Below are 72089 nucleotides of genomic sequence, written 5' to 3' on the forward strand. Positions count from 1 at the left end.
TTCTGCTTTTAAAAGCAAATAGTTTTAAACTACTGTTTTAATTGGTGTGGAGGGAGTTCAAACACATTCTCTTTCCAGGTTAATCATAGAAACTATTTCAAAATGTCTTTCTTCATTCTCTTTAAATGCCTGGGCCTCTAGGATCTTTCCTCCCCTCCTCATTTTCTGTAAATCACTTCAGATTAAATCCTACATTACCTTAGCACCCATTTGTCTGACCAACTTTCTTTCTGTCTTAAGCCTTTTTTTTTTTTGTAAGTCGTGGGGCTTGAACTCTAGGCCTCTCTTCATCTCAAGGCTAGCACTCTACCACTTGAGACACAGCACCCCTCCCCATATTAAGTCTTTTTGCTACCATGAAAGTATTATTAGTAAAATCACCTAATATGGATATCCTGGCTTTTTCATAGGTAAGCATGAATAGTTATGGTTTGCATTTCTTTCCTGTGTATTCAACCTTACTTTGGTAACATGTTTCCAAGGGCAGTTTATGATGCTCAACCTCCTTACACAAAGTAAAAACAAGACAAAAAAGGAAAAAGAAAACAGCTCTCTTTTGAATATCCTTTATGTTACTGGGGTTTCTTCCACAAACTACTCTTTAGACCCTGTGTAACCTTCACTCAGATTATCGATAGAAAAGAGAGAGAGAAGGGGGGGGAGAGATTATCTATTATTTTATGTGGGGTCTTTGTCTGAATTTAGGATACCATTTAACATGCAAGGGGTATTTAACCAAACCTCTAAAATTAATTACTCTTATGTGCACATTATGAGTTTATTTGAAAGAAATGTTCAAAGTATGATTCTTCTGTTCCTTTTAGGCAATTAATAAATTTGTGGTTTGGTCTAGGGATAGTAAAATAAAAATTGGGTTTGGTCTAGGGATAGTAAACTCTAGGGATGTGACCAAATTATATGTGGGAGAGAGTTGTAGAGAGAGTAAAAATGAGGGTTGTTTCAAAAAGCTATTTAAAAATAATTTATTTTTATTGCACTCTGAAATATCAGTCTGTAGTGATCAAGGCTAAGTTGTAGTATGTGAAGGGCATTGCTTGCAAAAGGAGCTCCATAGCTTGCCATGTCTAGGAAAAGACAGGCCAAGTCGCCTCTTTTTTTTTCCTTCTTTTTTTTTTTGCCAGTCTTGGGCCTTGAACTCTTGGCCTGCATGCTAAGCTCCCTTTTGGCCTGTGCTCCTTTTTGTTCAAGGCTAACACACTACCACTTGAGCTACAGCCCCATGTCTAGCTTTTTTCTGATTAATTGGAGATAAAAGTCTCATGGACTTTCTTGCCCAGTCGGGCTTTGAACTGAGATTCTTGGATCTCAGCTTACTGAGTAGCAAGGACTGTAAGTGTGAGTCCTGCCACCTGGCCCTAAGGCCTCTTTTATAGTTCCAGATCCTTGAAGTTTTATAGCTTACAATAATCAATACACCAATTCTGTATATTTTGTTTTAATTCTTCGACATACCATTTCCTTTTCAACATAACCATTCACTCTTTAAACCAATTCTGTCTAGGTCCTGCTGGACAGAAGCTAGCTAGTAATCATAGGGACTAACCAATCTGACTAGCTTAGTCAAAGAAGTTGGATGTTTAACTACATACATTAACATATTATACCATGTGTTCAAAAACAATCTGAGTTATGAATACTTCTTGAAACTCTCTAGCCAATAATGAGATGTAGTAGCTTGACATTTGATGGATTTCTTTACAATCCTTTTGAAAGGTCAGAAATTTTATGACAGTTTTAGAGTAAAAATGAAAGTCAGGAGACTGCTTCACATTAGTCCAACTTTTTTTCAATCTATTTTATACATTTCCTTCTTTTCCCTGACTAGAAACAAATCAGATTTGTTACCATAGGATAATAGAACTCTCTATAATCTTGTTGGTCACAATACATCTAGGCTTATCCTGAGTAAACTTATTAATTCATCAAAGCAGCCAAAGAAACAGCTACTTGTAGTTACTCATCCTGATACTTTGAATATTAATCGGTTTACTAAGTTCTATTTCACACTTTTTGGGTCTGTTTGTGCCATGGAACATTTGAAGCTAAAGATATTCTTTATCCTATTTATCAAGCATATCTTGTCTTTATGGACCATATCCCAAACTAAAACAAAGTGTCATAAGTAGTCAAAATGTTGCTACTCATTGGAACATTTTCATTTAGTTTTTGAACTACACCAATTTAGGTATGTTACTTATGACTTTTGTAGACTTCTGATTCTGTTTAGTTTAGAATTAATTCTACAGAAAGTAATAACGTGGAGAAAAATTAATTAAAGGAGAAATTCCTCATTTGTCTTAAAGGAAACAGGTTTATTTAAAAGTCAGAGTTCCAGAATCATCTTCACTGGCCCATTCTTCCAAATGCCTTTGCTTTAGCCATAACTTTACTTTAATGTGAGTAATGTATGGATTTCAACAGCAACCATGTCTCTTGTTAATTTAAACTATATTTTGGCCTGCTTTTGCTTTCAACTTTCCAGCTGTAGCCTTTGTAGAAAGACAAAATAATGTAGTATATAATAAAGAGCTCTTCAATTTAGACAAAAGCCAAAAGTTGAGAAACAGCCTTGGTTTTAATGCTGAAGGAAACAATTAATTTGTCTGTGCCATGGTTATTAATAAGCAGGCTCTTCTTTTCACAAAGCATTAAAGCAGAAAGAACTGAGTTTAAAATTGAAAAGGGTAGCCATATAATGAGACCCAAAGTTACACACATTGAAAAAAATTAAATTATCATGTTATTTGAATTGTGATGGGAACAGCTCTGTTATGTCAAAGTGCTTAAATGCTGCCTTCCATGCTAAGGATACTACTGCCAACATTATGAGAACCTCAGTAGCTCAAGTGCTTCGGTTCATTTCATTAAAAATGTTGATTGGTGCACGAGATGGCAACTGAATAACATCCCCCTGCCCCTTGCTGCAAAGACATAATAGATTGAACAGGTATGCTCACCAACGTTTCTTCCAGCTAAGCTAAGGCAAATAAGATTTAGTGGTACAGAATTGCTTACAACAGCACAGTGAGAAGGTGTTGGTAGGTAGGTGATGTCATATGTTAAAATGATGGAAACCAGTGAGCAATGAACCCAGTTGGATTTCGTAGTCAACCAGAAAGTCATTTGATGTGTACATCAGAATGGGTGTCTCAGCCATCCATCAGCAGGACCATACCTTTTAGAGACAAAGACTCTCCTGGAGCCTAGGGACTCTTCATTGAGTGTAAAGATAGAATTCTGAAGTCCAGAAACAATTCTGCTACTAGTTACAAATATGTCTTGGAAATCTCAAAGTGAAAGTCAGTGGCACAGTTATGGAGAAAAATCAGCAAATTCGGGGCCCAGCACTGGCATTCTCTGACCTGTAAGCTTGACAGCGTAGAAAAGAAGAGCCTGTGAGTCAATAGGGGTCTGGTAGATGCAGAAAGGCTCCTGGGTAGTCAGTTCCCTTTGAAGCAGCAAGAAAACTTAAAAAAATGATGTAAACTGAATATTAGTTCTGGTGCTTCAGGCTCAGAACCCTAAGGGGATAGTACCCCACTGAACTCAACTAATTAAGATTACATAATAATAATAATAATAATAATAAAAACAAGAGGTGGGTGCCAGACACTCATTCCTCTATTCTTCTGTACCCAAAAGTCTGATATCTAAGAGATGAGATCCAGCCCAGTCAGGAAAGTTCAGGACACTCTTGACTCCAATTAACCATCAAAAAGGTAGAAGTAGAGCTGTGGTGCCACCATGGTAGAGCCTCAGCCTTGAGCAAATGATCACAGCAACTGCCCAGGTGCTGAGTTCAAGCCCCACAACCAACACACACACACACACACACACACACACACACACACGGAAAGGGGGGACCCAGGAGAACTACTTTGGGGCAAAGAGGAATCCATCACCTTCTTCCCAAACAATCAAAATATTGAATGTTTGTTTTTTTAAAATTTCATTCTATTGTAAAATTGCTATACAGAGGATTTACAGTAATATGAGTAAGGCAATGAGTACATGTCTGATTGAGCGTTGTTATTTGTGTATGTGTGTTGTTTATTTCTTTAGTGTTTGGTGGTATTTTTTTCTTTCTTTCTGTTCTGCTTTTTCTCTCTTTCATTTTTGCCATGGCTATGCCTGAATTACAACAGTAACTCTTTTTTTTTTTTGGGTCCGGTCGTGGGGCCTGAACTCTGGGCCTCGGTGCTGTCCCTCAGCTCTTCAGCTCAAGGCTAGCGCTCTACCACTTGAGCCACAGCGCCACTTCCAGCTTTTTTCTTTTTGCTTATGTGGTGCTGAGGAATCGAACCCAGGGCCTCAGGCATGCAAGGCAAGCGATCTACCACTGAGCCATCTTCCCAGCCAAACAGTAACCCTTAATAGTCCTCGTTAACCATTTCTTCCTCCCTCGGTCAGTTTAATCACCGTTCCTCATATCCATTTTTTCAAAGCAAGGTAAGGTAGAAGGCAGTCAGATACATTGACTAGAAACAGGTAATCTCTACATTTTACTGTGATCCAACTGTGTGACTTATTGGGCCATCTATGTTCTGTAAGTTAAATGATTACTGCTCATATTGGCGATTTCTTACTGCCTTCTGCTTGTCCCTGGGGAAATTTATTATAAATGACTTCAAACATATACGAAAATAATGGTAAATATAGAACACTTCTACATACAGAAACAGATAAGGTAATGTGTGACTTTCACTGATATTGCCTAGAAGATATAACATTGCTTTATTTTTTTAAATTTCTCATATAGATAATTGTATTCTTTTTTTTTTTTTTTCAGTGGTGGGGCTTGAACTCTGGGCCTGAGTGCTGTCCCTCAGATGTTCAGCTCAAGGTTAGCACTCTACCACTTGAGACACAGCACCACTTCTGTTTTTTTGATGGTTTTGATTGGAGATAAGAGTCTCACAGACTTTCCTTCCCGGGCTGGCTCTAAACCATAGTCCTCAGATCTCAGCCTCCTGCGTAGCTAGGAATACAGGCATGAGCCACCAGCAGCCAGCTGATAATTGTAATTTTAATGCAATTGTAGGTACCCATACAAAATAACATTATTTTAAAATTCTATTTGTAGTATTTATGCAGTTTCAATGAAGCTCCAATTTGTATTTCTTTGTAAGTATTTTTTTTTCATTTTAAAACATACAGAAATTTCTTTCTTATTTCCCTGTTGTGAGTTACTGGGGTTTTTTAATACCTTCTTAGTTTTTCAAGAAATGTGTGTTACAGCAAACAATCATGCATATGTTGACTTGTGCCATATCCAAAGATTGTAAACATTGATGCCAATAGGTAGAGTGGCTAGCCCATAATGTCTAACTATATTGTAATTTAGAAGATATGACTAAAAGGCTCTTCAAAGTGTTTACAAAATGAACAACAACAAAAAATCAGTGAGGCTCTATGTGTTAGAGAGATGCTTTTATTTTCAAAACGTATTTTTCAACCTCACACATTATAAAAGACCTGGTCCATTCATTGTGGATATTTTCCAAACTGATTTATTCAGCTATCATTAGAATAAATAGATCCAAAAATGTGGTGAATATTTTCAAATACATCAATTCATTGAGCAAAATAGTATCTTTCTCAATTTCCCTTTACTTTTTATAGGCGAAAGACTACAGAAGTTTGGATATTGAATTCATTCAAGCTGTTATTCTTCAGTTCATGCAATAACAGTTTATATTCATGTTTTATCAAGAAAAATAGTTTTCCAATAGTGGCCAGTGAATACTGGCATTTATTTAATGGTAATATTTGTTATAAAAATACCCATTTTAACTCATGAGAAAAGAGTTATTCTATTTTACTGTGTAAAGAAGTATGTTTTCTAGTAGGATTTGATGAATATTTTTGGCAGAAGTGTCAATATGATTAAATTGAGTGAAAAAGTAGCCATGCAAAAAGCAGTGAATTTCTGCATAGAGACATATTAGTTTGAATCTGGAATAAGGATAATCAAAGTGTGTGTGTGTGTGTGTGTGTGTGTGTGTGTGTGTGTGTGTGTGTGTGTGTGTGAATGTAAGGTCTAATGCTATACTCAGCTTTATATTCTGATATTATCTACCATTTTCTAAAAAAAAATGTGCTATTTACTTAGAACACAATGATCTGTTATCCCAGCATGTGGCTAATAACCCAACAACATACTTGTGTATTTTTGTATGTGTATATCTCTGTATGCTACTGGCTTATTTTATGCAAAGTGTCATAATGATGTTTGAATCTGTAAAATCACCTGTTTATTCAGATGATATAAAAATTTGAAAAAGGCAGTGGTTGGAAAATAGAAAACATCATTTTTGCTTGTAGAATTATCAGAGAGAAAAGAAGAGAGAGGGGACAATTTCTGAAGATGGGACTCAAATGTTTTACTATCTGAATTACCTACAGAAAATAATATATCAATATATTAATATATGTGTTGAAATTGAGAGTGATAATTACTGACTTAACAAAATGAGATTTTTTTTCATTTTTTGTATATAAATGAGCTGCTATAGATATTAATATAATTTGAGCTCCTTTAATTTTGTGAGTAAAACAATGAATCAGAATAGTATTTCAATGTGTTCCAGACAATAATTTTCAGTGAAAAAGGACCAAAGTAAAAGTTAAGTCTATAAACTATTGCTTTACAGGCTTGTTTGCACCCAAGAATATTTCATTTACTTTCATTGTAGGTCAAAATTTATAACAATAATAATGACTTGTATATTCCAAAAAGTCCAATAGAGGCCTACATGTTTATTCTTGATAAGTGAACAATTTGAGTTTGCTTGTATTGAAAAAAAAGAAAAAGAAAATGGTTTATACTATTTTTAATTTAATTTTATTGTCAAGGTGACGTACTGAATGCATTTCTTGTCAAACCTGGTACACACTTGCTCAGTTTTCTCCCTCTTTTCCTCCCGCAAGCCCTCCAGCTGCAGGTGGTACATTATTACTTGTCTTGTGATGACAAAATAACACTGGTAATCTTAAATGAACAAGGAGATCTGCTGATTATAATAATTGCAATGGTGACTGATTGACTAAACTAATCAGGGATATCATAGTAGGCAATGTTCTAAAGGTTTAGTATTGATAAGCCCCTAGATAATTTGAAATAAAGAAATTGAAAAGAGATTCAAATTATTCAAATTATAAAATGAGATAAACAAATACCACACAAAATGAAAGAAATACAAGGAATTATGAAGGAATATTTTGAAAACATATGCTTAATAATTTGCAGAATTTTAAAGAAATGGGTATTTATATATCTATGCCCCACCAAAACTGAAGGTAGAGAATGCATATAAACACAGATACAAAAGACAATGAGATAAAAGTAGTAATAGTCTTGCAACAAAGAAAATCCCAAAGCCAGATGTATTCATATCTAAATTCTACCAGATCTTCAAAGAAAAACGAATACTTATTTCTCAAATCTATGAATTATTAAAAGAAAGACATCTGCCAAGCTTATTCTCTGAAGCAAGCATTATACTCATTCTAAAATCAGACAGAGGCACAACAAGAAAAAAGATAATTATAGATAAATATCACTAATAAACATAGATATGATCATTATCAATAAAATCCAAAGGGAATTCAATAACATTAAAAATATACACCATACTTAAGTTGATTTTATTCTAACAATGGAAGTATGGTTCTACAGAAATAAATCAATGAATATAACACATTTCAAAAACAGAACCAAGCACAAAATTCACACAATCATCTCAATTGATACATAAAAAGACTCAGATAAAATTCAACATAATTTTAAAATAAGAGGCTAGGAATAAAATCAGAATGCAATTCCGGTTGCAATAAACTCAAGTCAATACAATTCCTACAATCTAACTTAGGCAAGAAAGTGAAAAACTTTCTGCTAGGAAAATTGTACACCATGATGACAAAAAAATTAAATAGGATAGCAGAAGATGGAAATGCATCTGTTGTTCAGAGTCTTGCAGGGATAATATTATAAAAATGACCATACTGCTAAAAGTAATGTCAATTTCAATTCCATACTTATCAAAATAATAACATCATTTGGGGCAGGATTACAAAATTAGTCCAAAGCTTTATAGTGTGACATAAAATATCCCATATAAGGGCTGGGAAGATGGCTCAGTGGTAGAGCGCTTGCCTTGCATGCATGAGGCCCTGGGTTCGATTCCTCAGCACCACATAAGCAAAAAGAAAAAAGCCGGAAGTGGCGCTGTGGCTCTAATGGTAGAGTGCTAGCCTTAAGCTGAAAAGCTGAGGGACAGTGCCCAGGCCCAGAGTTCAGACCCCACGACCGGACCCCAAAAAAACAAATCCCAGATAACAAAAGCAATAACAGCCTTCAAATTATACTGAAGAGGCCTAATAATAGAAACAACAAGGTCCAACTCAAAAATATATTCAAATAACAAGAGAAACAGCATTAGAGAACCAGAAATATAAGTACACACCTACAGCCAACTAGTCTTTGATGCAGAAGTCTAGAACACACAATGGAGAAAAGACAATGTTACTGACAAACTGAGTATCTACCTGTATGACATTGACACCAGATGCCTCTCTTTTGCATGTACAAAAATAAATTCAATTTGAAAAAAACAAAGAGCTGAAACTAGGGACTGAATTTTAAAATGTAATATAAGAAAACAGACGACAACATCAACAACAACAACAAAACCTGTTGAAACTTCTAAGCACAAATGAAATAGAACTCCACTTGACCAGATGATAGGAGCAAAAAAATTTGGCAAATAGGCCCATATCAAATTAGTTTCTGTAAAGCTGAAGAAACTATCATTAGAACCAAGAGACATCTATGCAATAAGAGAAAATCTTACTCATCTTTTTAACAGATAAAGGATTAATTACCAGAATACCCAAAGAATTAAAAAATATCCAAACAATACAATTAATTAATGGTCAAGTAAATTGAATAGACAATTCTCACAAAAAAATTAAAAAATGTTGCCAGGCACTGGTGGCTCACACCTTTATTCTTAGTTACTCAGAAGGCTGAGATCTGAGGATTGCAGTTCAAACTCAGCCTGATCAGAAAAGTTTATGAGATTTATCTCCAATTAACTTAAAAAAAATAATGCTCAGGACAGTCTCTTAGTAGAACAGGTGCACACACACAAAAAACATACACACAAATTGCTAATAGATATATTTAAAAATTTCTAACAGCACTAGCTACAAAAAAACCACATTAAAATCATTTCTTGTTCTAGTTAGAATAGCAGCCATCAAATAAGTATGCAACAACAAATGTCGTTGATGCTGTTGAAAAAAATTAACACATTATTGATGGGAATGTATACTATTTAGGCACTATGAAAATCAATAGAGAGGATCCTCTAAAAAAGAAAAATAGATTTTTCTTATAATTCTGTATTACCACTTTTGGAAATATATCAGAATCAGTGAATCAAGGATTATTGCATTGTATATTATAATAGCTAAACTATGGAATTCACCAAGATTCCCAAGTAAAGATAGAGTAATAAAACATGTGGTATACCTATATAGATATATATTAATCTATTCCTATTCTCTATCACTTTATCTACATTTCTATGTATCATCTATCCACACAAAATATGGAAAATTACAGAATCTTACAGATAAATGAAATCATGATATGATGCCAATTGGAGGACATCATACTGAGTGAGACAAACCAAGCTTAATAAACATAATAACAACAATTTTCACTAATATGTGAAAATAGACCTAAAAGTATACGTATTTGTGAACATCTTAAAGTTCATATTATATATCATATATATAATTTTTGTATGGATAAATATAGGACTTAAAAGAAGTATTTCAAAAGAAAAAGAGAAAAAGAAAGATTCAAGACTAATAATTTTGAAAAAATGGCAGGTACCTATAATCCCAGCCTAAAAAAATTCAATGGGAACCTGGGCATTGGTGGCTCATGCCTGTAATCCTAGCTACTCAGCAGGCTGAGATCTGAGGATCGCGGTTCAAAGCCAGCCAGGGCAGGAAAGTCCTTGAAAATGTTATCTCCAAATAACCACCAGAAAACTGGAAGTGGTTCTGTACCTCAAGTGGTAGAAATTGATTCAGAAATTGATTATTCAATTCACAACCTCTTAGGCTTAACATCTTTAATAGTATTATTATTTCTTTATACCTATATAATTTTTAAATATTCCATTTTTAAATTTTTTATTTTTTACATTTTTCCTTTTTTTTCTCTCTCCTCCTCTCATCCTATCCTTTTCTTCTATCATTATTATTTCTTTATACTTGCATAATTTTAAGTGTTTCATTTTTAAAATTTAAATTTTTGTTTTTTCACTTTTTCTTATTTCTTTATCTGTCTCCTTTCATTCTGTCCTATCCATTTCCTCTCTGAGATTAGGACTTGGTTAAATTCACTCTTTCCTTTTACCTCTCCACATCCCTCTAATTTTTCCCCACAATTATACCTAAGTCTATAGATTTCTGGTTTGCTTATTCCCTCTTTGATGTTCATAGCCCATTAATCCATATATTTGTTTGATGTTGAATAGATTGTATCTGTTGAACTAGGTTGCATCTGCAGCCATTTTGACTGTGAAACTACAGGACTCTGGTTGATGCTCGCCTTAAAAAATAGTGTTCTAGGGCAAAATTGCTGTTACTTTCATACCAAATGGGCAGAACAATCCAGAGAAACACAAGAAAAATGTCAAGTCCAGGTATCTCAACTCACACTCATGAGAATCAGGTGACAGAACAGTTAGTGAATAATCCAGAGGAAAGTTCCCAAAAAGCTCTACAAACACTACTGGTAAACATGGTGAATGAAAAGATTGAAAACCTGCAAAGGACTCAGGGTGAGCGTGTGATAGGGAGCGAGAGGAGTCTAACCAAAAATTAATACAGGAATCTTGTGAGGATGAGGAAGCTAATGAAAGATTCATACCAGAATTGTGTGAGCAGGCTGAGAACAGTCAAAGAGAAATAAAGGAATTGTGTGAGCAGGCTGAGAACAGTCAAAGAGAAATAAAGGAATTGTGTGAGCTGGCTGAGAATAGTCAAAGTGAAATATAGGATTGTGTGAGTATGAGGAAGCTAATCAAAGAATAATACAGGCATTGCGAGAGTGTGATGAGAATAGTCAATGATCAATAGAGGCATTCATGGAGTGAAGGAATCCATGTAGACCACAAAGTGAATGCTGAATCGAGCCCGTCAAAAGGAAAGGGAGTCCAAGGAAACCATAACCAATCCACTAAGTGATTTCAAAATAAACACTGAACACCAAATTAAGGAAGTTAAGAAGTCCATACAAGATCTAAAACAAAGCTCCATCAAAGAATTTGAAGCCATCAAAGCCGACCAACTAGAAGGAAAGGAAATAAAAAACTAAGTAGAAAGTCTTGACAGTAGGTTAGACCGTGCAGAAGATCGACTCTCTGGGATTGAAGACAGCCTAGATATTATAGAGAAAGAATAAAATAGATCTATTCAACATTTAGAAGACACCATCAGAAGGCCAAATCTGAGGATAATGGGTGTAGAGGAACACCTAGAGACAGAAGTTAATGGTCTAGAAAATTTATTAAATAGGATCCCAACAGAGACCTTCCTAAACATGCAAAAAAATAGGCCTATTCAGGTACAAGATGCTTTTAGAACTGCAAATAGACCAGACCAGAACAGGACATCCCACCATCACATTATAATCCACACAGGATCAATTCAGACCAAAAAATAAAGCTCCTTAAAGCTGTCAAGGAGAAAAGATCAATCACCTATAAAGGGAAACCAATTAGAATCACCTCAGATTTCCCAGCAGAGACAGTTAAAGGAAGAGGAGCCTGGAATGATGTATGCCATGCCCTAAAGACAAACAACCATCAACCAAGAATACTGTACCCAGCTAAACTCTCCTTCATAACAGAAGGACAAATGAAAACCTTCCATAGCACAGAAAAACTGAAACAATATATTTCCACCAAACCAGTGCTACAAAAGATATTTAAAGCTGTCTTACACATAGAAAACAAACAAGAGCACAATAAAGGCCAAGAAACCACTCAAACTGAGAATCCAAGAAACATAGGAAGACCCCAGTTGTAACATGCCAGGAACTACCAAACACTTCTTAGTCCTAACTCTCAATATTAATTGACTTAACTTTCCAATTAAGTGACATAGACTGTCTAGTTGTATTAAAAAGTAAGATCCTTCTATCTGATGCCTTCAAGAGTCACACCTTGCCCATAAAAACAAACAAATTCTGAAAGTGAAAGGCTGGAATAAAATCTACCAAGCAAACAGCCCCCATAAAAAGGCAGGAGTTACAATTCTAATATTAGATAAAATAGACTTCAAATTAAAATTAGTGAGAAGAGATAAAGGTCACTACATAGTAATTAAAGGATCTCTCCTTCAAGAGGAACAATGAAATAGAATCAATAACCCAGAAATTAACCCACAGACCCATATCTAACTTATTTTCGATAAGGGAGCTAAAAAAGTAGAATGGAAAAAAGACAGCCTCTTCAGTAAATGGTGCTGGCAAAATTGGTTAATCATCTGTAGAAAAAATAAAGCTAGATCCATATATGTCACCCTGTACCAAAATCAACTCCAAATGGATCAAAGACCTCAGAGTCAAAGCAGACACCCTGAAAACATTACAGGAAGGAATAGGAGAAACTCTAGGTCTCCTTGACACAGGCCAAAATTTTCTTAATAGAGACCCAGAAACACAACAAATCAAAGAAAGGTTGGACAAATGGGATTGCATGAAGCTGCAGAGCTTCTGCATGGCAAAGGACATACTAGCAAGATCAATAGAAAGCCCATGGATTGGGAGACAATCTTCACTAGACATATAATCAATAAGGGTCTCATATCTAAGATATACCTGGAACTCAAAAAATTAAATCCCCCAACAACAAATCCTCAAAGAAACAACTGCCTGATAAATAAGTGGGCTAAAGAGCTAAAGAGAAATTTCTCTGAAGAGGAAATAAGAATGACCAATAGACATATGAAGAAATGCTCAACATCTCTAGCCATAAAAGAAATACAAATAAGACAACATTGAGATTCCACCTCACCTCAGTTAGAATGGATAAAATCAAGAACTTTAACATCAACAGATACTGGAGAGAACGTGGCCAGAAGGGAACCCTACTGCATTATTGGTGGGAGTGTAAACTTGTTCAACCACTTTGGAAAGCACTCAAAAGGCTCCACATAAAGCTCCCCTATGACCCAGCAATCCCACTTTTGGGCATTTACCCAAATGATCACAAACAAGACCACACTAAAGCTACCAGTACAACTACGTTTATTGAAGCATTATTTACCATAGCTAAGATATGGAAGCAACCCAGATGCCCTCCTCAATAGACGAATGGATCAAGAAAATGTGATATATATACACAATGGAGTTCTATGCCTCCATCAGAAAGAATGACACCGCCCCATTTGTTAGGATTTGGAAAGACCTGGAAAAAATTATTTAAGTGAAGTAAGCCAGGCTCAAAGAAACATAGGTCCCATGGTTTCCCTTATTTGCAATAACTTGTATATGTCTGGGCCAAGCAGTAAAGGTCCAAAGCTATGTACATATGACCAGATCAGATGGTGTTAAGTAAAATGAACCCCATGATAGGGACACGTGTTTTGCTATTGTTTCTAATGTATAATGTACCATTGATTTTTTTGTTTCTTTGTATGTTCCTCCCCCAGGGTATAACCCTGTTTTGACTGTATTTGATGCCGGTGCCCTGCATCTTGTATATACACTTTTCTAATTTGGGGAGGGGAGGGGAAAAAACAAAATGCTGAAACAAGGATACAGCTTGACCCATTGTAACAATGAGATGCACAAGACACTATGTTGGAAAAGGAACTTTACAATTTAGTAGGGGTGGGTGGAGTGCAGTTGTGGTGGGAGGGAAGGGATGGTAGGAGAAAAACAAAGGAGGAGGTAACAATGCTTGTCGGAAAATGTACTCATTACCTTGCTCATGTAACTATAACCACTCTGTACATTATTTTTACAATAAAACATATAAAAAAGAGTAAAGAAAATGTATTATCTTATATCAAGACTTCATCAAGTTGCTCAACAGTGCTTTACTTTGCTTTGCTATAACTATATATTCTCTTACTACAAATACTGTTATATTATTAATTCTATTTGCCCATCTGCTTCGTTCATGTTTAGTAGCACAATAAAAAATTTTCTTCTCACTACCCTTGTCTGTAATATTGTGGTTTGTTGATCTGACATGGATTTGTCTTGTGTATTCCTTAAAGCAATCACCAGCAGGCATTAGGAAGTATATCAAAAGTTTTTATAGAGCATGTTCTTCTCTGTATTAAAATGAGTAGTTTAGCATTTTCCCCCTAAATTTTCAGGAGGCCTAAAGTAGAAAATCTATGTTTTAAGAAGTTGAAAAATAAATGTGAATGCTATGAAATATGTCTGCAAGAAAGGACCATTTAACAAAAGAAATGGATACTTACATGGTCTTTGGTAGTAACCAAAACACTTTGCATTTCTTTTTGTGTATTAATATGTACAACATAATAGTTTTCAGATGTAGATAAAAATGTGAGAAATCATTTAAATATGTCACTTTACAGATAAAACAAGCCCCATGAAGACTAATTATCTTGTGTAAATGTAAAAATCTATACTGTGGCAGTTCAGGAATTAGGTAAATTTATTTAAAATCTAGCATTGCTTGCATTCATCATTTGAGAGTGATACGTACATCTAATATATAAAATTTCTCCTAATATAAATGGTCAGGGCAAAAATACTTATATCCTCCCACTGCTGCTGGGATCTGGAATTTCAAAGCATAAGCTCCTCACCTAATGGTTTTCTAGACTAGAAATAGCTCTAATTATAACTTCCCTTACTCTGAGCATTTCATTTAAAAGAATGGAACCGGATGTAGTTTTCAACGAATATAAGCAGTTATTATGAAAACATACTGTTCTGACTTAGAAATCAGTTCACATTGGGAGGAGGAGATCCATTATAAAAAAGAGTCTGCTATACTTGGAGATTAACTAGTCTAAGGAAAGAACAATTTTCCATTAAATTGGTTTCTGTAGTGATGCAGTTTAAGACCATGATTTTGGGAAAGGCATTTACTATTTCAAAGCACCAAGAGCAGTTGGTTAATAAAAGATTGTCTTGAGTAATGATAGCCAATCTTTATGGAATTGCCTGTAGATAATTTATTTATCATAATTGGTTTGACACTGTCATTTCTCCCAGTGTTTCTTCATGTTCCTGGTAAAGCCTTGTAGAACTTTCTGAGCTGTATTATATCAAATATTTTGAATACTCTTATATTCAGTTCTACCTATTTTATCTCAAATTACTCCCTAGTCACGTTATAGCATGAAGTACAAGCTCTAGGAAATGGTTTTGAACAATTCCATTTAATGCAAATGAGTAATACCTCTCTCCAAATCAACATCTCAACTTTGGCTATTAATTATAAATGAATTATAATTAATGTATAATGTATGACCAGGTAAATATAGAGAAAGGAAACATTTTTCAACAAAATATATTTATAAATACATATTGTGTGTAATTAATTATTTTGTGACTTTCCTAATGTGAAACAAATGGATAAACTCTAGTACTTGTCATAATATGAGAATTTCTTAGGTATCAAATGAAATTTCCACGAGTTTGCATGCACAACATGTTTAAGTTTATATGAAAAACATGTTCATAAAAGATAAATAATAGAGTTTAATCTTTGAAATTGGAATACTCAGATAGTATAACGTTCTCCCAAGAGAAAAAGATGGGACAGTATTATTGTCCAAGAGCCTTCTATTTCTGTTGGAAGATTTCTTGTTTCTAAATTGTAAATTTTAACTACCATCTGTTCTTTTTTTCACTTTTGTGACTGAATGTCTGTGACTGATTACTAACCATATTCATTATTCAATCTCAATTTTTTACTATTATGTTTGTGAAATAAAGTTCATACGAATGGTGTACACTGCTATAATATGCAAAATTTTCTGGTTAAGTGAAGCATACCAAAATTGATTTATTTTAGTCATTAGATATTGCAACTTTTTCTCAATTGAAGTGATAGGAAACCTTTAACATTCTTCTAAAAAAATCTCCTGGAGCATGTGCTAATAATAAATGTTGCACGTGTCTTGGTGGGCCAAATTTTATCAGTAGAAATACATTTAAATATGGGGAATGTTGAATTGTGGCCTGTATTGAGAATTAAAGGAAGTGTAGCTTTGTGGTTGGCAATTAGGACTAGACTCCATATCGTTGTAACTCTCTTCCCTACAGGAGTTAATGAAACCATTTCTCCAATTTTTTTATAGTTGTGTCTAAGTATTGGCATCAACTATATTAAATGAGAAACACTGAGGCAGGAACACTTCTGTATATACTAGTGTGTTTTCCCACTGTTTCCTACCTCATAAGAGTTCCTAATATTTGACATTCTAATCAACATTTTCTTCTGACAGTTTAATAGAGCTTTCAGTACAAAATATCACCGACTGCTTAGCTCAAATAACCAGAATGTGTTCATTCATTTGCTTTTTTTTAGGTTCTTGAGGTTATAATTCTAGTATCAGGAGCAGGTAGGTGTTGTTTCTTCTGAGGACTCCATCCTTGGATTAGAGATGGTCAATCATCTCCTCACTGTGTCCTCACTTGGCCTTTTTAATATGGATGCCCAGACTTGAGGCTTCTTTGTTATCACATAAGGATGCCATTCCCACTGGACTGGCTGCCCATCCTTACTATCTCAGGTAAACATACTGAATTCACGATACTACCTCCAGTTGCCTTCCAAATGCCCATGGGCTAGCACAACCAAATCCATCATATTGGATATTGCCAGTCTTCATTTTTGCAATGCTGAGGGGTTGGGTAGCATTCATTGCTGGTCCTTTCCTTTTCAAGGGCCAGATGGCCATGAAAATCCTGTAATTTGTCTGGTTTATTTTAATATCCTTCAGTCAATTTTGTTTTAATTAATCATTGTGTCCTCTCAATGATTAGTCACAAAGCTTTTGACTTTTCTTTGATAAAACTTTTAATTTTGATGCAGTGACATTTTCCCATCTTTTTCGTTATGACCTGTGATTTGTGGGAGAGCTTTCAATGTGAAGTTAGGGTCAAGTTTTAATTTTTCTTTATGAATATCGTTGACCAGCATTATTTAGTGACTGGCTGTCCTTTTAACCTGCTTTGTTGTGCCAACTTTTTCATAAATCATGTTGAAATCATTGAAATTACTCTGTATTTTATTTCAGAAACAGGTGGTAGATTAAATGACAATCTCCAGAAAGTGAAGCCTTTCTTCAGCTTGCTTTAAAAAATATTCAGAACACAATGGTAGAAAGAAGTGTTTCACACAGCACAATTAAATGGAAAACTTTGATTAGTTGATAGGAGATTCTTTTTCCTCCTTATTTTATATGCCTAAAGTCTTAGTTCAGCATTCTGTTTTACATCAGACAACAGCAAAACTCATACTCGACAAAGATGAAAATCATTATAGTCTAGGTTCAGAAGAGTTTATTTGGTGGTCATCACATATATGACCAAAGCACTAATGTTTTTAAATTATTTAAACAATTATTACACTTCTAGTGCATCTCAGGTAAGTTTTAATATACACATCTTAAAAAAAAATTAGTGTAGCCCAGTAAATTAAAATAGGTTATGCTACTCCTTACATCTTAAACAAAGTTCATAAGTTAAATGTTTTCTTTCACATAATCAATGCTAAATGTAGAGCTCGTTTCCATCTAATCCAAAGACTGAAATCTTGATAGTTTCAATTTATCTAGAATGAGCAAGAAATGACAAAGGGAAACTTAAGCCAAGTCAATTATTCTGTAATTGCATAGGAGGCAGCTTTCCCACAGAGAAGATCAAACTGCATGAGTAACATACTTAAATTAAGATACTTAGATTCAGTAGTTTCTCTGTCACAGTAACAAAGTTTACCCTAATCCTATTAGTTTTCTCCATCTTTACAGCTGATAAACTTGAAACATGAAAACATGTATTAAAGTATTCTAGTTTACTCATCAACTAATAACAAATGTCAGAGTTTAAAGCTGGTTGCTTTTGTGTCTGTGTTAAGAAAAATTTGTATATTATTTGAACAATCATTCTTCTGCCAAAGGAGCTGAGTTCCAGTGACTCATGTTTGTAATCCCACCTAATTAGGAGTCTAAATTTTAGAAGATCACTGCTAGAATTCAACCGTGGCAACAACTCTTTGAAACTCCTTTACAAAAATAATGACCAATGTTATATGTCATTCTTTCTGATGGAAGCTTAGACTTCCACTGTGTACCTACACCACATTTTCTTAATTCATTCATCCATTGAGGAACATCTGGGCTGATTCCAAATCTCAGCTATGGTAAATAATGCTGCAATGAACATGATTGTGTCTTTAGTATGGTCTGTTTTGTGGTGATTTGGATAAATGCCTAGATCACTGGATCATAGGGAAACTCTGTCTTTAGTCCTTGTATTTAAATTTATTTGATTTAGGGAGGGATGGGAAAGTACAGAAACAGTGGGACAAAGGGACAACTAATGTTATACAACTTTGGGGAGACAGATCAGGAGGGAAAAAACTGGGAGAAAATGAGTCAGAGGGTGACAATATTAAAAAAGAAATATGCTCATTACCTGACTTATGTAACTGTAACTCCTCCATTTATCACCTTTACAATAAAAATTTTAAATAAAATAAAAGCCAAAAATCCAGGTAGGAGTCATGGCTCAAGTGATAGAGCACTGGCCATGTCAGTAAGCCCAGCAAGCAAAGTGCTCGATTCAATGTTTCATACCAAAAAAATCAACAAATAAGTGAATGAATATATAAAATAGATACTTTTGGATTCGGGGTCTGTCTACACCTATCAGTGTTTAAATTAAATCACTAAAAGATTTCTGTACTGGTTTGGAATGTTACACTGGAAGACTTCAAATTGTTCCTCTTGGATAAAATTATTAAAATACATTGTTACTAAATATCATATATATTTCATTGACAATGAATGCCAGGGATATGCTATGATGTTCTAACAAATAACTACTAGATATAAGTATCTTAATTTAAACTAATGTACCTGTGACTTCTTTATGGACAGTTGTCTCCTATTGAAGGAACTTAATAATAGAGTTGGTAGGCTCTCATTTTGGTTTCAATATCTGAAAACATAGCCATAGAAGTGAAAGTAGCAATTATGTCCTTTGATTACTATTCTGTATACAATAACATAATTAATTCAAGCGTTCATGTTTTGAGTGTGATATATCTAAATGTTATTTCACATTAAAGTAACAAAATATGGGATTTTGACCATCTTAGGTGGTACAATAAATATCCACCTGTTTCTATCATACAGTGCTAGAAAATTGGAGAAAGATATAGTAATATTTGACAATTAAACTTCATGTATTCAAAAGAAAATTACCACATTCACAGCTGTGTCACCAATTAAACAGATTTATTAGTTTTCACTATTTGGAGTTATGTTCATGGATTTCTCCATATGATAAATAACAATGACATCCTTTAAGGTCAGAATCATTAGACTTACTCTCTATATGCTAGTTACATAACAAATATAACCAGTTTGTTAGGCAAAGTTCAGTTACACTGACAATCACCATATTTTCAGAAATATCTTCATAGAATTGTAGCTGGAAAATAAGACAAAAACCATATTATGGATATGATAGAGAATAGGTAGCCTAAATCTCTATGTAGCTATAGATTGTTTATATCTGTATCTATATATATATATTTACAGAATCATAGCTAGGACAAGATTACACCCTGAGTCAGGTCTTGTGAAATTTAACTTATGGAAGGTTTTAATAACTTTGCAGTGATTATTAGGATGTCATACAGAGGGGCTATCATAGCATAAGTTAAATAACAATTACATTGCTTTCTTTTTTATTAAAAATATCTCCTGTTCTTTTATTTTTCTCCCAGTTTCTTTCACCTATTCCTACCCACAAGTTACATAGGTCATTTTCACAAAATGTACCCTATTTTACCTACCCAGAAGGAAAAAAAAGCAAAATCAAACACCATCACCACCACCAACAGCAATGACAATGACAACAACAAAAATACAAGCTTCCATTATCTGAAGTTTGTTTTAATAAATGGTATTTCAAATGCCCAAAGAAATTACAATTTTATGTTTTCATCCCAAAGGTATGTGGGTGTTTTGTTGTTGCTGTTACTGCTTTTTTTTTTTTTTTTTTTAGCATTTTTTATGTTGGTGGTGGTGGGGAGATCATTATTGTTTACATTTATGTTCTTCAATTTGTTGGCAGGACCTGGATTACACCTCTTTGTATGTTCTGATTGATTTTTAGAACACGTTTTATCCAGGTATAGTATACTCTGCAATTATCTGGGTTGACACTTATATAGCACCATTCCTAGTTTTTCTTGTTGTGATGGGGTCGCATAGACCTTTTGTCTGTGCTTGCATCAAAGTATGATCCTTCTGACATCAGCCTAGTGAGTAGTTATTATTATAGACATGTGCCAATCTTCTTGGAATGGATTATAGAGTTTTTAACAGCTAAAGTCATATATACTTGCTTTCTGGTAGTACTCAGGTTTTGTGCTCAGGAGCTCCCACTATTTTTATTTTATTTTAATTTATTTATATTGCTAGAGGTGATAAACAGAGCAGTTACAGTTACACGAATCAGGCAAGGAATAAAATTCTTTTTCAACATCTCTCCCCTTCCTTGACTCTCTCCCAGTTTTCCCTCCTGTCCCCACCCACAAGTTGTAGAGTTTATTTTCCACAGTGTCCAGTGAATAATCCCGTTTTATTTGTTTATACTTTTTTCCACCCTTTTTGTGCTGCTCTCTTAATCTCCCAAATACAAATTAGTAAATAAGACAAAAGGAAAAGTAAACAAAAACAGCAACAACTGTAACTAAAAAAAATCTCTTGTTTCCTTTTCTTGGAGTTTATTTCATAAAATATTATTTTAAATGATCATACGCACATGGCTATTGAGCCACGGTCAACCACTCCTATGCATATCATCCTTTGTCCTCAATGTGTGAAGGTCTAGATTCATATAATTTATCATGTCCCAGTGTGTGTATGCGTGTGTAATTCATATATGATTCATATAATCATGTATTAATTATATATATTCTATAATATGCAAGTTATATGTACATATATAATTCAGGGTGTTTAATTGTGTATTTATAAGTACATTGTAGTTAATCACAAATGAGGGAAAACATGCAATCTATGTTTCTTTGGCTCTGGCTTACTTAGCTTAATATGATTTTTTCAAATCTTTCCGTTTCTTTTGATTTTTTTTAACTTGTGAAAATACCATACAGAAGAGTTACAATTACATGGGCAAGATAATGAGTGCATTTCTTATCAAGCATTGTTGCCTCCTTTGTTTTGTGTTCCCTTCCCATCCCTTCCCAATGCCCCCCCCCCCAAAGTTGTAAAGTTCGTTTTTCGACCTAACGTCTTCTACATCTCTAAACAATTTACACTTTTATTCTTTCTGGTGGAAACATAGAATTCCATCATGTATACATACTATATTTTCTTGATCCATTTGTCCACTGAGAGGCATCTGGGTTGATTCTGTATCTTGGTAAGCAATGGTGCCATGAACATGGTTGTACTTTTGTGTGGCCTTGTTTACCTTGCTTATGTTCTATTGGATAAATTCCCAGGAGTGAGATTGCTGGCCCCTACTATCAAGGCAAACTATTTGCCATTTCAGCCACACACCAAAGGCTTGGGTTTTGGTTGTTTTCTATTTTTTTAAGATGGGGCTTCATGATTTTGCCAAGATGGGCTAGGAGAATAATTCTTTCATCTCATCCTCCTGAGTAGCTGGGAATACAAGTATACACCATAAAAACTCACCTTCAGTAATGCATATTCATTAAGATATCACAGAGATTACAGATCAATTCTTTTGTTGGTCAGTGAAATGATCTTTTTTGTCTGCTAGTATCATGGTCTATTCCATTTTTTACATCTAAAACATCCTCTTCTATTTTTCTGTTTTTGAGAAGGAGCTATACAAACTTTGGAAGCTGGAGAAAAATAATTATTCAAAAGCAGATGCAGGCAATTGAATATGAGAAGGACAGAAAGGTTCAGAGTGATTTTCTAAGAGTTTAGAAGAACAACACCTATTGTGATGCATGTCGAGACACTATGGGGGAGCCTTGTGTGATCCTGAAGCATCTGTATCAACTCCGGAGAAAAATTCTCCCCATTTAGTGCTGGAAGCTGCAACTGGTGTTGAATGCATCCCTTCACATCTGGTTAACATCCAAAGAACTGAGTAAATTCAGTGACTTTCTGAGTGAGTCCTGCCGTAATCAAGGATTCTCCACAAAGAAAGATGTTTTCAAGTGGCCTAAAAGTGGTTTGTAATTTATCCTAATTGTCTTTATTTGAAATTTATTCAAAAACAAATGAAAGGTATGTGTGTAATAAAATAGAACAACAATAAATTTCTGATTTTCTATGCCTGCCACTGTCTAACCTGTTTAAACAAGGGCATTTCCCTGAGTGTTCTTTCAGAACAGTTGCTCTGACTCTGCCTGCTTTCCAAAAATATATCTGATACATTGTCACATTCCCAAGAAACAGACAAGAAATTCATTCTGGGGATTGCAGTCAGTTCTGCTTTCCCATCAGGCATCTTCATTGTCCTCACCTTTGTGTTTAGTACTTAGTTTATACTCTTGCTAGTAACCCTTAAGATCAAGCTCAAAAGAAATCTAAATGAAACACCACAAATACTGTTTTTAGGTTCTTTGGGGAAACACACACACACACACACACACACACACACACACACACACACACACACACACACACACACACACATCTTAACCTGTATATCTCACCTCCTTTCGCAAGCATATGTTTTCTGCAAGGGGCATCTGTTGGATGTTGTCTTTCTGAATTAAATATTTCCAACTACGTCCATGTCATTTTGGTCTATTTTAGATTTGAGTTACTAAATATGTGCTGGGTAATAGACTCATTCTGGAATGATAACTCCCCAGGGTATTTGGCATGGCTACCATAGTTCACAGCCACATGCAAGTTACTAGTAAATATAAAATGACATAAGTAATTATCTTTTACATATTGTTACTTACTTTCAATCTAAAACCAAAACAATGGCTCACTCCTGTAAGGTTCATTACTTAGAAAGGTGAGATAAGCCATATTAGAATCTGGTTTGAGTCCAGTCGGGGCAAATAATAACTTCATGAAGTTGTACAAATCTGTGATTCCAGCTTTTGTGGGATGCTTTGGTTAGGAGATTTATGGTTCTATGCTAAGCTGGTAAAATAATTCATGATACACTATCTCCATGGAGGAAGTTAGGTATAGTTTCTCCTGTCTGTTACCCCAGATAGAGTGAGAAGTGAAAATTAGGAAGGCTTAAGTATAGGAATGGATTTAGTGAAAACAAGTGAGGATTTCTGTGAAAACAGCCAGTTCACAAAAGGTCTGGAGGTGTAGCTCAGTGATGGAGTGCTTGCTGACCACTTTGAGGTCTTGAATTCGACCCATAATGCTAAAAAAAGCCACAAAACTAAATAAAACTCTTCTGTTCCCTCTTATTATATTCCTTTAAGAGAGGATAAGAATGAGAAAAAATTACTCTAAAGGATAAAGAATTAGTACATGAATCAAAAGTTACACATTTCAGGCATTTAAAGGAGACCCATTGTTGGGTGTCCACTGAAATTATTGAAGATTTTCTGATGGATGGGAACCAATCTGAAATAATATTCACTGAGTTTCAAATAATAATACTTATTACAGAGGAAACTTTTCTTTCTCTGTGATAAGTATTGTGTTTATAACTATTAAAAATTGGAAAAGTGGGCAGGGAAGGTGTCTCAGTGGTAGAGTGCTTGCCTTGCAGGCATGAGGTCCTGGGTTCAATTCCTTAGCACCACATAAGCAGAAAAAACTGGAAGTGGTGCTGTGGCTCCAGTGGTAGAGTACTATTCTTGAGCTGAAGTGCTGAGGGACAGTGCCCAGGCCCAGAATTCAGGCCCCATGACCAACAAAAAAAAATTGGAAAAGTAAAGATGGAAAAACATTAATGTTACGAATGACATTCACTCCATAATTAATAATGCATTTTAACACAGAAGCATTGGAGATTTGGCTTATTTTATACATCTTCCCCTATCATCTTAAATTTGTACACTCAATGTATCATAACTGGTAGGTAATACCTGATATGCAATTATCTGAATTGCATATAATTTATACAATTTCGTGTATCCTATCCTGCTAAATATATACAGGAAATTCCTCCTTGCATTTTATGTAGCTTTACATACCTTTTACAATTTTTTTTGACTTATTTGTGCTCTAGAATGTTTGTTTAACTGGATAACTTGCCCTATTAATTTTAGGTCAGCTGTAGGTAAGCATTGAAGTCAATATTGTTGGGTTATCTAAATAAACCAGCAAATCTGCCCTTTCTGAATATTTGCTCCTACATTGTGGTTGCTTATATAGTCTTTTTTGCAATCTGGATATTTGTCCAAAGGTCTTATTTTAGGTTGTCTGTGAAGAGGTAGACTCTCTTTAGATGAGACATTATATCACATGTTGTCTGATGCACATGGGTATATCTGACATCTGAGATTGGGAGTTAGTAAAGTGGCAAGCTAGTCTCATGTGTTGTGTACAAAATGACATGCACATGCCTTATGTACATCTTTTTGAATAAAAAAATAAGAATTATAGGGCTGGGAAGGTGGCTCAGTGGTAGAGCATTTGCCTTGCATGCCTAAGGCCCTGGGTTCGATTCTTTAGCACCACATAAACAAAAAGGAAAAAAAAAAAGCCAGAAGTGGCGCTGTGGCTCAAGTGGTAGAGCGCTAGCCTTGAGCTAAAGAGCTGAGGAACAGTGCCCAAGCCCAGAGTTCAGGCTCCATGACCGGACCCTCCCCCCAAAAAATAAGAATTATGGTTGATTTCCAAAAATTTCTCTAACTCAAAGAATAAAATTGAATCTTATACAGTATGGCTAACTGCTTTCATTTGTTGTCTGATTTTGTGATATATGTTAATTATTAAAATGAAAGGTCAATTTTTATGTGAATGTTTGTTGGTTTTACTATATTGAGAAACTAAGACAATCTTTCCCGTTCCATTGTAGAATGGTATTCAATATATACAAACCCTCAAACTACCTTTCTTTTCTGAACATTAAGCATATATTCCTTTACTCATTTTACTGTGAAAATTTAGCGTAGATGGAAGACTTTTGAGTGGGAATATGCTCATAGTTGTTAGTATTAATTTTAGTTTTAGCTTAGAAAATAAACTACAAATTTTAATTTGATAAAATTTTCTTAGCATGAATTCACTCAAAACTTACAGCACCCTTTACAACAAATTCGAAATAAATAAACCTTAAGGTTCTGCCTACTAATTTCTCTTAAATGTAAACTAGTACAACCATTCTGGAAAGCAGTCTGGATGTTCCTGAAGAACTAACTAACCCACTGATACCATGCCTGAGCATCTACCTTGAACTCAGTCATGAGCCAGAATATGATAGACACCTGCACACCCCTGTTCACTGATGCATTGTTCACAACAGCCATGACGTGGAAACAGCTCAGATGCCCCACAGTAGATGAGTGGATCCAAAAACTGTGGTACCTATGCACAATGGAATTTTACACAGCCATTAGAAAGAATAAAATAATACCACTTGCAGGGAAATAGATGAAACTAGAACAAATCATGTTAAGAAAGGTAAGACAAGATCAGAGAGACAAATGGCACATGTTTTCCCTGATAAACAGAAATTAGATCTAAAATGCACTGGACTATGATAAATTATTCAGGATTCTAGATTCTCACACACAGTGAGACCAAAAGTGGGTATTCAGGAGATAAACACAAGGGCTCAATGCCTAAATGTCTCTTCATATATAAATAAGATAGAATACATACTGAAATGGACTCCAAGATATGGAAGCAAGAGACCCTCTTTGCTTTTTCCCTTTCTCTTTCTCAGTTTTTAATTAATTATTTTGTTTACTTTAGGTACAGGGCATTCAAGTGTACATCTTCAGAAGGGTTGGGGGGAAGGGTACAGAACTCAAGGAAAAAGTGTGAAAAAGTGGAGTAGTGGAGCTCCCTGGAACCTGATGAAAGCAAACTAATCAACCTGTGAGTGGGGATGGGAGGGCGGGAGGGACTGGAAAAGAATGAGGAAACAGAAGACACTGCATGAAAGAAAATGTACTCATGTCCTGACTCTTAGAAACCCTCTGTGCATACCTCTACAATAGCAATAAAAATAATAAAAAGAATTAATAGACATGCAGTGTTGGGTCTTCTTCTGTCCCACGGAAGACAAACTGGGTCCGAGGAAAGGTAAGTGCCCCACTTGCCTGTTCCCCAGCCTCCCTTTGCCCCGGAGACAGTCAGAGGCTGGGAGGAGTCAAGTCAAGCTGGAACTCATTTATTACCACACAGCAAGCACTTTTTAAAGCAAAAAACCACGTGGCATGGAAGGGGAGGAAAAGGAACCAACCCATCACTGTAAAGGTCACCCTATCATGTGCCTGAGCTTTCTATACTTTCCTTGCTGTCTGGGAGCTGTTCACGCACTGATGTCACTTGGCCTGGTTGTGGAATCCAGTCAGATTTTAACATAAACAACTCAGGCTCTGCCCACTCAACTCCCTCTCAGCACCATGTTTGCTGCCCATGTGCCCTACAATGCAGCTACTTGAAAAAAAATTTATGTAATATTATATTCTAGAATCAATTCATAGTTGAAATAAAATAGTCAATCATAGGTAACAAATGCTGATAGAATAAACAACATACCTAAATTAGACATGAACAGATATTTGTATTTGAAGGCCAAACAAGTCAGTATTTACATAAAGCATGTTATGGAAGCCATGGACTAGGATTCTGGAGTTCTGAGGGTTTTTTTTTTTTTTTTTACTATTTTATATTGTGTCCGATAAATTACTATACTTGATAGAGAAGAAATTGTATGAAGAAGTTGCAGATTCCGGTAAAAGATGAATACAGACAAAAAGCCCTTTAAAATAAAGAAGGAACTGGCACTTGAAAGCTATGGAAAAAAGGTGAAGGGCACAAGGAGTAGAAGATGAGAAAAAGGTGAGAGGAAAATGCCGGCATAGAATGTCATGTATATTTGATCAAACTGTGGAAACGGAAGGAGGAAATGGGTTGGGAGGGGTAGATTAGAATAATGAAGGGGTGATACTGATGAAGATGTATTGTATAAATGAGCTGATTTTCTAGATAGCAACCCATTTGTACAACTACTTACTAATAAACTGATTTGCTGAATAGTAACTCCTTTGTACAACTACTTCAAGATAATAGAAATTAAGAAAAATGAGGATCAGTAGGATCATGGAAGAAGGAAAATTGGAAAGGCTAGAGAAAAAGGACTGAAAGAGATATCTGCAGTAAGGAACAAGTCATGGAAAGAAAGAAAGAAAGAAAGAAAGAAAGAAAGAAAGAAAGAAAGAAAGAAAGAAAGAAAGAAAGAAAGAAAGAAAGAAAGAAAGAAAGAGAGAGAGAGAGAGAGAGAAAGAAAGAAAGAAAGAAAGAAAGAAGGAAGGAAAGAAAGAGAAAGAAAGAGAAAGAAGGAAGGAAGGGAGGGAGGGAGGGAGGGAAGGGAGGGAGGGAAGGAAGGAAGGAAGAAAGGAAGGGAAGGAAGGAAAGGAAGGAAGGAAGGTTGGTTCTTTATTTGCTTATAAAAGCTTCTTCCTTCAAAACTGCAACCCAGGTCTCTCCTTTAGGTGATCCTCTTCAATGTTCTAACAATATTTATGTATTTCTATCAAAGTTTTAGAATGTTATGTGTTTTTCTACTGTACTCTTAACTTCTCTATGTAGGGATTCTGAATTCCAGAATCCTTCACAAAGCCAAAGATTTGAAGAGTCATCACATATGTATTTGTTTGGATGAACAAACTGATCTTCCTTTATGTATTGATGTGAAACCTTTACACTTTATTTGCACCAATATGTAGGTAATTGTATAAACTTTTGCAAGCTCTTGTTTTAAAAATACCAGCTGAGAATTGATTTATTTGTAAAACAGCACAATCTATAAGGTAGAACTAGACCTTGTGAAAAGAGTAGAAAGCAAAGCATTTCAGTCAATTTGATTCAGATGCATACAGTCAGGAAACATATGAGACTCTCACTGGAGGTGGTATGAGAAGTACATTCGTTTTGTGTGATTTTGTTTTGATTATGGCAAGTACAAAATATTCATATGCAAATATGTTCACTTTCTGGAAATGATCTGACAAGTACTCATTGCCTTTGGAAATGGATTACACTGTGAAATATATAGGTGAGTTAGAATAGCTCTTCAACTGAATTATTTTTAAATGAACTATGTTAATAGAAAATGAGATGTTGAATCATAACTTGGGTGATAAATTTCATTAAGTAGCTGTGATTGCAAGTTATAACTCTTGTTTCTAACAATAGAACTGAGAAAGACAATCAAGAGAAACATAAACTGCCATGTATATATGTATACATTTCCTTCATCTTAATATTAATACAAAACAATATAAAGGTGTTTGTGCCATGTAAGCAATATGACAGATGACAATGACAACAATAACCAGTACTTTGCTCATCATTCTCTAGGGAAAACATAACCAGTGATACAGTGTGTGAGAGAGATGTATTAATGATGATGTGGCTCTTAGAAAGAGAGAGAAAGATAGAGAGAGAGGGAGAGAGTACTGGTGCTGGGATTTTAACTCAAGCCCTGGTCACTGTCCTTTAGCTTTTTCACTAATGGATACTATTTTGGTGTTCAACCACTTGAGTTCTAGCTCCACATCAGGTTTTTGTTGTTTTTGTTGCTGCTGCTGTTTTCGTGTTTATTGGTGAGTGTTCAGGACTTTCCTGCCTTGTCTGGCATTGAACCATGATCCTCAAATCTCAGACCCTTGAGTAGCTAGGATTACAAATGTGAACTCCTGCCACCCAGTTGGCTCATGGAACTCTGAAAGTGACTAAACTAACTAGGTCATTCTGTCAAGCAGGAAAGAGTAAAAAAAAAAAAACCCAACACTTTCAAGACTGTAAAGACTTAGTGTTTCCCTTTGAGTTGATGGTAGGGAAATACACAGTTGAAAGGCAATAAGGAGAAATTCTCTTTTATGGGGGGAAGACAGCGTTTTATTCTGCTCCATTCATATTAGCGAGGGACTATGGTTTAGATGTTGTATTCATCCTTAAATACTTTATCTTAAACTCTTAATGTTTAGCGTATTACTATTAGAAAATGGAACATCAGAAAGATAAGGCCAAGTGAAATATATTTATGTCAATGAGCATATGCCTTTGAAAAGAAATGTGGGCCTACTTTTCTTTTTTTTAGCTTCCTGACTCAAGATATAAATGGTTTTGCAGAGCATGATTTCCCGTCTTACCACAAGCTTAGAAATGAACCAATCGTAGCTCCAACAAATCATTATCTCCACTAATTCATCCCCTGCCCCCACCCCCTATCCCCACCCCCTGGCCACCAGTAACCTGATTTCCTTCTAGCAGCACAGGCTTTTTAACCATGTCTTCAGCCATATGTGTTGTTGGGTGACATTTGAAATCCAAAGCAATAAGTAGTTGACTGGCTAAGGAAATTATACTTGCCTTTGTCAATGAATTTAAATTCTGTCATCTCATTTAAAAAATAAATACCCAAAATATTTTTGCCTAGTATTGTGACACCTTGCAGCCTATTCAAGTTGACATACACAGTATCCCATCACCCTGACATTTTTGGGAGCATCTGTGAACTTTGCTTTTCTCATTGAAGAGTGGGTGTGCAGCTTTCAGAAATACTTTTGAGTGTGCTTCTGTGTAACATTAGCTAACAAATACTTGCTCAGTAACGAATGTCATGTCATCACAATAATTACTTAGCAACAGTTCACTTGGGGCAGCTGTTCTGGAGTTTTTATTATGTAGTATTTGTGCTGTGTTCTATTTACCTAGGACAATGTCTTACATACCCTGATGAGAAACGCTTCTGTTTTGTTCAGCCTCTGTAGGGCTTATGGCTTTGACTAGCCTTATACTTATGCAGTCACACCAGAGTAGAATGAAAGGGTACTGTTAGTGGAATATGAAACTTTAGGGAGAGAGAAGTTTATCAATTGCGCATACCAGAACATGAAATAAAAATAATATTGTCTCATAATGAATTTTAACACAGTCTCTTACTTTAATAATCTCGATGGCAATAGGGAAAGTAGAGGTGCTATAGACTCCTGGTTTGTAACAGTAGAGGCCGCTTCTCTGGAATATTCCAGGAAGCATTAGTTCAATAAGATTCCATTAGTTCAATAAGATTTCTTTTTCATGAATATTTTTAATTATCTTTAAGTAGTTGTACAAAGGAGTTGTCATTCTACAAAGCAGTTTGTGAATACAATCTGTTCTGACCAATGCCACCCCTTTCGGCATTCGTACCTACCCTACCAAACTTACCCCTTTCCTCGCTTTTCTTAATTTTTAGGATACGTATTGAATTCATTTTGCAATGTAGCAAAGTGATTGATGTACATAGTTCATACTGATCTGGTTCATCTTTTCAACATTTCACCCCCTTTCTACCCACCCCTTCTCTTATTCTTGTGGTGTTTAACATGAATTCTCGATGGCATTTCCCCCCTTCACCTCCTTCCTTCATCTCCTCTTCTCCTCATGACCCCACCACCCCTCTTGCAAGTTCTCATTTCCTGCTACTTATTTTGTTGGGGTTTGCCTAGATTTTTCTAAAGAATTGCACTATTTGAACTCTCTATACTGGCTATTATATGTCAGTTAATTAATGTGTAACCACATGGATAACACCCAGTGTGTTTGCTGATACACTTAGTTAGAATGTGCTCTAATTTTAATTTGTCTCTAATGATCTCAGGGAGTAATGATTGTTGCTGCCTATTGATGGAACATGACTGTAATCCTAGCTACTCAGGAGGCTGAGATCTAAGCATCACAGTTCAAAGCCAACCTAGGCCCAAATATCATCATACTCTCATCTCAAACATACATACATACATACATACATACATACATACATACATACATACATACATACATACATGCATGCATACATGCATGTATACATACATACTAGACAGAAGTCATATTACTCCACTTCTTTTGCCTTGAGCCAGGTTCAACCCTTGGCCCTGAGTTCAAGTCCCAGGACTAGCAGGCACACACATATTATGTCCCCCCATACACAAACACAACAATCAGTAAATAATTATATATATTGTTCTGTTTTTAATGCAGTTTCTTTACCAGAGATGAAAACTTCACTATTTTTGAAAATGTAAATCAAATAAAAGCTACATTATAATTTTGTTTTAACTCTACAGATATATGTTACAGTTGGGATTTATCGTAATATAACATAAATGTTATGTTGGTGTGCTAGTGTTTGTTTCTATAAGAAACACTAAGAAGAAGGTAACATGAACCAGATAAGTTTCTTGAATTCACAAAGGAAAAGAAGTTGTGTTCTTTGATATTCATTTAAGTGGGAAAGTAAGTGAAGTATTAAACTCTCTGAGACAATCATAATCAAAGATGTTGCAAGGACCATATAAATACAATAAATGCCTCTAAATGAAGTCACTCATTAAACCATCTTTGTTCCTGAACAAAGCACAGAGACAGAACAGCACAGAGACCATTCAGTGATCTCCACAACAATTTAAATCAATGTCAATATCAATAACTTTATTTTTGGTCAGTTGTGGGGCCTGAACTCTGGGCCTGGGCGCTGTCCCTCAGCTCTTCATCTCATGGTTAGCCTACCATGTGAGCCAAAGTGCCACTTAAGGCTTTTTCTGTTTATGTGGTGCTGAGGAATGGAGCCCAAGGCCTTATGCATGCAATGCAAGCATTCTACCATTGAGCCACCTTCCCAGCCCAGTATCAATAACTCTTACAGGTAAGATTTGAGAACATCCAGTAAGTGTGAAAGAACAACAACACAATTCTTAGAATCCCACTTCTTATTTGTTATTCTTCAGGGAATGATGTGTAGCAGAAGTTGGAAATGCAATATCAAAATCCAGTTTACTATTTAATATAGGTCATATACTGAGAAGTAACCACAGACCTAACATTCATATCCTTCTGTGGGTTTATGAAAATGGATACTGTGTGAAAATGCTAGCATGCTTTTTCTTTTAAGGCTTATAGTTGGTTCAAATATTCAAGAAGTTTCAGTCAAACTGAGTTTTCTTCTCAAATTATACACCATATAGGAAGTTTGCTTTATAGATACTTCTTAGAGTAGATCATAAAATGTCATTGTCTGACCCTTAGTTTGGCTGAATAAGAAACTCCTATTATGCCCGATGAACTTTCTAGTAGTCTCCTACTCTACAGAATGGGGTAGAAAAATATGAATCTTCATTTTGTACACTTTCCATTTATATTTTGTATACACTTTAAAATTTTCTAAAGAACACTCATTTTTCAAACAGATGCTTACAAGTAAAAACAAAGCAAAACATACCATAAAAGTAAATAGAAGATGATAAAAAAAGACTATGCACCTGCTGTGAAAAGTCAATCTTATTTTTAATGATAAACAGGCTACATATTGAATTTTATAAAAAATATTTTTCTACCAAATCCACAAATCAAAAGCAATTTGTCAATCTATATCAGGCAAAAAATAAGATTAGGTATCCTTTTTAGAGTTGAAAAAATATTTGCTAGCTTTAGTATTGTTTTGTTTGTGATCATTTGGGTTAATGCCCAAAAGTGGGATTGCTGGGTCATAGGGGAGCTCTATGTGGAGTCTTTTGAGGAACCTCCATACTGCTTTCCAAAGTGGTTGAACAAGTTTACACTCACACCAACCATGCATATGTTTATTGTAGCATTATTTATGATAGCTAAGATATGAAACCAACCCAGATGCCCCTTAGTAGATGAATGAATCAAGAAAATGTGGTATATATACACAATGGAATTCTACGCCTCCATCAGAAAGAATGACATTGCCCCTTTTGCTAGGAAATGGAAAGACTTGGAAAAAATTATATTAAGTGAAGTAAGCCAGGCCCAAAGAAACATAGGTCCCATGGTTTCCCTTATTTGCAATATCTAGTATGTGTCTGAGTCAAGCAAAAATGTTCAGATAAGATGATGTTAGGAGAAATGAACCCCAAAATATGGACACAAGTGTTTTTTTTCTTTCATGTGATTGTTTCTAACCTATTTATAAGGTGATTTTTTTTCTTTGTATGTCCCTCCCACCCCGCCACAGTAAAGTCTTGATTTCACTGTATTTGATGTTGGTATAATTTAGGAAGTGGATGTGAAAAAAACAGATTGTTTAAATAGGGATATAGGTGGACCCATTGCAACAATGAGTTGTATAAGATGCTATGTTGAAAAACGAACCTTACAACTTTGGTGTGTGTGAGGGAAAGAGTTTAGTCACGGAGATTGGAGGGCAGGGATGGTAAGGGAAAAACAAAGGAAGAGGCAACAATGCTTGATAAGAAATGTACTCATTACCTTGTTCATGCAATTGTAACACCTCTGTATGGTATTTTCACATAAAAAATTTAAAAAAAATAAAAAGTGTTTGAAAGAAGTTTAAGTCTAAGGAAGGAATATTTATTCTATTATACTGCAATCCAAACTGATCTTACACAAGTACGGTAGATTTTTTATCACTAGAGGATAAAGATTTGTTAACTTGGTGTTATGACATATCTAAAATGTGCTCCAAAGGCTCTCTTGGCTTGGTAACTCATCAGGTTCTAGGAAATAATTGAATAATAAATATCTTACCTTCGTGGATTAATGCTTTGGTGAAAATTGATTGGTTTATTGGGAGATGATGAAAACTGTAAGATATCAAGCTTACTTAGATAAGTTAGGTCATCAGGAGTATACCCTTGTAGGGTAAATCTTGCTCTTGTTTCTCTATTTCTAGAATATGAGATAATTTTTTTCTGCTATGTCTGTCTGCCATGAGATAATAACTCACCACAACCCAGAAACAATGCAACCAATTAAGCCTGGACAGGAACTTCTGAAACAGCAAGCTAAAATTAGTCTCTTTGTTTGTTTGTCTGTTTTCCAGTTGAATTTAATCATAGATATCTGAACTGACCTGAATTCTATTCAGTTGATCTCCAGTGACTAAAACCTGATAAATTCATTTTGTTGATTGTATTTATTTTTCAGTTGATAAAATTGATTTAATTGTAACAAAACTCTTATCTCTTTCAGTTCTTTAAAAGATGATCTCCACCAGGATAGGCTAGATAGAACCACATATACAGGCAATAAAAGTGTAACTTACTTCTTTTCTATAATAATTAGCCTTATGTTTTCCACAGAAATAAAATTTGTTTATGTGGTTTATACTTGAAATAATCATTTTTGACCTGTTTTTTTTTTGTTTTTTTTTTTTTTTTTTTAATTTAATTTTATTTTATTTGTGAACATACTGTACAGAGGAGTTACAGTTACATGGGCAGGATAATGTGTACATTTCTTACCAAGCATTGCAGCCTCCTCCTTTGTTTATCCTTCACATCCCTTCCCAGCCTCCCCCCTCCCCCCCTAATCCCAATCCTTCTCCTTCCTCCCTCCCCCCAGCCCCCCCCCCCCCTACCAACATTGTAAAGTTCGTTTTGGACATGACAACTTGTACTTCTCATTGTTGCAACAGGTCCACCTGTATCCTTAAACAACTGGTTTTTCCCCATCTCCTCCACAAGTTATACTGACATCAAATATAGTGAAAGCAAGGGTTATACTGTGGGGAAGGGACATACAAAGCAACAAAGAGATAATCTTATAAATGTGTTAGAAACACATGCATGAAAGAAAAAAACATTAAAATACACATCTAAGGGTTCATTTTCCTGACATCACATTATCTGACCTTTTCCGCTTGACTCATACATATACTAGATATTACAAATAAGGGAAACCATGGGACCTACGTTTCTTTGGGCCTGGCTTACTTCGCTTAATATAATTTTTTCCAAGTTTTTCCATTTCCTAACAAATGGGGCAATGTCATTCTTTCTGATGGAGGCATAGAATTCCATTGTGTATATATACCACATTTTCTTGATCCATTCATCTACTGAGGGGCATCTGGGTTGGTTCCATATCTTAGCTATGGTAAATAATGCTGCAATAAACATAGTTGTGCTGGTAGCTTTAGTGTGGTCTTGTTTGTAAACATTAGGGTAAATGCCCAAAAGTGGGATTGCTGGGTCATAGGGGAGCTCTATGTGGAGTCTTTTGAGGAACCTCCATACTGCTTTCCAAAGTGGTTGAACAAGTTTACATTCCCACCGACAATGAATTAAGGTTCCTTTCTGTCCACATCCCCTCCAGCATCTGTTGTTGTTAGAGTTCTTGATTTTTGCCGTTCTCACTGGAGTGAGGTGATATCTCAATGTTGTTTTGATTTGCATTTCTTTTATGGCTAGGGATGTTGAACATTTCTTCATGTGTCTATTGGCCATCCTTCTTTCTTCTTCAGAGAAGTTTCTCTTTAAGTCTTTCGCCCACTTATTTATTGGGCAGTTGTTTCTTTGAGGATTTGTTGTTGGGGGGTTTAATTTTTTGAGTTCCAAGTATATTTTAGATATGAGACCCTTGTCCGTTGTATGGCTAGTAAAGATCTTCTCCCAATCCGTGGGCTTTCTATTGATCTTGCTAGCTATGTCATTTGCCCTGCAGAAGCTCTGCAACTTTATGCAATCCCATTTGTCCAACCTTTCTTTGATTTGTTGTGTTTCCAGGTCTCTATTCAGAAAATTTCGGCCTGAGCCAAGGAGACCTAGGGTTTCTCCTATTCCATCCTGTAATGTTTTCAGAGTGTCTGCTTTGAGTTCAAGGTCTTTGATCCATTTGGAGTTGATTCTGGTGCAGGGTGATATATAAGGATCTAGCTTAAGTTTTCTACATGTAGTTAACCAATTTTGCCAGCACCATTTACTGAAGAGGTTGTCTTTCTTCCATTCTATTGTTTTAGCTCCCTTATCGAAGATTAGATGGCTATAGGTCTGTGGGTTCATTTCTGGGTTTTCAATTCTATTCCATTGGTCCTGAGGTCTGTTCTTATGCCAATACCAAGCTGTTTTGATTACTATGGCTTTATAGTAGAGTTTGAAGTTTGGTATTGATATTCCTCCAGCAGTGTTCTTTCCATTCAGGAGCGTTTTTGCTATTCGGGGTCTTTTATTGTTCCATATGAATTTTTGGATTGCCTCTTCTATTTCCTTGAAGAATGAGGGTGGAATTTTGATAGGTATTGCGTTGAATTTGTAGATAGCCTTGGGAAGTATTGCCATTTTCACGATGTTAATCTTTCCAATCCAGGAGCATGGGAGGTTTTGCCATTTTTTAAGTTCTGTGTTGATTTCCTTTTTCAAGATTTTAAAGTTTTCATCATAGAGGTCCTTCACTTCTTTAGTTAAGTTAATTCCTAGGTATTTTATTTTTTGTGGGGCTATTACAAATGGAGTTGCTTTCCTAATTTCAGCCACACTTTTCTCATTGTTGGCATACAGAAAAGCCATTGATTTTTGGGGGTTAATTTTATAACCTGCTACTTTGCCGAAGTTTTGAATCAGCTTGAGTAATTTGGGAGTGGAGTCTATGGGATTCTTTAAATACAAGATCATGTCATCTGCAAAGAGGGAGAGTTTTATTTCTTCTTTCCCTATTTGGATCCCCTTTATGTCTGCATCTTGTCTTATTGCTGTAGCTAGGCATTCTAATACTAGATTGAAGAGAAGTGGAGAGAGTGGGCATCCTTGTCTTGTTCCTGAGTTAAGAGGAAATGGCTTTAGTTTTTCACCATTGAGTATAATGCTGGCTGTAGGTTTGTCATATACAGCCTTTATCGTATTGAGGAATGTTCCATGGATTCCTAATTTTTCCAAAACCTTCATCATAAAGGGGTGTTGGATCTTGTCGAATGCTTTTTCTGCATCTATTGAGATAACCATGTGGTTCTTATTCTTGCTCCTGTTGATGTGATGAATAATATTAATTGATTTGCGTATATTGAACCAGCTTTGCATCCCTGAAATGAATCCTGTTTGATCGTGGTGTATGATTTTTTGGATGGATTGTTGAAGTCGATTGGCCAAAATTTTGTTGAGAAGTTTTGCATCAATGTTCATCAAAGAAATGGGTCTATAGTTCTCTTTCTTTGATGAGTCCCTGCCTGGTTTTGGGATGAGGGTTATGATGGCTTCATAGAATGTGTTCGGTAGTGAGCTTTCTCTTTCAATTTCATTGAAGAGTTGGAGGAGAATTGGTGTGAGCTCTGCTTTGAAGGCCTTGTAAAATTCCGCTGTAAAACCATCTGGTCCTGGACTTTTCTTAGCTGGGAGGTCTCTTATTGCTGTTTCTATTTCAATGCTTGATATGGGCCTGTTAAGCTGGTTTAACTCATCTTGGTTTAGTTTTGGCATGTCAATATTTGCTAGGAAAAGGTCCATTTCTGTCAAGTTCTCAAACTTATTAGCATAAAGTTTTGAGAAGTATTCCCTTATAATGTTCTGAATCTTGGTTGTTTCCGTGGTGATGTTTCCATTTTCATCTCTGAGTTTATTAATTTGGGTGTGTTCTCTTCTTTTTCTGATAAGATTTGCTAAGGGTCTGTCAATTTTGTTAAGTTTTTCGAAGAACCAACTCTTTGTTTTGTTGATTCTTTCTATAGTTTTTTTGGATTCTAATTCATTTAATTCTGATTTAATTTTGATTATTTCTTTCCGTCTACTGGATTGGGGTTTATCTTGCTGCTCTTTTTCAAGGAGGTTTAGATGTGTCATTAAATTGCTAGTTTCAGATTTCTCCAATTTGTTGATATGGGAGCTCAGAGCTATAAACTTGCCTCTGAGTACTGCCTTTGCTGTGTCCCAGAGGAGCTGGTATTTTGTGTGTTCATTTTTGTTGAATAGCATGAACATTTGAATTTCCTTTCTAATCTCTTCCATGACCCACTCTTGATTCAGCAGTGTGTTGTTCAGCCTCCATGTGATACTGGACTTTCTTTGGTGGCTTTTGGTGTTGAGTTCTAATTTTATTCCCTTGTGGTCAGAGAGAATGCAAGGTATAACTTCAATGTTTCTGAATTTAGACAAGTTTGCTTTGTGGCCTAAAATGTGGTCTATTTTAGAAAACGTTCCATGTGCTGCTGAGAAAAACGTGTATTCTGATGCTGCTGGGTGAAATGTTCGGTAGATGTCTGTTAAGTCTAGTTGATCTATGCAGCTGTTTAGATCTGCGGTTTCTCTGTTGAGTTTTTGCCGAGTTGATCTATCTAGTGGGGAGAGTGGTGTGTTAAAATCCCCAACAATTAATGTCTTTGGATCTATATGGGATTTGAGGGAAAGTAGTGTTTCTTTGATAAATTTGGGTGCTCCATTGTTTGGCGAATAGATATTTAGAATTGTAATATCCTCCTGAAGGAGAGATCCTTTAATTAGTATGTAGCGACCTTCTTTATCTCTTCTCACGAATTTTAATTTGAAGTCTATTTTATCTGATATTAAGATTGCAACTCCCGCCTGTTTATGGGGGCCGTTTGCTTGGTAGATTTTGTTCCAGCCTTTAACATTGAAAATGTGTTTGTTTTTACGGGCAAGATGTGACTCCTGCAGGCAGCAGATAGAAGGGTCTTGTTTTTTAATCCAACTAGAAAATCTATGTCGCTTAATTGGAGAGTTCAGTCCGTTAACATTAAGAGATAGGACTGAGAGGTATTTGGGAGTTCCTGCCATGTTATCCACCTTCTTGGGGGCTGCGAAAACTAGGTTCTTCCTATGGTTCTTGGATTCTCAGTTTGGGTGCAGTTTCTTGGCCTTTGTTGCGGTCTTGTTGGTTTTCTATGTGTAGGACATCTTTAAGAATCTTTTGTAGGGCTGGTTTGGTGGAGATGTATTGTTTCAATTTTTCTTTGCTATGGAAGGTTTTTATTTGGCCTTCAGTTATGAAGGAGAGTTTAGCTGGGTACAGTATTCTTGGTTGATAGTTGTTTGTTTTTAGGGCATGGCATACATCATTCCAGGCTCTTCTTGCTTTGATTGTCTCTGCTGAGAAATCTGAGGTGATTCTAATTGGTTTCCCTTTATAGGTGATTAACCTTTTCTCCTTGACAGCTTTAAGGATCTTTTCCTTGGTCTGAGTTGATCCTGTGTGGATTATAATGTGACGGTGGGATGTCCTATTCTGGTCTGGTCTATTTGGGGTTCTAAAAGCTTCTTGTATCTGAATAGGCCTATCTTTTTGTATGTTTGGGAAGTTCTCTGCTAGGATCCTGTTAAACAAATTTCCTAGACCATTAACTTCTGTTTCTAGGTGCTCCTCTACACCCATTATCCTTAGATTAGTCCTTCTGATGGTGTCTTCTAGGTGTTGAATAGATCTATCATACTTCTTGGACTTGTCTTGGATGGTTGTATGTTCTTTCTCTATAATATCTAGGCTGTCTTCAATCCCTGAGATTCGATCTTCTGCATGGTCTAACCTGCTGTCAAGACTCTCTACTTTGTTTTTTATCTCTTTTCCTTCTAATTGGTCAGCTTTGATGGCTTCAAGTTCTTTGTTGAAGCTCTGTTTTAGGTCTTGTATGAATTTCTTTACTTCCTTAATTTGGTGTTCAGTGTTTGTTCTCAAATCACTTAGTTGATTGGTTATGATTTCTTTGGACTCCCATTCCTTCTGTTGGGTTCCATTCAGCATTCCCTTTGTGGTCTCCCTGACTTCCTTCAGCTCTTTGTTAATGGATTCCATGAATGCCTTTACTGATCTTTGTGTGTTCTCTACCTGGTCTCTCAATTCCTGAATTACTCTTTGATTAGCTTCCTCCCGTTTGTGGGATTCCTGCAGTTCTCTTTCCTCCCGTTCCTGGGATTCCTGCAGTTCTCTTTGAGTGTTCTCAGCCTGCTCACGCCATTCCTCCCTTTCTCTTTGAGTATTCTCAAGTTGTTCACACAAATCCTGTATCATTTTTTGAGTAGCTTCCTCACGCTTATGATATTCCTGCATAAACTTTTGGGATGCCTCCTCTCTCTCCCTATCACGCTCATACAGAGTCCTTTGTAAGTTGTCAAACTTCTCATTTATCATATTTGCCACCAGTGTTTGTAGAGCTATTTGGGAACTCTCCTCTGGATTGTTCATTATCTGATCTGACCCCTGATTATCAAGATTGGGAATTGAGATACCTGGATTTGCCATTTTTCTTGTGTTTTTTCGGCTTACTCTGCCCATTTGAGATGAAAATAGCACCAGTTTTGTGCTAGAACACTATCTTAAGGCAACCATCAACCAACGTTTGCATTTATACAGTCAATAGTCTACAGATACAATCTAGTTCAACAGATACATCTATTCAACATCAAACAACTATATGTTAATGGGCTTCGAACCGCAGAGAAGAATTTGGGAAACCAGAAATTTTTAGGGTTAGGGAGAGATGTGGGTAAAAATTAGGAATAGATTGGTGTGGGGAGGCACAGGGAGAGTTAACTATGTCCTAATCTCAATGCAGGAAATAGGTTGGGTAGGATGCAAGTAGAGAGGGAGAGAAAAAGAAGAAAGGTAAAGGGAAATGAAAAGAGACCAGAAAAAAAATTAGAAACGTAAAAATTAATATAGTTATGGAGATTGAAAGACCATCTATTTAGAGAGGAATGTGAATATAATGAGAAAACAGGAGGGAGATAGAGGAGATGTGAAAAACTTAAAAAATGCTTAAAATATTATATAGGTATAAAGAGGTAGTACTGCTATTAAGGAATTTAAGTCTCAGAGGTTTTGGATTGAGTAATAAATTTGTGGATTAAGTGTGTACACAATGGGGGATAGGGTCTACTAGTTAACTATGAGTTTATCAGGATGTGCAGGACAAGAGTTAAGGCACATACAGAAGAACAAAAGAAAGGAAAAGGTGAAAAGGATAAGAAAGGGAGAAAAAAAAAGATCAGAAGTTCAGTAGAGCTAGACAAAAAACAAAAAGATAATTAAGAAAGAAAGAAATAAAAAGAGAGAAGACAAGAAAAGAAAGGAAAACGTACATTCACGTATTCCTAAAATAAAAATTATAAGAGGAAAAAAAAGTTACTGGAAAACAATTATTTTTTCAAAAAAGGCAAAAATTAAAGATTAATAAAAGTTTTAGAAAAGGAAAAAAAAATTTTATATATATAAGGTACCAAAAAAAAAAAAAAAAAGAAAAAAGAAAAAAGAAAAGAAGAGAAAAAAAAAAAGTTCTTTGATTTTTTTTTTTTTTGATTTTTTTTTGGGAGGGGTGGGAAGAATCCTGTATCTCCCTTTTGTCTGTTACCAGCCTCTTGTTGGAGTCTCTGGTCAGCTTGAGGTCCTGTGGCTTGATTGGTTTCTTAAGTCAGTTTGTTCGAACAGGCAGAAAAATGCTCTGCTTTACCCAAGATTTTGAGATCCCCCTCCCAGGTTAGTTTAATGGGAGGGTGATCTGCTTTGAGAATCACAAAAGAGGGGTGATGAGGCTAGGTTCTGGTAGAGTTGAGGCCTTTCAACAAACAGTAGCTTTTCCCTGGGGCTATTTTGTGAAAAATTCACAGAGCCCACCCTGGAGCCATTCTCAGGGTTTCTGTTTTTCAATTGATTGTGGAGGCTGCTAGAGGGAGGGGCAGCCTCTGGCTCTGGTTACCCAGTGAGGAAAGCCACTCCAATGGCTGGTGCCTGAGCTGGGTGACTTTTCCCTGGATGGAGCTGAGTCTGGCAGGTCACTTCGCCGTTAAGTTCTTGTGACCTGTTAAATGACTCGTTTTATTCCAAGGCCTGAGTTGGAGCTAGCAGCTCCTCTGAGCTTTGTCGGTATCCAAGATGGAGATCACCGGTGCTGGGGGGGGAGGGGTGGCCTTCCCTCCTCTGCTCCCTGAGAAGGAGTGAGGAAGTGGGGCTACTCACGCCGAGTCTTGGATCCTGGGTCGTCTCTGGTCTGCAAAGTGCAGGATGAAGTTGTCCGCTCCTTGTCGGTTCTTGCTGGTGTTGAGTAGAATCCTCTCACCCTCTGCGTCTGGCTCCTTCGTCCCGGACTCTCTGTGTGAGCGCTCAGGTATGGCCGCGGCTGCGGTAGCCGCTGGACCCTGCCGCCGCCGCCGCAGCGGCTGCTGGCAGGCGGTCAGATGTGTCTCCTTGTCTTGGCTTCCCCTCTCTTGTCTAACTCTCTGTCCTGTGATGGCACACTTGGTGTGATTCTCTGGCTTAGGACTGTTCACTGGAACTCTAAAACTGCTTTCTATGCGAGAGCTTGTTCAGATTCCAGCTTCTCCTCCGCCATCTTCCCGGAACTCTCCTCATTTTTGACCTTTACAATTCAAGATTGGGTGTATGCTATAGAAGAGATCAACTGGATCATTAAAATAATTACATTTATTTTTTGTCTGTCTTTGGGCTTGAACTCAGGGCCAGGGCACTGTCCTTGAGCTTCTTTGCTCAAGGCTAGCACTCTACAACTTGAGCCACAGCACCACTTCCAGCTTTTTCTGTTTATGTGGTACTGAGAGCTTCATGCATGCTAGGCAAGCACTCTACTGCTAAGCCACATTCCCAATACTGTAATTTTATTCTATTTATTATTATTATTTAAATTACATTCTCTTCATCTGTCATCTGAGGCTGTCAGTGACTTGCTTACACAATACTGACACTGAGAATAATAGGGAAGATGTACAGCAGAACAGTCTCTTAGTTTTACCTCCGATCACATGACTTTTGTTACAGAGATCTCAAACTACCACCAGGGGAAAGACATAAATCTAGAATCATGGTTATGTGTCATTCATTGTTCCACCTACTCTCTTTTCTACAAATGGAAAACTAACCATGATTTTGAATAGTCTACCTTCTTCTGAAAAATCACTTTTCCTCATTATTAATTTGTATTAATTTTCTTGGACATTAATCCAGATGAGAATAGAAGGCCAATTCTGAGCTCTCTGGCAGGGATGTGATGGAAGCATCATCTAAGCCAAAGACCAGTCAGCAACTAACAAATTGCAAAAAATGATGCTCTATTCAGCACCCTGTAGTTAATAGTACATAAATAATGTAAACATTTTCAAGGTAAGAGTTTTCATCTCTGTTTGTAGGAAAGGTTAAAGAAATGAAACTTGTGGTAGAAGATTGGACTGGATTTAAAATAGGATGTTTGGTGGAAATGATATTATCAGTCAAAATATCATTATGTACATATAAATATATCTTCCTGAAACAGTGAAAGGAAATGAAAAGTTATAAAGGATAAATATAATTAAACCTACATGCCATTTTCATAAAAGTTCCTGAATCTGTATTTGTGGTTGATCTTTTTTCCCAGTATGAAGGAATATTAACTGGTATACATATTATTTCTGTTTTATTTATTCATCTATCTTTTGCAATAGATTATTTTGAACTAGAAAAATTTGGACCACCCTTAAGGTCAGAGGAAACTACTATTTCTTCTACCTCCCCCAGTCAATATTAACAGCTAAATTTCTACCATGAGAATGACATTTTCATATCCCATTAGTGATAATTGTTATTTTTATACTGCTCATGATCAATTCTTACTCTGCTAATACATGAACATTGATCTAGTACCATTCCAATGATTTCCAATTTCAAAACCTATGTAACATATCTCAGAAGTTCAAAAACGGCTGTGGATTAAACAGAGGAAAATGCTGGGTTGTAAATCCCATTAAGTGACCTAATTGTAATCATTAACAATTACAATTAAGCCATGCCTTTTGTGTCCAATATTCAGTAGGGGAAATGGTTTTTATTTTCATGATGTACTAGATGCTATTATGCATCTAGAAATCTTTTGCAAATATAGAATCTTCCTGAGATATAAACAATAAACTTTAAACTTGAAGTTTATCTTAACATATGAATTCCTATGGATATCACTGGGTCAATTATACCCTAGCTGGCAATTAATTGAATTCAAACTCACTACAATGATTAAGACTACAGGGTTGGGAAGGTGGCTTAGTGGTAGAGCACTTGCCTTACAAGCCTGAAGCCCTGGGTTCAATTCCTCAGCACCACATAAGCAAAAAGAACAAAGCTGGAAGTGGCGCTGTGGCTCAAGTGGTAGAGCGCTAGCCTTGAGCTGAAGAGCTGAGGGACAGTGCCCAGGCCCAGAGTTCAGGCCCCACGACTCGACTCAAAAAAAAAAAAAAGATTAAGACTACAATAGATTATGATTTATGCTAAATATTGCACATAGAATATTTTTCAGTTATCTTCCAAATGGTGTGTAGAATCTTTCTGCGCTGCAAATGATACAGAAGTCTCCAAGTTCTCCTTCTTAGACATCCAGTCTGAAAAGTTTTCAGTGTGTTTTTTTGGAAAAGAAGTTTTTAGAAGTTGTTGGCAAATTTTATTTTCTATGTTTTGCCATTCTTGTTGAGACTGCCTGTCCTGTTCTAAGAGGTTTGGGAACAGATAAGAACAAGCTTATTTCCTCCCTCAAACTCAAAACAGTTTATTGCCAAATTTGTTTCTGATAGGAAAAATGCATTAGAAAGGTATTAGATCTTTTTACATGCTCAGCCTCACAATCCTTTGCCAATGCTATCTAGTTATTTCCAGTTCAACAAGTATTAACTTAATTTGATCAACTTGACTTTTTTTTCAAGTCAAGGCACAGTAATAATTCTGAAAGTAAACAAGTCAGAATGGTCCTTAAAGTGCCAGGCAGATAAATCAAAAAGAATATAAGTGAGGAATAAGACATCAGATACATTATGAAGCAAGACTCAAATACATAACGACAAGAAGTTCATGGGAGGCCCTCTGCTGAACTGAAGATTGGAGTCTGTTTTCACAGTAGTGACCTTTCTAAATTAATGATCGTATAACTATCATTCTTACAAATCACAAGTAGTACATGTTTTAACATTTATCTTCACAATTTCAGGTAGAAAAACAGCTATTTTGAAGCCTTAATCATCCTAGAATTGAAATAAAAGGACAAACCCAATAGTATTTCCTGTTTTCCATTTAAGTGTTTATTACCCCATAAAGAATCCGTATAGATTGATCTGGCTTCCCTCATCTCACCCCACCCCACCCCACCCCGCCCTGCCCCGCCCCGCCCCGCCCTCCTGAATCCTCAAAGATATCCTTCTCAGTGTGCTGAACTTGGTAAATTTTTACTAAATTTATTTCTATTCACTCCAAGAAAACTTCCATAAGCATACATGTTTCTAGACTCTTTCACCCTTCTCTCCTTAGCCAGAGTAATAAGCAACTATATATTCTGCTTACTAAAAAAATAAAATCAGTGACATAGTGATTACAAGCTGTATTATTTACAGGTATTATTCCATTTTTTCTTACATTAATCAAATGTTGAAAACATTATTAATGCACTGATATATATATAGAGAGAGAGAGAGAGAGGGAGAGAGAGAGAGAGAGAGAGTGTTATAGCGAAGTAAACACCCTGGTCCAATATTGCATTGCTAACAAGTGATAGAGACAAAATTTTAATTGAGTCAACTTAGGTATGATTTGTATTTTCTTACTGGAGTTAGTGATGGATAATTAGAGCCTGTACTTTAGAAAGGACTCAAAAGGACTTCAAAAAGTACTTACTGAATTGGGGACAACTAGAAGTGTAAGCTTTTAGGCGATAAAATCAAGTATAAAATGTGACATCTTTATTAAATAACAATGCATATATGCTAAGTAGAGAATTGGATATATAAATCTGGAGTCAGTGAAGAATTCAGAACGGAAGGTAGACATTTGGGAACAACTGACATATAAATAATATTTAAAATTACAGAACTAGAAGAAAGAATTTGGAACTTGTATGAATGGAAGTAAATTTACTGCACCCTCAGCATTTAATCAGTTTCTAAATCATAGTAAATGGTTCCTAAATACCTACTGAATAAACAGATATATACATCAAATGCTACAATACATCAATATTAGGCCAACATTGGCTATGAGGAACAATTGAAGAACATTTGCTTTAAATTGTTTTCATTTATAGATTTACAAGCTAACTAGATTAAGTAAAATATATATGAAATTTTGCAAAAAGGAATCAGGTCATGGCATTACAATATCCAGCTTAGAGCTCAAGGTTGAGGATTTGATTTTATACAATGAATTCTTGTTTTGAATCAATAATTTGATTTAGATGGTTTAAGCTTTACTATCTAAGAAACAAGGAATTAGAAATTATAAACAAAATGAAATTCATGAGTGGAATATATTTGTTTCCTAGGCAATTTTCATCACAGTTAATACTTATGAATTTTCCTGGACATAAATTCATGTGAGAATTGAATGCCAGTGTCATAATTCTATGACATCATGAAAGAAGTTATTCTGGTAAGTTGAAGAGGAATGAAGGAAAATGGAGAGAAACCTACTTTGGTTTACATAAAAGTATCAAGAATTTGAGAAGAATAGAATTCCTTTGGTTTCAATCTGGTCTTTCTGCCAGCTTATTAGAGTAATGCTTTGGGTTGTATGGCAATAAAAAATCTTTTTTAGAGCATCAATCACTGATAAGAAACAGTATGACCAAAGAAGACAAGCTTATGTTCCTTAAAGGAAATTTTTTCTTATAGATCTTTGTCTCCCAATTCTTAGGGTTATAGAACAAGATCTTTTTTTATTTTTTCTTTTCTTTTCTTTTTTGCCAGACCTGGGGCTTGAACTCAGGGCTTGTGCACAGTCCCTAAGCTTTATTTGCTCAAGGTTAGAACTCTACCACTTGAGCCACAGCACCACTTCCGGCTTTTTCTGTGTATGTAGTACTGAGAATTCAAACCCAGGGCTTCATGAATGCTAGCCAAGCACTCTACTTCTGAGCCACCTTCCCAGCCCCAAGATAGTTTTAGAGTTGAGATAACACATATCATACTTAGTAATAGTTTAAAATTGTGCTTCTTCTGTTACTTGACTAGATGAAAAAATAACATTATCTTATGTTGCCTTTCTAAAATACTTTTTTTTTTGGTAAAAATCTAGAAGTTAAAAACATATACCATATAGGATATTTTGATCTGCTGTTGAATAATATTAGTTAATTCGCTAACAATTGTCTACAAATATAACCCTAAATGTGCAAATGTAAGAAACAACACATAGATAATCTAAAATAATATTTTTAAACCAAGCTGGTGCATAGACATAGATTAGGAAAGGACAAGAAGAAATATCTGCTGAATCATTTAACTAAGTTAATTAGATTGCTTTTTTAAAACTGTCTAGGTCTGGGAAGGTGGCTCAGTGGTAGAGTGCTTGCATTGCATGCATGAGGCCCTGGGTTCAATTCTTCAGCACCACATAAGAAAAAGCCAGAAATGGCACTTTAGCTTAAGTGGTAGAACACTAGCCTTGAGCTGAAGAGCTGAGGGACAGAATCCAGGTCCAGAGTTCAGGCTCCATGACTGACAAAAAAAAAAAAAAAAAAAAAAAGCAAAAAACTGTCTAATCATAGTTAACAAATATGGCCAGGGAAGAAACTCAAACATGTAATGACCAGAAATTATCTATTCCCCCAGTGAGAATCATACTAGCATAATCAATTTTGCTTCAGGAATTAAATTTTCTTCTTTTTCAATTAAAAACAATTATCAACAAATTTCATAATCTAATTTAGATGTGTTTTAAAATTAATTAACTAAAATTAATTAAGTTCTGTACTTTCTGGGTCTTGATCTCAATTCCTTGCATTATTGCTCAAATTCTTTGCTTATGGCTCGTGCTATAGATCTTGAGCCATGCCTCTCACCTGGCATTTTGCTCATTAATTAAATGGAGTCTTACAGACTTTTCTGCCTAGGGCTATTTCTGCATAGGTGCGATTCTCTAGGATTAGCCTTTTTTTCATGTATATTTTATTGTAAAAATACTGTACAGAGGGCTTACAGTTGCGTCAGTAAGGTAATGAGTACATTTCCTGTGGAGCATTGTTACCTCCTCCTTTATTTTTCCCCTACCATTCCTTCCTTCCCCACCTCACCAACTCCTCTCCCACCTCCACCCACCAAAATTGTAAAGTTAATTATAACATAGTGTCAACCTGTATCCTTACTGAAGCATTTTGTGTTTTCCCTTCCCCTCTCCAAATTAGAAAAGTGTATAAAAAAATGTGGGGCACCAGAATCAGATACAGTGAAAACAGGGGTTATACAGTGGGGGAAGAACAAACAGAAGAACAAAAGAGTCACATAGCATTATAAGTATGTTAAAAAAAAACACTAGCAAGAAACAAAATAAAACAACAAAAACAAAAAACAAAACAAAACCAAAAACACTTGTGTCCCTGTCTTGGGGTTCATGTCGCTTAACATCATCTTATATGGTCATATGTACATAGCTTTTGAACTTTTTTGCTTGTCTGATATATGTATTAGTTATTACAAATAAGGGCAATCATGGGAGCCATGTTTCTTTGGGCCAGTGGAGATAGATAGATAGATAGAGATATCTATCTAGGTATCTATCTCTATATATAGAAATTCTATGCCTCCATCAGAAAGAATGACATCACCCCATTTGTTAGGAAATGGAAAGACTTGGAAAAAAAAATATATTAAGTGAAGTAAGGACCAGCCTTCTGAATAATTACAGTTAAAGGCAGGAGCCAAGAGTACCCAGTTTGTTTTTAATGTTAAAATTCATCTAAAGTAATTCTATTCTTCAAGTCACAAGCTCATTGAGCAAAGGATTCCATTGCATAGGTCTGTATATTATTCATACTGATATTCTCTTCCCAGAAAAGTCCTCCTTAAGAAAAATATCAGAGAGCAGTGTGAAGAAGAAGCAAGAAAGACCACTGGACCGACCAAAGTCGTGCTTGGCTGCATCCTAGCCCAGCGCCTCAGTTCCGCCACCACCGTGCCCAAGAGAAAGACTGAAGGTGATGCTAAAGGAGATAAAGCAAAGATGAAGGACGAGTCACAGAGAAGATCCGCCAGGTTGTCTACGAAACCTGCTCCTCCAAAGCCAGAGCCCAAGCCTTAAAAAAGTCCCTACAAAGCAGGGAGAGAAGGTACCCAGAGGGAACAAGGGGAAAGCTGATGCTGGCCAGGATGGGAATAACCCTGCAGAAAATGGAGATGCCAAAACGGACCAGGTCACAGACAGCTGAAGATGCTGGCGATGCCAAGTGAAGTGTGCGCATGTGTGATAGCTATGTACTTCCGGTGACTCTACAGGTTGAAATACTATTTTTATAAAATTTTATAAAAATGCAGACTTTTGTTTTACTTTTTTTAAGCTATATTTTAGCACACAGAACATTTGGGAGCATCTGTCACTAATAGAATGTCTCTAAAGCTGGACAAACACGGGGGGAAACACCATCCCCTGCTAGTTTTGAGAGGCTTCTTGTTGGCTCCTGGGAGGAGGAGCCCCTCAGGTTGACACACAGCCATCTTGGCACCAACACCTCAAAATGACTTTTGTCCTCCTCCTCTATCATCAGTATAGACTTAACTCCCTTAAAACCAGGAGCCAATCAGGACCTTGACCCTCCATGCCCCCCCCCCCAATTGGTTCTTCCAATGTGCCAGGCAATCTAGACTTGGCAGTGGCATCATTGAGATGGTGTTCCTTAAAAGAGCAGTGATTTCCTTTTCTAAATCGTGGATTTTCAGATTGATAGTTCTGCCATTTTCATTTACTGTAACTCAGGGTCGGTTTGTGAAAAGTTGTTAAACAACATGCTTAATGGAATGTCAACCCTCACTCTAAGTTTTTCCTATTCAGAGCTTCAAATGAAGATGTCATTGGGTTTTATAGTGGATTTATGATTTTGATAGTCCATCCAAGAAGGAAGTTTGAATCTTGTTGTGTACTGCAAAAAAAAAATAGTGTCTCCCTATGTCCTGCCTGAAATAGCATGATAATTTATGAAAAGTATCTTTAATAAAGCTGCATACAGTTTGGCCTGGAAAAAAAGAAAAATATCAGAGCAATGTAGGATTTATAAACATTGATCTGAAGTTAGCTAAGGAATTCCTTAATGTATTTACCTTGCTCACTGAGATTATGGAAATGTTATTAAACTCACTTTAATGAAGATATTTAGAATCTTTAAGACAACTTGAGAACTACTTACTTGAACTGCTGGCCAAGTATGTAATCCAGACCTAGTCCTATAAAGAATATGTGGCACTATTTGATAACAAATAGCTAACCATTAATATCGAGAATGAAAATCACAGTAAATAGCAAGTAAAACCTGCCTTGAACATTAACTGACCCACAGCAAGTTTTCCAAGCTAAACATTGACTTCCTAAATCTGCACAGAACAAATTTAAGAAGTTTGAATAAAGAAAAATAAGTAGTCATTTTTTGGTATTTTCCTGTCTTAAAAAGCTAGTAATAAGATTTGAGATGGCAAGGATTCCTTATAGATATACCTCTAATTTGTTGCTTCTTTAATTCAGAAACAGTAGACTACTAATCAATATTGGATGGTAAGGAATATCTGCATGCAAATTTGATCAGCTATTGGACAATAGCAGATTGAATATAAATTTTGGCATAAAACATTTAATAAGGAAAATATTATGGCTTTGGAAAATGTATTTTTAGCCAATCAGCACCGTATGCATATATCATATTTAACTGTCAAGGATCTTTGCTGGACTAAGAACATTACAATGGGATACAAAATACATTTTTCAAAGTAGAGATGTGAGTGATGATTTGTACATACTTATATGAATGAAAGAGCCTTTCAGGAGCTAATAATTGGGCAGATGCTTAAAAGTGTGATTTCACCTTCAGGCAAAATGTCATATAGACTCTTGAGAAGAAGTTGAAAACTAGTCATTCATGACTCAGATTTTAGCCTTTTTTAAAAAATTATTTTATTTATTTATGTATTTATTTATTTATTTTTATTGTGAGAATACCATACAGAGGAGTTACAATTACCTGGGCAAGTTAACGAGCACATTTCTTATCAAGCAAAATACTAAGGCATGAATTCTCCATTTGATCAAAAAACACTATTGAAACACTATTGTATTAAACCACTTTGGATTTATTTATTTGTTATTTTTTGGCTGCTTTGAGACCTTGAGTTTATAATCTTTAACAAGAAATAGAATTGCAAATAAGAATAGAAACCTTTCAAGTGCAAACTCTTTATGGTAAATGAAAATGAGTTTCAAAGCATATTTGTTGTTTGATTATTCATATAGATAATTTAATCCAGTGTTCAACAAAGGAGTGATAAATTGTTTGAGGAATAAATTGCACCCTCCACTTGATTTTGTTCAATGAAGTGTGATTGGGATACTGCCATGCATGTCTCTTTTAATGCTATCAATATTTGCTTCTACCAAATGAAAGCAGTTACCATATGACTTTCAAGTTCAAAATATTTATAATCTATTCCTTTAATCAACAGTTCAGGCATAATGATTATTTGCTTATTCTTTAGTACCTTTAATATTTATACAAGGGAGTTGTTACTTACCAATCAGTTTATGAATACAATGTATCTTGATCAACATTCTTACCCATCTTTCCTCTACTAACTCTTCATTTATTTTTCTTAATTTTGTATGATATAAATTGGTTTTTTGACCTTATTGTCCCTTATCTGTCTTCATTTACTACCCTTCTCCCCTTCATTCCACCCCTCCCTTTCAAAACATATTTCCTGATGTTTATTTTGATCAAATTGGATTTTGCCTTTCTATATAATTATACTTTTTGCTCTCCCTTGTCCCTACCATATTTCAGTTAATACATTTGTGTATACTTGTATACCATCTACCACATTTACATCTATATTTATAAATTAACTCTAACCTCCACATATAAGAGAAAACATGCAACCTTTGTTTATCTGGGCCTGACTTACTTCATTGACATATTTTTCCATCCAGGCAATAGTAAAGCCACCAGCACAAACATGTTCGTTGCAGTAATATTTGCCATAACCAAAGTATGAAATCAGCCAAGATGGCTCTAAATGGACACATGAACATTAATAAAAGAACATGGAAAATGCATAGCAAACATATCTAATTTATATAGGTACAAACACTTTATTCCATCACTTATCTGATGATGATAATGTCCTGCATGAATTCAGAGTCAGGAATGGAATCCATTTTCAAACTGAGCAATAGAACTCTATTTGCATAATTTTCCAATCCATTTGCACGCTGTTTAGTGAGATCAGAAGGGATCATTACACAAATGATCAAGCTATTCACCTGTCATCATAAAATAAAACCACTTGCACAGAAAGATAAATTAAGCAAATATGCACAGCTCCAGAATAAATAATAATGTCAAATTTTAAATTAGGTAAATTGGGCACAAAGTAACAGTAAGAAAAATACAATGTAGAAATAAAATGGATTCAAAAGGATTGAAATAAATTTCTTGATCTTCATTATCTCTTCTGCAAATACTGGCAAATGGAGGAAAGATTCAATCAATCCTACTACCATTCCCAGCTTCTGTCTGTCTATCTATCCATTAAGGCTTTTACAATAAAGTGCAGACACATATTTTAAGTCAGCCCACAACATGATGAATAAGGGCAGCACTGTAAAGAAATATAAAACTTCCCTGTCTCCTTCATCTGTTCTCCTGCTGCAGTGATTAACCTTTGAGTTTATGAGTATTTTTGCACTTGCTTCAGATAAAATATTTTATGAGTTCTTCCCTCCCAGGCACCTTGGATTAAACTGATCAAGAACAGCAAGATGGGGACCTGTAATGATGAGTCCCCTTGAAATCATAATCTTTCTTTTTGCTATATTCTCCGAACACACTTTACACAAAGCAAATGGAACTACCAAGGCACAGACAAGACAACTTGTTAAAGTCACATGCCATGCCTATACATCATTCGAGGCCTTTGCAGAAACCCCTCCTGAGGAGATACTGCTATGCTTTATGAAGGCTGAGAATATGAAAAGATCATTTTCACTCTCTACTAATTGCTATGTGGAATGGTACCTGAGTTCACAAAAATTTTGGCAGCACACTAGCTGATGACTAATCATTCCTTCTCACTTGTAGAACCTGAGCAGGAGGCAAATTTATCTTTCAGTAAATTCCTAATGAAATAATAAGGTGTATTGGGGTATCTTGCAATTCAATATCATACTATCCTCCAAAAACAGCAAATGAAAAATGACTGGTTTGCTATTATCTTGTGATTCCACAGACATTTGATTTAAGGAAGGGGAGATACTTTCATCAATAAACAGGGACATTGTCAACAACATTCAATGTCTTTAAAAACGTGTCTTAAAAATACATACTGTGCTGGTGCTGGGAAGGTGGCTCAGTGGTAGAGTGCTTGCCTTGCATGCATGAGGCTCTGGGTTCGATTCCCCAGCACCACATAAGCAGAAAAAGCTGGAAGTGGGGCTGACACTCAAGTGGTAGAGCACCAGCATTTAGCTGAAGAGCTGAGGGACAGTGCCCAGGCCCAGATATCAGGCCCCATGACTGACCAAAAAAAAAAAAAATTATATATATATATATATATATACATTGCTTTAAAATGGGCTTATCAAATCAATGTTTGCTAGATCGTTGGGCAAATAAAACCAGGAACAGAAATTTATTTGTCATGGATTCACCCAGTGACAAAGGGAGGTTTTTACAAAGAGGAAACACAGGGATGGAGGAACTGGTAACCTCAGCACCTTGAATCGGAGTTGACTAATAGTCCACACAGTCAGGCTGTGAGAGACAAAGAGGGCCAGGTTACCATGCCCATGTCACAAGGGCCATGTGTTCTACTGTATTCATCTCTTTCCAAAAATGTAAGCTAGATGTTGTCTGATCATCTAAGACCTCGACTGAGCATCCAGGAAAGATACCCTTGCCTTGGTTCAGATCTGCTACTAACACCTGCTTCATTACTTTCAACTTCCTGAAGATCCTTTTCTGTGGAATTCCCAGAAAAAGCCGACAAGGAATTGGGAAGAGTGGACACTTCTGTATTATATTTCTGATGACCTCAGTACCATGGAGGAACGGAAGCCATAACCAAAGGAGTGCTTTAAATGCAAAATAATTTATTTGCTGAGCTCAAATGTGTATATATAAGCTATCATTTGTTCATTGTAAGATGGCCCTTTCTTTTCCTCCCTACCTTAGACAAAGGAGCTGTTGGGTCAGGAAAGGGGAAAAATGAAACAAATGCTTTTTCTCTTCAATTTCCCAGCGGGAGAGCCCTGTTGAAATGCCAGGCATGGCCTGCTGATTTCAGCATCAACAGATGGCAACCGGCTGCAATCCTTGTGTTTGCTTCCCATTCAGCAAATTGCAGGTCACATCTGGTATAGCCTCTGCTTGGTCAGAGCAGATGGAAGTTCACATTCTTTATAGGTGGTGAGGTTAATAGAAAGAAAAAGAAAGAAAGAAAGAAAAAAAGAAAGAAAGAAAGAAGGGAAATTAAAAAGAGGAAAAATAGAAATATAAGAGAGAAATATTTTTTAAATGATAATTAGGAAATGTGAACAGCTGCTGTGATTTCAGCATCAGCAGCTGCTTAGCAAAATTCCAGCCAATAGTGAATGGGATAGAATCATACTTGGGTATAGCCAACAGTTCAGAAGAGAAAGAGCTTCCAGATGAGCTCAAAGAAGCAGACCATTCAATAAATCCCCCAGAAATGCTATGGTTTACATGTTTGTTTGCTTTTCCTACCCTCAATTTTACAAGTAAATATTAGAAAGGTCATTCATAGAACACAGTTTTAAAAAACAATTCTATACTTTGCTAAATCTCTCTTATGGGAATATAGTTTAAGGTGAAATTAATTGCTCACTGGGTTGAACCACTGACAGGAGAAATTATGACTGGAGTTCCCAGGAGGTGAGAATATTTCTGAACTAAGTTGCCCATGTAAAGAGATAGTATGTGAGTATGGATGCTCATTAATATCACGAGGATTGGTTATTAAACATGTACACAATTCATCATAGATTGTGCTTTAGTGGGTTTAAAAAATTTTAACACATATATTTATCTTGTATTTCCAAGTGAATTTTGAATTTGCAACATGAATATCTTAAATACATGATAAATACATCTGTACTTGCTATGATGCTAATTCATCACCACAGGAATAATACTAATTGTGGATTTTCTAATAAATATGCAAGGACTTTTTTTTACAAGTTTGGTTTGAGGAATGTTAAATCATTGGTTGTAGATAAGGCTTGGAGGGTCTATTTAAAAAGTCACATAGGAATTTCAGATGGAAAGAACACACTTTAAATATATGACACATAGATTTTTGTTTAAAAACATGGTGTAAATGGTATGATCTCAAATCTGGTACAAAAAACTTTATCATTAGAACATCAGCTTTTAACTTTGTCAAACGTGGACACTTTGAATACTTGCAAAGAAGAAAGAAGTAGCAGAAAATCATCATCAGTAAATAGATTAATTTTGTGTGAAAATACGTGGGACAAAATTAATGGTTTGTTGTTATTTGTTGGTACTGGAAAGACTTTATGTTTGTAATTATATTTACTTGTGCATTCAAATATGATAGCACACTTGTTTTGAAATGTGCATTCATTCCCCTGAGTCTGTTATATTAAGAAACAATTGGTGCATCATGGGAATTTACACAGCTAGTCTGTCAAAGACCCTAGGGAAATACTCAAAACTCCATCCAACTGAGCACCTCTAAATAGTAATAGAACATTAAAATACATGCAATCCTCCCATTTGCACATGCATATACACACATGCACACACACCCATACACACACACACACAGACCTCAAACATCTACCATATGTCTCAGTGAACCTTGTTCCAAGTGACATACTTGTGATTTGAAATGTGTAACAATATTGAATCTGACTTTAGCTAAAATATAACTTTGGTATAAGAGCTTCTTGTCCTCTCTTGTCTTTAATTGTCTCTACATTTTATTAGTCTATCCACATTCTATTTTTCCTCACTGATATTTTCCTTTCTCTTTTGTCTCACTCTATATCTATAGCTGATTGGATCTTTTCTTCTCAGATATAAGTTGGCAGGTAGACAAGATATGACTGTCCTTTTTCCTCCAGTTTTGTTATATTGACCGCAGTGTCTGCTATTTAATAATGGAGGATAACTGTGATGTTACTGTGGAATGTGTGTGCCTGCATGAACCCAAATCAGTGCATTGTTGCTACATTCATTAGGCTGAGACTTCCTTAGTTTAAACATAATGTTTCTGTTTTTTTTTCCCCTCCCGAAGATTCTATTTAGAAAAACACATTATCTGCAATGGACAGTCTCTTCTTCACTATGACAGTTTCTTAGATTCTCCTTGCTATTTATGACCTTGAGTGCTTTGAGGATTTCGGGTCAGGTATTTTGTAGAATAACCTCTAATCAGCATGTGGCCTACTGCACTCACTGGAAGTCGCTATATGAAAGCTGCTTAAGTTTGAACAGTTTTGCTCCACTTCTTGAATTGAAAAGTATACACATGTATTACTTGGAGTTCTACATAAAGAATTGTCTCTAGCCATGCACTGGTGTTCATAACTGTAATTGTAGCTACTCAAGAGACAGAAATCTAGTCGGGTGCTGGTGGGTCATGCCTGTAGTTCTAGAGATCTGAGGATTGCAGTTAACTCTTATCTCCAACTAACCACCAGAAAACCAGAAGTGGCACTGTGGCTCAAGTTGTAGAGTGCTGGAGTTCAAGGCCCATAACCCACAAAAACAAAAACAAAAGACTGGAATCCGAGACTATGTTTAGAAGCAAGCCCAGAAAGGAGAGGCTGTGAGAATATCTAACCACCAAAAGGCTGGAAATGGAGCTATGGCTCAAGTCATATAGCACAAAAGCTCAGGGACAGTGCCTAGCCCTGAGTTCAAGCCTCAGGTATTATACACCCACCTCCCCCCCCACACACACCCCCACACACATTTGTCTCATAGTCCAATTTTGGTTTTTATACAGTTATTCAAGTATATAATTTTTATGTATGTGTTTCTAGAACTTCTTTAAGATATGTTACTATAAGGTGATTATAGCTAATCTTTATTATTTTTCCTCAGTTACAGAATTGTTACATTTTTCCTATGAGATCTGGTTATCTTTATTGAGAAATAATGTGGAAAAAAATCTAACAGTGAGCTGTAGCTGTGAAGAATGCAAGGGACATTATGTGTTGATTCCAACTTGTGTATAAGCATATACTAACTTTTATATTTAAAACTGTAGCTATATGAAATATCTATCCACATGATGTTAAATGAATTCAAATTGATATCTCTGACTGTGGTACATTATTAGTACATAGATCATTTTAATTTTCTTCATATGCTAACCTGTAAACTCCTAATACAGCATTCCATATCTAGTTGCTGGCATTTGCCTTTAATTTGGCAAATTGTTCTTTTCCAGTGTACTAATGTATGTGGGACATATTTGCCCAAACACTCATGTAGTATACCGTTATGAGCACAAATATTGTCTCTCGTCCTTCCTCTCTATTTCCTGACTTGTCCCTGGAATTGCTTTGGTCCAGATAGTTCATATAACTCAAATATCAGTGAGTTTACTATATATGGGTATACATTAAAATAAATTGTAGATGATAATATCATACTGGGTATTCTATCCTGAAACTGTACACATTAACCTCCTAAAAGTAGTTTTAAGAAAAATTGTAAAATGGTTAGTGTTTACTCTATGAGTTGTAAATATTGTGGATTCTGAGAAATATAGTATGATATAACAATTATTATATCACTTGTAATAAATTTCCGAGCTTAAAAATATCCCCTATACTTAGTCAGCAGACTAACAGTCCCTTCTCTAACTGACAATTTTTAACTCTAGTTTTTACTTTTTTAAAGTGTCAAAAATGAACCCTATATTAAGGAACATTTTTTTCAGGTAAGTGTCTTCAACATCTCAGAAAAAATGTAGGACCTATTCAGGTGATCTTGTAGATAACGTTTTAAAAACCATTAAAATTAGCCAGGTACTGGTGGCTCAGGCCTGTTATCCTGGATACTCAGGAGGCTGAGATCTGAGAATTGTAGTAAATGCAGTCACATATTATAAATATTATGCACAAAAATTGGGAAGGATTTGCATCTGTTAAACTCAGGACACTCATAAAAAGACATTCATATAAAATTACATTAAGAGAATGAAGGACAAACATAACTTTATATCATCCTTTCAATAGAAAGATAAACCATTTTAAAACATCAAAGATCTTTGCATGATAAAAACCACTCAACAAGCTGAGTGCAGGTGGCTCATACTTATATTCCCAACTGCTCAAGAGACTGGGATCTGAGGATCATCCTTCAATACCAACCAGAACAGAAAAGTCCCTGTAAGACTCTTATCTCCAATTAACCACTCAAAAACCTGAAGGAGAGATGTGGCTCAAGTAGTAGAGCACTAGCCTTGAGCAAAAAGATCAGGGACAGAGCCCAGGCCCTGAGTTCAAGCCACACAACCAACCACCAAAACAACTACAACAACAACAAAATCATGGAAAGTATTTTGTCATGTAGATAGTCTAGTCGTTCAGTGTTCAGTCTTGCATTTCCAGAAGGCTACCTTGGTTGCTTCCATTTTTGACAATTATCAATATTGTTGCCATAAATATTTCTGTGCAAATTTTTGAGTGAACACATATTTTTAGCTTGGTTTATTTAAATGCTTAGGAGGTGTTTAATAGTTATATGTTAATTTCATATTTATCTTATATGAGACTATATGAGCTTTTAAAATTAATAGATAATTTGAAATTTTTATAAACAATGTACAAGAGTGATTGCCAACATTTTGCCAATTTTTATGCTATATGCTTTCCAGTATCATATCGGTACTTTGATTTATGTTCCATAAATAAAAATGTTTGAGCATCATTTTATATATGTTTTCATTTATACATTATCTCTTTCAATAATTTTCCTTAATTAAATTGAATTATTGGTTATGAATATGGCTCTGAAGTAGAACATTCATTCGGCGGCATTTGCATGGTCCTTTGTAAACTAGGGATCTTAATTTTGGCCAATCCCAATTCGCAATATTTCTTTCGGTGATTGTGACTCTCGTACTATATATTAAAAGAGAAAAAAAATAATCACTAAGCTAAGACCTACCTGTATTTTTCTTCTATATAAGCTGTAAGAAGTGTTTTACTCTACATTTATTTCTATAATCTATTTTGAATTTATTTTGAAAAAGGTGAAAGGTCATCCTCTGTATTTTCTCTCTCTTTTGTTTATTTTGCTTATAAAAGAATAAAAAGTGTTCTTTGTTGAAAGACTATCTTTTCTACAGTAAATGACTCACTTCTTTATTAAAAATAGTCCATTATGTTTGTAAAATTCTGCCTCTCAGTTTTCTTTTCTGTTCTGCTGATAAATTGAAATGGTAGTTTTGAAAGTGGGTAAGGTTAGTCTTTTCAATTTGTTCTACTTATTCAGCAGTCATATTGGCTTTTAAGTTTCCATACAAACATTTTCAATCTTACCAGTTAGTACAATTTTATAATACATAAAAATCTTAAAAAGAATGTAGCTGCAAATACAAAGTTTTAAATAATAACTTTTAAAGATTTTTTTTTTTTATTTTTTGGGGGTCTGGTTCTGGGGCCTGACCTCTGGGCCTGGGCATTGTCCCTCAGCTCTTCAGCTCAAGGCTAGCACTCTACCACTTGAGCCACAGCGTCACTTCCGGCTTTTTTCTTTTTTCTTATGTGGTGCTGAGGAATCGAACCCAGGGCCTCGAGCATGCAAGGCAAGTGCTCTACCACTGAGCCACCTTCCCAGCCCTTAAATAATAACTTTTATATGAACCTCATTGATGGTGAATTTACGAACTCTCAAAATTATGCTTGATACTGTTTCTGAGAATCAAGTGATTGTTCTCTTTCTCATCAGATGAGGCTAATTTCTATGTTTGAGTAGGACCAAGTACACATTTAGAACTCCATGGATAAGATTTTCCTATTTTTGACTCTCCAAGTAAGATAGCTGCACTATGTCAATTATTTTTTTTCCTATATACAAAAGTATGCCACAGGGGTTCCTTAAATTTGTATTAGCTTTGTAACTTTAGGTCTTAAAATTAGGTTATTTTATTTAAGTTCTCAAATTCATAAAGTTGTTCATATTACTGGTTTATCTTTCTAATGCCTCAGGGATCAATAATGATGAACATTATTTTACTTCTGATATTGCTTAGGTCTTGTACATTTTGTTTTGGTTATTTCATGTGTTACTTAGCATTTCTTTCTGTTGTTAAAAAAATACTTCCGTGAAACCCTTTTTTTTGGGGGGGGGGGGGTCCGGTCATGGGGCCTGAACACTGGGCCTGGGCGCTGTCCCTCAGCTCTTCAGCTCAAGGCTAGCGCTCTACCACTTGAGCCACAGCGCCACTTCCAGCTTTTTTCTTTTTGCTTATGTGGTGCTGAGGAATCAAACCCAGGGCCTCCGGCTTGCAAGGCAAGCGCTCTACCACTGAGCCACCTTCCCAGCCCACGTGAAACTCTTTAAAAAAAGGAAAAGATGTATTTTGGCTGATGATTGCAGAGGTTTCCGCCCCTGCCTAGCTAGCTTCACTGGTTTCTGAGGATTGGGGAGGTCAACATTAAGAAATAAGCAGACACGAAATTTGCTCACGGCTGGGGAGGATTGGGTGGAGGGGAGGGAGGATGGGAAGGGATGGGAAGGGTAAACAAAGGAGGAGGCTACAATGCTTGATAAGAAATGTACTCACTATCTTGCCCATCACAATAAAAAAAGGTAAAAAAATAAAAAAATAAATAAAAAGAAAAGAAAGTTGCTCATGGAATGGTGGACAGGAAGCAGGGAGAGAATCATGCAGGTATGGTCTCCCTTCTTCTCGTTTGTCGCTGGCGTCAGGGTTCTAGCCTGTTGGATAATGCCATCCATATACAGTCTAGGTCTTCCTGCCCTTAGCTAATCATCTTCATAAATGTCCTCACAGCTCAGTAGAAATGTACTGTGGTTATGTCTTGTCTCTTAATCCAATCAAGTTGAAAATCAAAACTAATCACTTCTCAGGTTTACAGTATTCATAATATCAATCTTTTCATAGAACAACATTTCCCTTTCCTATTTTCCCACTTATTTTCTTGTTTGTAATTTCATTGATCATGCTTCCTTTTGTGGTGTTAAGGATCAAACTAAAGTCTTTAGGAATTCTAGACAAATATTTTTCCACTTAACTACATGCCTTAACTATGCTCTATGTTATATAATTTTTCATTTATTTTTCCTTTCTTTATGACTTGTTGCTCATGATGGAAGCACAGGTTATTGATATTAGATTTCTAACATTTATGTATTGCCCAATAATGTGGCCTACCTTAGTAAATACTTTGTGTGAATTAAAGAAAACTTCTTGTACAAGTATAAACGTTAATTTCTCCCATTAGGTATGGGTATGCTATTCCTAGACAGAGAGCTCAAGGAATTAAAGGTTGTTTACTATATATATATATATATATATATATATATATATATATATATATATATATATATATATTTGCAACCCATATTTTTTCCAATATTATTCACAATAGACAAGTCACAGAATCAGCCGCAATGATTGAAAAACATTTGGCATATGTACACATTAGAATACCATTCAGTAATTAAAAGGAAATCATGTCATTTGTAGGAAAATGGATGGAACTAGACATTATCATATCAAGCAAAGAAACCAGAATCTGCAAAGTAATTTCCACATCTTCCATGTCATACATGAACACTGAAAAAGATGTAAAAAAAAGGATCAAGGAAAAGGTATATGACCAGTGACAGAAGAAGGGCAGTAAGTGTGAGTCCTGTGGTTGGACAACATTTTAAAGTCAGCCCAAGCAGGAAAGTCTGTGAGACTCTGCTCTCCAATTAATCACCAAAAAGCTTGAAGTGGAGTTGTAGCTCAAGTAGTAGAGTGCTATCTTTGACCAAAAAATTTAGAGACAACATTCAGGCTCTGAATTCTAACTCCAGAACCAAGATAAAACACAGTTGTGTTACTCTCAAGTTAATTTGTCTAAAGCTTACATGGCTACCACAGAATTATGTTACTTTTTAATATTACAAGCATTTATTTCTCTGTCATTTCATTTTCAACTTTTCTGACTGAACTAACAGTGGTACAAAAGAAAAATGTGCCCAGTGGTTTACAGTTTCTGACATATAATAAACACACCATAACTACTTCTTGATTAATCATAATCTTTTGATTAGAGTAATTTTCCCTCATGTGTTGTTTCTTCTTTAGTTTATACTTTTTTCCATTCTTCCTACAATTTTCCTAATTTGTTCTTCTTCGTTTTTATTCAGGCCCTCCTTCTCATCCTGTCAATTTACATAACAGGGGAAATACTCAGGTACCATGGATTGAAAAGTACTTAGCACCACTCCTCAACAGTGAGGAAGTTAATAGAACTATAAATTCGTGGTCAAAATGAGATTTTAATGTTATATTCAATACAGTCTTAAGCATAGTAGATTCCAAATCAATGTTAACTGTTACATGCAGTATTATTTTACATTTTAGTTTTGAGCATATGCCTTCTTAATGTGTGCATCTTTGTAAACTTCAGTTCTATATCTTTAAGATATTTACATTGTTTAAAATTTTAAATAATACTTTAGCTGTATCGTTTAGCCAGTTATACTGAACTATTTCAACTTAGAGTTGTCTGAAAGTAAACTGCCAATCAGTGCAAACTTAGAAACTATAAAGTGAATGAACTGTATTTGGAGGGTTAGAAATTGTAATTCACATGTCTACATAGCTCCGAATTAATGATCTGAAGAATGTAGAAAATGTGAATGCTTCTATAGGCAAGAAGCTCTTCAATCATTACAAAGTGAATGAAAATTTTAAAGAGAAATTCTTACTGAAGCTAGAAAAAAAATATGAAGCCTTTTCAAAAGGTGCTAAGTGACAGACAAAGGATAGGAAAAGAAAAAAAGGCACACACCTAGTGAAAATGTCCATCTTGATATCCCCCTTGGATTTGTGGGCACAAAGTTATTTCTACTGGTCCTGTTTGTCTCAGATGCTTATATCAAAGGGTAGAAGTGACCAAAGTTTACACATCTATGTATCATCTGGAAATCTGTGTAGTCATCTTATTATTTATTATTTGTGCTATTACAATTTGAACTGAGAACCTTGTGCTTGTGAAGGTTATCCTCATGATTTCTACCTCTAACATAGCTGGAAATACAGAAATGAACTACTCTATCTGATAAAGTCTTCATTCTATTGTGTGTACTCTCAACTTCATTTTGACATTTCTTTTTTATCTGTGTGTGCTTGTGTGTATGTGTGTGCAGTTAAAGATTGTTTTCTACCTTTCTGAACATCCAATGCATACTCTACCTTTCAAAGTTCTTTTCATCTAGCATTCATCCTGATTTTCCTTTTATTTCAAAGACTTTAGATAGAATGTAAGAAAAATTATATGGTGTATACACTGATTCCAAGAAACTCCAGATGCAAGAAGATATGTGATCAAATGAAGGAAGAAAGAAACATAGTCTACATAATAGAGCAAATTACCACTATGGCCTTTCCTGTTGGGAATGGCTTGAAGATACTATTGACCAAACTTTCAACCTGTCTTATTGGAAGTGCAATAATGTTGTAATATTGATCCCTACATCCAATTAATCATCAAATGAGTTCTGGTCCTGGGACATTATGTTCCTGACTCTTCTTATGTGCCACATGGTAAAGAGGGTTAAGAGGTATTTGTCAAAACTACTGAACAAGGAACAAATGCTTGCCAAATGATACATCAACACACCCCATGAAGCTGTGCTTAGGAAACAAAGTGCACCTGATATGGTCATAATCTTTAAGGATTGCACAGCAAGTCCATACTCCTTTGTCTGATGGGAATATCTCATTCATCTGTTATTTAATTGTTAAAGCAGCTTATTCTTTTAACAATCCAATAGCTAATCCTCCTAGGAACTCTGAGTGATGCACATTTTACTCCTAGTATCCTAGATTGTCATAAGATATAACGATAGGGTAATAAAATCCTGTGAGCCAAGTGCCCAGTGCCTCACCTATTTAATCCCAGCTATTCAGAAGTTTGAGATCTGAGGATGACAGTTTGATGCCAGCCAGTAAAGGAAAGTCCATGAGACTCTTATCTCAAAAAACCCCAAAAAACTTAAAAAAACAGAAGTGGAACTGTGGCTCAAGTGGTAAAGCACTAACCTTGAGCACAAAATGGCTTAGCTATAGCCCCTAGGCCCTGAGTTCAAAGCCAAGGAGAGGAAATTAAAAAAAAATAGAGATCCCATGTTTAAAAATAAGTAAAATTTATACCTGGATACCAGCTGTCTTCAGAGCTGGTAAGTAAATGCAGATTACAATGAGGGGCAAAAGGGAATTCTCAATGGTAAAGATCTAGTAGTACAAGGCGATGGCTGTAACTCTAAATCCTGATGCCAGCACTAAAAATAAATAAACACATAGATCAATGTTCTATACTTCCTTCTATTGCATCACTTAAGTTGCATCATTTTAATGATTAGTTATTTTTTCGTAACAAATTTGGTCAGAAGCTCTACAACATTCAACATCACAATTATTGTGGGTCCAGGTTTGTATGATATATAACTTCTACTTCTAAGGGAATACTTACTCGGAACTGCAAGAACTTAAATAATTTTCGACTACAACTAAAGCTGATAATAATGACTTTCACTGAATCTCTATTAAGTTAATATATATATTATATATATATATATATGTATATATATGGAGAGAGAGAGAGAGAGAGAGAGAGAGAGAGAGAGAGAGAGAGAGCCTGGCACCAGTGTCTTACCTATGTGATCCTAGCTACTCAGGAGGCTGAGATAGGAGGATCATAGTTCAAAGCCAGCCTGGGTAGCAAAGGCTGTGTGTGATACATTTATCTCTAACAAACCACTAGAAAACAGGAAGTGGTGCTGTGGCTGAAGTGGTAGGGTGCTAGCCTGGAGCTGAAGAGCTGAGGAACAACGCTCAGGCAGAAAGTTTATCTTTTTTTACAAGAGACATTTTCATGCTTCCTTATGTGATACTTTTTAAACAATTTTATGTATTAGCTTCTGTAACGCACAACTTTCTAAGCCATGCTCAGAAATAACTTACGTGCTTCTCCCTTTATATTTATCTATATTATTCTTCCTCTAAACATATACTCCCTTTGTGTCACTTATTCTGCATCATGCCATTAATATCATTTACAAAAGTAGATATTAGTCTAAGCCAGGTAGTTTAAATTTAATCCAGCACAGGTGTGAATATCAGCTTGGGAACTCTAACTTTCCATTATCCTAGCTTCTATTCTGAATAGAGGAGCTCTTTCTACTCCATCAGTGCAAATCATGCACTGAAAAAAGCAATTCCTCCGACCCTAGAATTTACTACATTTTTTGCAAATGCCACAGTCTCCTATAAAAAGAAAGAAAAGACAATGTACCTTTGGATATACACAGAGTATATCTGTTTAAGGATAAATGCCTTCAGAGAGTAACTAGAAAACCAAAGGGAACCAGTGGAGAAAAAAATGCAACTAACTATAGCTAGATAGAGTGATAGTCCCTTACAGATTTTAAGTGCTGTGAAATGCCCTACGTTCTCTCTCCAACACACCAAAAATAAGACATGAATATCATTTCCATTACTTTTGAACCTTGGATGCCCATGTGATTTTCCTGCACCATGAATATGCCAATGAAGTAATGAAGAGTACTTTCTAGAAGCTAGATGACAAGATATTTGGTGTCTTTTCTTTTATTCTGTTGGAACTCAGATCCAGTAACTTTCTAAGTTACCTAGAAGAGACCAACAAGAGAACTTCACCCCCGAGAGCAGTCAAACGTCAGTCATAAATTCTGTTTTTCTTTGTATTTTAGGCTACTGAATTTTATGGTGACTTTCTAAGAAATGTCACCACAAAACAAATATATAGATGAGAAAGGAAAAATAGTTACATCTAAAATTCACTTATTCTGGTTGAGAGGCAGTATTAACATTTTTATAAGAGTACTTTCTGTCACTGGGTTTTCTATTTATACTTCCCGACGATTAAGCTTTAGGCAGAGCTAGCTCTGAAACCAACTTTTAAAACCAATTTATGTCAAAGAATAGTGACACTAGGCAACAATATATAATAGGTACAAAAGTAGACGCTGACATATCCTACAGCAAATTTTCTTCTCTGTCCTACTTAGGATAAAAGCCTGCCAAACTGCTGAACACTGTCCTTAAAGCTATACAATGGGTTGAATGACTCCTGTTCATGAGACTCTAGAGATATGTGACTCTACACTAGGAGAGGAAGATAACTTACTAGGAAACTAAGTTTCCACAGTATAACATATTTGAATTGCCTCTGTAAAATATCCAAACAAATTGAATTTTACAAAAAAAATGTGTTTTTACCACTGAGTCATAAATTCAAACCAATTATTAGTAAATCATAGTATAATGTTTGCTGAGATGAACACTTGGGCTAAAATATTTGCTTCTATTCCTGTATATTTTCCCATATATTCACAATGGCTGGAGACACACACGGATTCTTATTTTAAAAGGTAAACAGAAAGTCTAAGATGTACTGCTCTTTGGTGGTGGGTGCTCTTTGGTAGCCTAGTCTACATGATCATTACAGCCAGATTTCCAGGCTTGTAAATTAAGATGTTTTAGTTAGGTATGTTTGGTATTATTTCCTATGGGTTATCTTTATCTCCTGTCTGTTTCTCTTACAGGAAACATGTTGCTTCATTGCTAACATTCTTCCTTGTGAATTGTGAGGAAAACCACGAGGTTCCCTCTTGATGGGTTAACAGTCAGTGGTTCGTGATGATGTCTCACACTGATGATTTCATCTCAGAAAGTTCTCCGTGTACCAAACAGATCATTACCTGCCATTCACTGCACTCTCCAGGCCCTTATTCTTCTCATAGGCAGTCTTGTAATGAAAGATCATGGAGGTTGTGTGTCAGTGGCAGCCTCGCATCCTAGCTCTACTTTCATGCTATAAGAATCTATACAGGCCATGCCATTGAAGGAACCACCCCTGGTGAGCCTAATGCTGCTGAGAGGTACACTAGTTTACTTTTAGAGATAAACATTCATGATGTGTAAAACTGTAATTTTTACACTCTGAACTATGCCATGTTGTGCATTGGCACTTTCCAAGGATTAGTGTCTATGATAAACACAAGGATGCAGCTGGCTTAATGAAGGAAATCTCATTTTTTCCTATGTCATAACTATCATTCTAAGTATTCTGAACAACACCAAGATATGCCCAAATATTTGTTGTGTTTGATTTTTCTGTATTCTGTCAGGAAAACCTGAAGATAAATTGAAGTGAACCAGTATCTCTCCAGCTGCTGAAAGTTTACATTGTTACTGTGAAGCTGAATTTTAATAAGCATAGGAGATGATTCCAGGTTTATTCTTGGTAATGGAGTCTGCATGGGTAAATTCTACCACTTGAGCTAAACTTTCTGGCTTCGTATCATGCATTAAATGATTCCAAGTGGGAAAAATTTGTTGTAATCAGTGAATGCAAACATAAAAGAGCTTACAAACTAAAACATTGCCAAAGTGAGCTTCTTTATGCGATCAATATACTTGCACTTAATAAAGACATAGAGTTACAACATAATTTATATATCATCAAGTTCTCTGCAATGTGTGGAAAGGAAACAATCCAGAAAACCAGCTACTCTCTGTGTCGTTGTCATTACATTTCTGTGAGACTTAGTGAAAATTTTAAATCTATGTGGACTGTATTTTCCTGCTGTGTAAAATTTAAGTCATTAAATGAAAGTATTTGAGAATGTCCCTTTATTGTGGAGACTTTTATTGATAATATTTAGAATTTTGGATTACATAAATGATTGTGAAAACATGTAATTTTTATCTGTTTACATCACTTTAATAATTAATTTTAGAGTACTTCTAACTGTCCTGTCTGTATGCTAGTCTTTTTTGTTAATAAGTTTTTTATTGTGAAAATACTGTACTGAGGGTTACAATTACATGAGCAAGGTAATGAGTACATTTCTTATTAAGCATTGTTGCCTCCTCCTTTGTTTCCCCTTCCAATCCCTGTCCTCCTACCTTACCCACTCCCCCGCCTCCCTATCCAGCCAAAGTTGTAAACTTTGTTTTGCGACATAGCATCTTATACATATCTTGTACATTTCATTGCTGCAATGGGTCCACCTGTATCCCTATTTAAACAATTAGTTTTTCCCTTTCCCTTCCCCATTTACCATAGCTAAGATATGGATCCAACCCAGATGCTCCTCAGTAAATGAATGGATCAAGAAAATGTGGCATATACACACAATGGAATTCTATGCCTCCATCAGAAAGCATGACATTGCCCCATTTGTTAGGAAATGGAAAGACTTGGGAAAAAATATATTAAGTGAAGTAAGCCAGGCCCAAAGAAACATAAGTCCCATGGTTTCCCTTATTTGCAATATCTAGTATATGTCTGAGTCAAGCAGAAACAGTCAGATAAATTGATGTTAGGTGAAATGAACCCCAAGATAAGGACTCAAGTGGTTTTTCCTTCTGGCTATTGTTTCTGATGTATTTATTAGGTGATATTTTTTGTTGCTTTGTATGTCCCTCCTCCACGGTATAACCCCTGTTTTCTCTGTATTTGATGATAAAGTCTTTTATATTTTGTATATTTAACATTAAATATCTTAGGTTTCAACGTTATTATTTTCTCTGTTACCACAAATGGAGTTCTGAAATAAAGAGGATCCTGCCCACCACTTTTCTACTGGCATTTTGGTACACCAGATAATGTGAATATGGAGTCCGAATTTTTAATCATTTATCATGATAAAAATTAGCATACCACTGTGTTTTGAATTTCAGTAGCAGAATAATAAAATTATCAGTAAACTTGGTAGAAAATGCTTATTGTCCAGGGTTGCACATCACAACAAATTTCCTCTCTGCTCTAACTCAAAGGTTACTCTATATAGTTATGTTAAAGGTGATGCACAGAGGGGTTACAGTTACATGTCAAGTAATGAGTGCAATTCTTTTGAACAGTGTTACCCCTTTCCTCACTGTCTCCCAGTTTATCCCTCCTATCCCCACCCATGAGTTGTATAGTTCATTTTCAACATACTGTCAGTACAATTGCTGAATTTGTTCACCCTTTGTCCTACCCTTTTTGTGTTCCCCCTTTACCCTCCTAAAGACAGATAAACTAAGAAACACTACACTCTTGGTAGGAATGCAAACTTGGTCAACCACTGAAAAACAGTATGAAGGTTACTCAAAAGACTAAACATAGAGCTTCCCTATGACCCCATAATCTCAGTCCTGGGTATTTATCCAATGGAAAACAAATAAGGCCACAATAAAGCTACCAGCACAACCACATTCATTGTTTACAACAAATAAGATATAGAACCAACACTGATGCTCCTCAGTGGACAAATGGATCAAAAAAATATGGTATACATACACAATGAAGTTCGACTCTTCCATCACAATGACTATTACACCATTTGTAAAGAAATGGAAAAATTGGAAAAAAATTATATTAAGCAAAGTAAGCCAGACTCCACGAAACATAGGTTGTATGTTTTTCCTCCTTTTTGGTAACAAGAATGTGGCTATAAATCTGTGAATAAACACAATGGATGGTAAAAGACAAAAAAACAAATATACAAGACATGATCACTTATACAGATCTTTAGATAGTCATACAGTGAGCCCAAATGAGGTTATTCTTAGCAAAGTATAATATTTGACAAGTATGTCTGAAAAAGAAAGCAATGATAGGAGATTACCTTTACCACATATTTAAGCATATCAAAAGGCTTCTAATGTTATAATGATGTGGATCTGCATAAAGATACAGTCTGGCAAAGTCAAATTTAACAACTTAGGGAAAGATCCAAGGACACTGAAAACTTCCATATCAGCTTGGCATCTCATAACACAGAAATAAATGGTGATAAGAGAACTGGTTAACTATAACTGTGAATGGGAGCCATCACACATAATACTCACAAACTATCACCAAAAACTCATGCGATATAGATGTAGAAATAAAGCTAAATGAGCATAAGAAGAATATACCAGAAAGCTTCTTACACAAAAATGGGGGCTGTAATTCCTAATTTTTTATTACAAAAAAAAAAATATCGATCATTTGGCTATGTGAAACAAAAAATATATAAGTTCCCTTCTTCTGGGGCTGAACACTACAATAACATTACAAGCCTAGAGACATCATGGGTACAAATTAGAAACCAAGGAGAAAAAGGCAACACATATAAACTAAAATAAATAAATGAAAAGATGTGATTTCTGGGGAAATCTGCCAACAAGCATTTGAATGGCTTTTTACCTCTAGACTTTTCAGGGATATAAACAAGTACATTTCTTTGTTTGATCAGAGGCAATGTGATTAAGCATAACACCAATTCGCAGCTGATCTAATCCCAAATTATCTCTCATTACAATCTAAAACCCCCAAATGAATTTACTAATAGTTCTACCTCAAAAAGTAAAGATGATTAATTCTTTTCATTCCCATTCGATTATATAAAGATCTGTTTCCTTCCAACAGTTACCACATGCAGAATGAAATTTATTTTGCACACTTTATGTTTCAGATAAATGGAGTCAATTGTGAATCTTGATGTAGTTCTCGGCTTATGCATTTGTATTACCCATGTTTATTCTTAATAAAACTCATTCATCAAAATTCTGTGATAAAATTGGACTAAATGTCACCTTAGTTGACTACTTCTCTATTTTGATTTCCATCATTCTCAAAAGGGAAAATGACACAGCCCATGTGGCAGTTCCTACTGGGAGTAAAATTGTAGTTTTCTTCAGGCTATTTGGCTCACTTTTATGTGAGGTATACTTGACAACCATATCACCCTTGGATAGTACTAAAAAATAGACACAATATGAATACAGCTTAAACATGCTGGAATACGTCCGCTTCATTGTGTGGTTGTCTAAGACAGCCACTTGATATTTGTTCTTCAAAGGATCTGGTGATTGCTGCAAAAGTTAAGAACATTTCTTCAAAATAATCCAGAAAAAATATTATTTTAAGATGTAAAGAAGCATGCAAGTCAATTTGATTCATGCAAAGGAAATTATCTTAACATCTCACCTTATTTTCTTGAATATTATAAACAGGTCATGTGATTTTTCTGCTCACCTACATAAACTTTCTTTTTTTAAATAAGTTTTTTATTGTAAAAATACTGTACAGAGGGTTTACAGTTACATGAGCAAGGTAATGAGCACATTTCTTATCAAGCATTGTTGCCTCCTCCTTTGCTTTCCCCTACCATTCCTTCCCTCCCATCTCCACAACTACACATCCCCTGCCTAAATTGTAAAGTTTATTTTTGACATAGCATCTTGTACATCTCATTGTTACAATGGGTTGTGTATGTGTTTTCAACATATAAAATTGAAGGCCTAATACTAAGAGATTCATTTTAAAGATTGAAAACAAATTGTAAATCTTTTGAATAATAGAAATAAAAAGTGTTACTTCAGAATGTATTGGCTCAGAGACCATCACAAAATCAAACACTCCATTTCTTTATTTATCTAGTAGGCTAACTTATGTAGATTCTTTATTTACCTAGTCAACATGAGAGGAATCTTCATGAAGTAAGTGCTCGAAAATTTAACCCCATAAGTCAATCCACATTTCCAAACAGCAAGACTAGTAGAATTCTTTTAATATCAGAAATAATACCTGTTAGTCTTTCAGGTTCTTTTAAAACTAGTAAAAAAAGGATTGGAAAAAATCACATG

The 72089-nt window shown here is 35.6% G+C and overlaps 1 pseudogene; it reads left to right on the plus strand.

Annotated features, from left to right (window-relative positions):
• The first annotated feature begins 22283 nt into the window (after window positions 1-22283).
• LOC122118860 lies at window positions 22284-49373 on the plus strand (annotated as a pseudogene).
• The last annotated feature ends 22716 nt before the right edge of the window (window positions 49374-72089 follow it).

The sequence above is a fragment of the Dipodomys spectabilis genome, unplaced genomic scaffold (genome assembly GCF_019054845.1).
Source record: "Dipodomys spectabilis isolate Male_0828 unplaced genomic scaffold, ASM1905484v1 ptg000157l, whole genome shotgun sequence".
In the NCBI taxonomy this organism is placed as follows: Eukaryota; Metazoa; Chordata; class Mammalia; order Rodentia; family Heteromyidae; genus Dipodomys; species Dipodomys spectabilis.